Below are 72,089 nucleotides of genomic sequence, written 5' to 3'. Positions count from 1 at the left end.
GATCTAGGGTTAGAAGACATAGGTTTGATTCTACTCCTTTAAGTTGTGTGTGTGTGACTTTGGTCAAATCACTTTTTCTCAGCCTCAGTTTCCTTATCTGTAACTTGTACTGCTCACTCTGCAGGGCTGTTGTGATGAAAAGATTTTGTAAACCTTAAAATGTTAGATAATGGAATTATTAATATGTGTGCACATCTATATGTTCCTGTTGCTACATATTATTTCTTGAGTAAAATTATTTCTTGGGTAGAGTGGGAAGAAATCCATTATCATTAATATGAGAGAGACAGCATGGGGCCATGGACAGAGGACATCTTCATAGATTTTTTCCCTCTGCCTCCCCCTCCATTCAGGACAATTCGAATCTGTTTTGGAAAATGTACCAAAATATCTTTGCTAAGAGTCTCTCATTAAAAAAAATACTTCCAGGTTTACAGCCGCCTTCTCAGTGGACACTTTCAGTTTTTTAGAAGCCTTGAAATAGAAGACAGAGGAGGCTGAATGACAAGAGCATCAGGACGCAGAGAAAGGCAGAGGGGCATTCACCCAATTAGCAGCAGGCTCTAGCTCTCTGCTCTCCCCACCAGGAGGTGAGAGGAAGCCTCTCTTAGGGTCTTCTCCTCCTGACACCCAATTAATCCTCCCTCACCAAACGACCAAGCAGCCCCAGATTCCTGCAGGACATTGCTCAGGAGGGCGCCTAGGGAATGGAGGGTGTTAATTGAATGCTCCAGCCCAGACACTGCTCAGCCTGCAGAGATGGCAATCTTCAGCTTACCTCATGCTAGCTCCTGCCTGGGTGCCTCCTAGCCCTGGCTTGGATCTTGATGGGGAGACCCTTCCTTGAGCTCTCTTGGAAGGGCTCTTACCCTCTTCTCCCCACAGGATGTCAAGTTCAGCTGCTGAAAGAAAACCTTGCCTTGGGAGGATTAACCAAAACTGCAAGCATTTGGGATTTACCTGGGAACCAGGACTGTGTGGGAAATCACAGTCACAGAGGGCAGGAAAAGAAGAGAGAGACCTTAGAGCTCAGTTACAATCCCTTTAAGTTATAGATACCAAAACAGTCTCAGAGAAGAGAAGAGACTTACCCAAATCACAAATATCAGAGTTTGAAGGGATCCTGGAGACCATACCATCCAAATAGCCTATTTTACAGATAGGGAAACTGAGTTTCAAAGAGAAAAAAATGAATCATTTTCTTAGTGCTAGAAGCTTGAATCCAGGTCTTCTGATTCTAAATTCAAAGCTCTTTAGTGACATTCCTAGAAGATTGTCTATAAGAAGCAATTGTCTACAAGAGGGAAGGGAGAAATTAAAACAAAAGATAATTTCAAGTCCTTTAGGCAGCTAGGAGTTTTATTCCCTTCCCCACCTTCCCCTGTCTCTACTAACAACCAATTCTAAAGCTATTGGGAAAGTGGGGTATTAAGAATCGCTTCTAGTACTTTCTTGAAGCCCCAGAATTCCCTGCCTGATCTTAGTAAAGGTGTTCTTTTCCTTTTTGCTTAGACAAAAGTTGACAGTGGCTTTTTCCTCCTTTTCATTCGTTACACTGGAAAAAGAAACAGACCAGAACTCAGAAATATGCTTAATCTCCAGGTTTGTGACTCTATAGTAATAAACAAATCTCTTTTTATTGGCCTCAGTTTCCCTATCTGTGAAATGAGGCATTTAGAATTGGATTGGATGATCTTGAAGAAATCATCCTCCTTTGACATTGTCTATTCAAAGGACCCATTTACCTTCGATATTGTAGTTTCTAAAGTCTTCTCCAACTCTACCATTCTCCTTTCTAAGATTTGACACTATCTGAGCTAAGGTCCCTTCTCATGCCCATATTTTATATTCTGCGATCCTATTTCAGGGAAAAGGGATAGAGATAACATAATTTTGAAAGGCTAGTTAAAGAATTCAGTATGGCATTGGTTTCTACCCTGGTTCTGCCATTATACTCTTCAAACCTCTTGTCTTAGTTCCCTCTTCCATAAGTAGAATGGGTTGTATGAGTGATCTATGTTTCCTTCCAGCTATAGTTATCAATCAGTCAATCAATACATATTTTATCAAATGCCTACTATAGGTCAGGCACTAAGATTTGGAAATAAAAAGGCAGCAACAAAACATTTTCTGCCTTTGAGGAGATTACATTCTACTTGGGGAAGCAACATGCACATGAAAAAGAGATACAACAAATATACAATTTAGATGGAGTGGGGTGAGGAGATGTTGGTGGTATATGGGTAAGTACATGGAGTTAGTAGCTTAGGGTTTATTGGAAAAGTTCCCACATAGAGAAGTGGCATTTTTACTGAACATTGAAGAAAATTGGGTATTCTTATTGGGATTGAAATCAAGCATTAATTAAGTGCTTACTGTATATTAGGTGGTGCAATGGGTAAAGCAATGAGCCTGGGGTTAAGTGAGACTGATTTACAAATCTGACCTCAGATATTTCCTAGCTGTGTGACCCTAGGCAAATCATTTGACCCTATTTTGCCTCAGTTTCCTTATCTATAAAAATGAACTGGACAAGTAAATGGCAAACCACTCCAATATCAGCCAAGAAAATCCTCCTAAAAGGGTTCATGAAGGGCCAGGCATTTTTGAAATAACCCTACAATTGTGAGGATGAGAAAGGGGCATCAGGAAACCTATGACCACCCCTCCCCAGGACTGACACTGTTTCCCTAACATCAATCTCATCTATGAATGGTTGAGCTCTTCTTGTGCCCTGCCTGTCCTTCAAGCAATATCTCTAATTCAACTCAGCAACTCCTTTGAAAACCTTAAAACACTAATCAGAAGTGAGAAATCACAACTAATATGGTGGTTCCAAGTTCCTATTAGCCACTTCCCCTTCTACCACTCTTCAGAGTCATAGGCTCTGCTAGGGCCACCCTCATCCACATTACCAAGTCTTAGTGATTTTTTTTTTTGATATCTCAATAGCTACTTTATACACAACGAAGCTGGAAAAAATTCTTCTCCTACATAGGAAAAAAAGTGATTCATAATCAGTTTAACTAAACTATACATGACTCGTCCGCTAAAAAATGTAATGTGGAAAGAACTGCAGTAATTGCAAATGTATGGAGGAGAGAAATCTGCCGTCTGCCCATAATGATGCTTTGCATAAAGTTATCAGAGGCTGGCGTCTCTGAGCCTGATGGCTGAGAGTCTGACAGCCCCCACATGTCAGGTCTAGCCTGGGCCAAGTGCTTCACTTAGCAATGTGAGAGGCTCACATTCAAACCCCTCCCTGCATTTTAAAAACCAGATAGATCTCCAAAAGTGCCTAGGAGGTGATTGGCTATACATGTGACCTCAGACAAGTCACTTCTTCTACTTAGGCCTTATTTTCCCCTTTTGTAAAAAAAAAAAAAAAGAGTTGAACTCTACAGTCCCTGTATGCTCTGACATTTTATAGTTTATGTTCTAATCTTCCTCTTAGGTTTGGATTTTTGTGCTCTAACATTCTAAGATCCCTTTCCAGTTCTCACATTCCTGTCCTTGCTTTGTCATTCTGTCTTCTAGCAGTCTACCTTATAAGGTCCTTTCTAGTTTTTACATTTGATATTCAAACATTTCACGATAAAGAGTTTTTTCCCAACACTGGCATTCTTAGATTTTCTTATTGAATATTGTTTATAGTCATTCATTTATTCATTCAAAAAGATTTACTGAGTGCTTTGTTATTGTGTTAGGTCCTTGGAGGGACATAGGTCTAAGGAAGCTCACAGTATAGTAGGGGGAGGGATAAGACTGGGCAATAATTATACATTAGTGAATGAAGGAACCATAGGAGATAGGAAAGGAACTCATATTTAGATCACACTTTAAGGTTAGCAAAGTACTTTCCCCACAATATCCATGTCAGGTGGGAAGGAGAGTAGGCTATTCTTCTCATTTTACAGAGAACGAAATTGAGTCTCAGAAAGATTGATTTGCTAGGAAATGTCTGAGATGGGATTTGAAAAGCAACAATAACAGTCATAATAGTTATGAAGAGGGCCCCTGTTTAGAGCAGTGTACTCATCTCTACCAATAAATAGGGAAGTCTGAACCAATGGACTTTGGAACAATGGACTTTAACATTCTCTTTATCCTCGTCCTTGTACTCATTCTCCTTTTCCTCCTCCTTGTCCTTTTCCTCCTCCTTCTTCTTTCTCCTTCTCCTCCCTAGTACTTATTCATTGGGATAGATTGATGGTGCAGTGAATAAAGCACCAAACCTGAGTTCAAATGCAGCCTAAGAAAATTAATAGTTACTAGCTGTATGACCTGATTACCTAGTATCCAGATCCATCTCCAGTCATCCTGATTCATATCTGGCCACTGGACCCAAATAGCTCTGGAGGAGAAAGTGAGGATGATGTCTTAGCTCAGCTCCCCTCTCTCAGATCCATGGCATGGCATCACCTCTCTGATGCTATGATCTTCTTTGAGAAGAAGGACAGCCCACAGTAGCAATAGCATTTTTAAGGTTTGTAAAGCACTTATACACATTATTTCATTTGTTCCTTACAATAGCTGTGGGAAATAGATGCTGACTTTTATCCATATAGCTATATATTTAGCTCCATTTTTTTTTGGCAAGACAGTGAGGTTAAGTGACTTGTCCAAGGTCACGCAGGTAGTTATTAAATGTCTGAGGCCAAATTTGAACTCAGGTCCTCCTGACTCCAAGATTGGTGCTCTATCTGCTATGCCACCTAGCTGCCCCTTAACTCCATTTTACAGATGAAGGAACTGAGGCTGAGAGAGGTTAAACATCATCATTATCATAATCATCATTATTGTTTCCACTTTACAGATAGAAAATTAAGGCTGAAAGATTCAGTAACTTGTCCAGAGTCATGCCTCTTGGTAAAATGATAAGTGTGGTATCTTTTGATTCACTCATAAATTAGATTTGAATGAGGCAGAGTTGTACATTCTCACTTTCTTCCTGAATCATCAGTCCAGTGGCAGAACAAAAGTCAGAATAATGGGAAATGGTCTAGGATGACCATGCCGTCTTCATTGTCTGACCAAGTTCCAAGTGCTCCACAGCACCAGTTTCAGTGACCTTCATGGTCATTGGAACAAATTATTCTCAACTGCCCATTCCACCAGAGGAAATCTTCATATGATTGGGGTAGACACACTTCAATTCACTAATGATTTTGAGACTTGCTCCACCACCTTCAACCTGGTTTAGTCCATCTGCTGAAACATTTTGCTGGATTGTGGCTGCTGCCCATACTACAGCTTCTTGGAGTCACAGGTGAGAATTGGGTGCAACCCTCACATAAGAGGCACTGTCTTCCCTAACACCTGTATCCCACTCAGGTTTGTGAGTCTCCTGGCTCCCAGTCTGGCTCATCCATTATATACAAAAAGTTCAGAGAAGGGAACAAAAATCACTGCTAGATTATGAGATTGAGGATGGAGGGGATGAGGGGAGAGGTAGCATTAAATTGGAAGTATGAGTAGAATTTCTATGTATAGGAAGAGATATAACATTCTAGTATTGAGAACAGAATGAGGTAAATAATTAATAAAGTTTATAGTCCAGAGTGAGAGAGATGGTAATCCATTCTCTCTCTGACCTAGTCACACTGCATTTCCAACTTTTGAAAATTTTTAAATTTACTGTAATAGTTCAACTTGTTCATGCCCCAGCCTCTTTTCGGCAACAAGATAACCTAATCAATCTCTTTGCTCTTCTCTAGCTCATACAACCTTCAGATCTTGACTGCAAAATTGATATTCCAAAAGTTCTGATCAAACTATATCACTTCCCTCAACTTCTCCTTCTCTTTCCAGGATGATTGTATATCATTCGTTGTCACATTTTACTGGACAATGATTTACTGTTCAATTGTACTGGACAATTTTCATTTTCCTGGACACAGTGGTCTGGTTCCTACCTTCATGCCTTTTACAAGCTGTCCTTCATGTTTGGAACACCAACCTTCTTCATCTCCACCTCTTGGAATCTATAGCTCTCTTCAAGGTTCAGCTCAAGTGCCATCTCTATCAAAGGGCCTTTCTGGATCCCCAAATTGTTAGTTTCTGAGTCTACCTCTAAATTTACATTTATTTTGCAGATAGTTAGGCACTATATTAATTCCTGGGACTACAAAGAAGGGCAAAAAATTTCCTTACCCTCAAAGAACTGAAGAGACAATATCAAAACAGCTATTATATGCTAGATATATAAAGGTTAAATCAGAGATAATTTCAGAGAATTATATCACCTCAGTAGAATGTAAGATTATTGAAGGCAGAACTATTACACTTATATTTGTCTCCTCACACAATGCTCCTGGCACACAGCTAATGCTTCACTCATGTTTATTGATGAACTGGGAGGAGAGGTGATTATACCAAAGGAGGACCAGCTGCATGAACTGGAGATGGTTAAAGGCATAATAGATCTATAGTCCATGACTGTGTACATGTGAAGCAGGAGCTATGCTTGTTCTCCTGGCTTCCAGAGACAGAACCAGGAATTATATGTTTCAAGGAGGCAGACTAAGATCTTGATGTAAAGAAAAATATCTTAACAGTTAGAGCTACTCCAGAGAGAAATAGGAAGCCTTCAGAGGTAGCAGATCCTATCTCCTTAAAGGGTTTCTAGCAAAGGCTGTTTGATACCTTGTCCAGGCACATAGTGATGGTTGTTGACCTTTATTCTTTTTTTTTTTTTTTAGGATTTTGCAAAGCAAATGGGGTTAAGTGGCCTGCCCAAGGCCGCATAGCTAGGTAATTATTAAGTGTCTGAGGCCGGATTTGAACTCAGGTACTCCTGACTCTAGGGTATCCACTGCACCACCTAGCTGCCCCTTTGACCTTTATTCTTGAAGAAGACTAAGATGCCATCACTAAAATGTCAATGTTGGGGTCAATTGTCTCTGACTGTGGCTGATCAGATCAATACAAGCTTGGAGGGTTCTACCATAGATACAGCAGAAATAGTCCAGAAGAACAATCATAGAGAGTAAAGAGGTGGAAAATCAATTATGGGGAATGTCAATCAGTCAGTTTGGTTGGAATGGGAAGAAGGAAAAATAAGGAAATAAGAAAGTTGGAAGGAAAGAGATAATTGCCCAAACTTGGAATAAACAATCTGTGTTGAGGAAAGGTCATTGGGGTGGGACTCAGAAGACTTTGGGGTACATCCTTATTACTTACTGCTGCTCATTCATCTTTTCTGAATTTTAGTTTCTTCCTGTGAAAATGAGATATTTGAGAGGTTCTCAGCCAATTGAGCACCCCTAGAGGCTGGGTAAGTATTGCAGGGAGTCTGGGAGTCCATGAACGCTAAGCATTGTCATTTAGTTCTTAATTTAGCTCCAACAAAATATGCAGTGTGACTCAGGGTAAGAAATAAGCAAATGTACCTTCTGTAGGCTGAATAAATAATATGTCTCACACATATATGTATTATAATTTTCCAAATGTATTCAGAATCCAGAGTGGGTTTCTCAATCAATAAAAATACTATCATATGGGGATTGGAGTATTTTTTTTAACATAAGGTCTTAATATTTGAAAATATTGGGAGCCACTGGATTATATAGTTTCTTAGCTTTCTTCTAGTTCTATAAGTTAAAAGTTGTTGAATTTCTTTGGGCCTCTGTTTTCCTGTCTTTAAGAAGGCAATAATTAGACTTGCATCATTTCATAGGGTCAATATAAATGAAGTGTCTTGTAAACTATATTGTGCCCAGTAGCACTGTGCTGCTTTATAAGTTGCAAAATGCTATATCAATTATTTTTCAGTCATATCTGATTCTCTGTGATCCTATTTAGTGTCTACTCAGCAATGTTACTGGAGTGGTTTGACATTTCCTTCTCCAGCTCATTTTACAAATGAGGAAACTGAGGCAAACATGGTTAAGTGACTGGTTGATGGTCACACAGTGTCTAAAGGTGAATTTGAACTCAGGTCTTTCTGACTCCTGGCACCACCTAGTTGCTCCACTTTATAGGCACTATCTCATACCCTATTAGGCATGACTTGTACCTAGGGGAAAATTCCACTTTGGTTGGAAGGATTGGTGGTACAGATACCAATTTGTCTACAGGTGCAGTCAAGGCAGGAGTAGATGTTTCATTCATCGAATGATTCAACTCTTATCCCTGTAGACGCTTAATGGGGGAAGGTAGGCTGTAGGAGAAGAGTTGATGGTGGCAACAGGACTGGTTAAGACTAAAGTGAGGCTTGGGGAGTGTCCCCTGTGGGGAGGAAGATGAGATGCACTGCCCCATCCATCAGATAGCTTATCCCATCCCTAGATGTTGCTGTCTTGTGGCAAAGGGCTTATTAGCCCTAGGCTAGTTAGTTGTGATGGAGGTTTTATATATATATATATATATGTATATATATGTTTATATATATAAATACATAAATATATATATGTATTTCCCATGGTCTTAGAGCTAGTAAGTGTCAGAGGAAGGATTTGAATCCAGTGGAAACAATACTGACTTTGCACCAGAGGATCTGCTCTCAAATATACACTCTATAATTTACTATGTGATCTTGGGCAAATAATTTCACTTCCCTAAGCCTAAGTTTCCACATATATAAAATGAAATCATTGGACTAGATGAACTTTGTCACTTCCAGCTTTAAAGATATGATACAGGAATTCTAAGTATGCACTTTATCATGCTTTCAGGGAAACCTGCTTATCTGGCAAGTACTGGTAAGTGTTTTAACAATCAGCTCTCTAAAAATCCATGACATGGGGGAGGACCTGAGTTCAAATTTGACCTTGAACAATTGATATTTACTAGTTGTATGACCTTGGATAAGTCACTTAACCCTATTGCCTCACACACACATATATACTTTAAAGTTTAATATGTATCATTAGCATTTCCCCATCATTTTCTTAAGTCTAGGAAGCCAACAAAGTAAACAATAAATTAAATTTTAATTTGCCAAATATTTGTTAAGATAGTAGAGATCATATTGTAAAGTAGAGTTCTGGATTTTGAGTCAGAAAGTCCTGAGTCTGAATCCTGCCTCAGACTCTTAGTAGCTGTAATTCATTGATTGGTAGCTACACGATTGCAGTCTTAACCTTTTTCAGCCTTAGCTTCCTCATCAGCAAAAAGGGATTAATAATTGTGCCTATTTCATAAGGTTTTCATGAGGACCAAATGACAGACTATAAGGAAAGTGCTTTGTAAACCTTTAAGTGCTATGTAAATATCAGCTGTTATTATTATCCTTATTGCTCTTGTTTGAATGTGATCATTGATCATGCTGGCTTCCCTTTAATCTTGGATTGAGCATTGCAAAGAGCTCTCAATCTGGAGGAAGAGAATTTGGATTCTAATCCCATTTTGTCACTTACTGTCTTGAGCAAGTCAGCCTCTATGATCCTTGATTTCCACAATAGTAAAATGAGAAGTTTGGATTAAATAACTGTCTTATGTAAGGTAAAACAAACAAACGAGCTAAATAAAAGCCTGTGATACTTTGGGAAAGTTTCCAGTGTTTTTCCATTACAAATATGCTTTCTTCCTTGCTTCCTCCTTTCTCTCTTTCATATTCTTTCTTTCTCCCATCCCACTTCCCGATTTTGATTGGAAAAATTTCTCTCTCTCTCTCATATGTGTGTATTTTATATATATGTATATATATATACATATAAATTTTCAAGAAAGACAGTAGAGGTAGCTAGGAGGCACTGACCCTGGAGTCAGGAGAACCTGAATTAAAATCTGACACAGACACTTAATAATTACTTAGCTGTATGACTTTGGACAAGTCACAACCCCATTGCCTTGCCAAAAAACCCAAAACACCCCTCCAAAAAAAGAAAAACAACCCCCTATATTAGTTATATGAAAATGTATGCCTCATTTAGAGAACCCTGAAATCATCATCTTTCTTTTAGGAGGTAGATAGTATTTTTTATCATTGGTTCTTTGAAATCATAGTTGATTAGCATTGATCTGAGCTCTTCCATCATTCAATGTTGCTTGCCTTTACAATGTTATTAGCATATAAATTGTTCTCTTGGTTCTGCTCACATCACTCTTCATCTGTTAACACACATCTTTCCATCTTTCTTTGAAATTGTTCTTTTAAAATCTTTTATGGTGCAATAATAATCCATTACGTGAATATCCCATAATTTGCTTAGCTATTCTCCAATTGATGAATAGTAGGTTTTTTTCTATAACAAAATATTTTTCTCTATTTTTGCAATCAATTAACATAACATAACAATTATTTGTTCTTTAAAGAGAATTCACTTACAAATTAATATTGGCCAAGAGAGACCCATTAATATCTCCTCCCTCCCCATCCCCCTACTCCTTTTGGAGTTCAGTTCTAGCTGACTTGAATGTTAGTAATAAAATTAACCTTGCATACTTCTATAATGCGACAGTGAGACTGTGATGTCTGAGCTCAGCAAACTTTCATTCTTCTGAACTGTTAAAGTCATATCTTTTTAAGCAATGGTGGGCAGAGGCGTCATTTTTAAATATAAAGCTATGAGTTGGACTAGTAGAAAAAAGTTCTCTGAAGAAATTTTCCTATGATGCACAGATGGATATTTTCCCAGAGAGGTGGTTACTAGATAGAATGTAGGACCTGTAATTTGAATTCCTTTGTTTGGACCTTGACTTTAACACCATTTAGTTATAGATACCTGAGAAAGTCATTTTTACCTCTCTGATCCTCAAGTATTTCGTCTGTAAAATAGGCATAATAAAACCTGCCTTTGTATAAGAGGAGAGCAGGTTTTATAGTTTTTTGGTAATTGTAGAGTTTTTTTTAATAACCCCAAACCTCCCAGAAACAATGGCCCATATTTTTAATACTATTATTTTACCTACATTATTTTGTGACTGTGGCTTATAGTAAAGACTTGAAAATGTCAGGCAGAAGGCAATGTAGAGGCAAATGGAAGGTACAAGAAGAATGCAGATTAATATAAATAAAACATTATAAAGGAGAACCAGAGGAAAAGATGTATTCAAAAATGCATGAATGAAAAAGAAAATGGGCTTGCCACATTGTAGGATTTGGGTGGCATAGGAGATATTGGATTTAGAAGTCAAATCATCAAGTACTGATCAAGCACCAGGCTTATTAATGTGCCAGGCAGTGTGCAAATTGCTGGAAATACAAAGGTATATAATAGTCGCTGCCCTCAAGAAGATTGAAATCTGACTTGGAGTTGGGAAGATCTGAGTTTGAATCCTGCTCAGTTACTTATTAGTTGGGTGAACTGGATAATTATTTCATATCTCCTCATCTGTAGAATGGGAATCTTATAGGGTTTTGTGAAGATAAAATGGGATAATAGCTATTATTAAGGGAAACAATATATGAAATATTACTACTGTTATCATTAGGACTCTTATGACTACCATGATGACAATGATGACTATTACTATGATGACTGCTACTATTACTACTCCTACTACCACCACAGCTACCAGCTACTACTAGTTCAAGGGATCAATGATCGATCAATTGATCTATCTATCTATCTATCTATCTATCTATCTATCATCTATCTATCTATCTATCTATCTATCTATCTATCTATCTATCTTTCTATCTATCTATCACCTATGTACTACATTGTGTAGTAATAGAAAGTGAGAAAGTCCTTTATTCTGTAGGATAGAATCTCTGGTACATTTATGAGATGGCATGATGAGACAGTGGGGAAAGAGTACCAGATGAGGAGTCAGGAAGACCTGAGTTCAAATGTGAACACATACACTAGCTGTATGATACTGAGCAGGTCATTTGACCTTATTTGCCTCAGTTTCCTCATTTGTAAAATGAGCAGGATAAAGGAATGGAAAACTACTCTAGTATTTTTGCCAAGAAAATCCCAAATCAGGTCCTGGAAAGTCAACCATGATTGAAACGACTGAACAACAACAATGGAAAGAACTCATCTACTGCCCTGAGATGGGCAAACATGGATGGGTTATAATCTTGATCACTGGAAAAAATACTCACATTGGTGAGATAATAGATCTTTGAGTTATACCTATACTATCCATCATGGTTCTTGTAAAGAAAGTACTTGGGAAGACTAAAATTCCTATAGAAATGGTTATAGCATTATCATATTAAGAAGAGTGATCAGGGGAACCACTGGTCAATTTGAGGAGTTCCCCATTCAATCTGATGTGATGAAAAAAATGGACTATTTTCCAAAAGGTAACTGAGATACCACTTCATGCAGTATAAGTGTGCCCATTGGTTCCCTACTGATTGGGTTGCTTCCCCAAAATTGGCTGATTAAGTGTAAGACCTTCTCATGATTTAAAAGTGAGATAATTCTCTTTAATCTTTGTAGACCTCCTCTTCTATTTTTACCTTGGAGTTCAGCAAAGGGTAGGTAGAGGGGATATCTTCCCTACCTCCCCACCCAGGATCATTTGATGTCAACTTGCAGTAGAGGAACATGGTAGCAGTATTACATGTACTTGCACTCTGCTTCAGACAGATCCTGAAGGTGGGATTTCCTAATTTAATAGATTATTGACTGATTGACTGATAAGGAGGAAATACTAGTGGTAGCATGGAACTGTCTGCAGAGGAAGCTTATCAAAAATAAGAGAATAACAGCTTCAAGTCAATGAGAGAATTCCTGTAGGAACATAAGCTAAAGCAGACAAGTACATGTCCACTTTGTCTAGGAAGGAAGTTTTAGAATTGGTGTTTTCTTATGAATCACCTTCTATTTAAAAATTTACAAATTTGAAAATTTGGATACCAGACCTTCTAGAACAAGATTTCATGGTTCAGTGTGTTCCTTGGAGAAAGAAGATAGTCTATACAATTCTTACTTAGTGTCTTTCTTGTAAGAAAAGTTAATCGAAACAGTGAAGGTCTAATGGAAAGGGGATTGATTGTTTATCAGTCCCCAAAGTATGTTTACCTTTTGGGGGAGTTTAGACCACAGGGTGGCACTATGATTCTGGAAGGCACTGTGTATTGGGAGAGGGCTTTCACTGGAATGTCAAGGTTTGGTCCTGATAAGCATCTCCAAGTCCATTTCCTTCCTAGGGGGATGCTGATGGAATATTTGAATACTGTTATTTCTATATGTGTAATTTGTGTTCTTTGCATCTCTGTGGGGTTTTTTTGGTGGGGGTGAAATAAAACTATTTTGTGCCTCATACAAATATGTCTATATGTATATATATACACATGTGTGTATACCTACATTAAATACATATATTGAAGCTGAGGATTTTTTTTTTGGTCAACATTTTGGGAAGCCTAATCACAAGGTTTCCCATGATTGTGTAAGTAGATTTTTTTCTGATTCAACTCCAGGCGGGAGCAATGAGCTAAAAAGACAAAGTGACCCTCCTGGAGTCAGGTCCCTAGGATTAAGCCCTAACCCCAATCACCTACATCTTAGTTACATCTATCATTTATCATCTATTATCAACATTATCATCACCTTCATTTTATATAATCACATTCATAGGTAAATCCTTTAAGATCCGGGACTCTTTCTGTCTTTCTTTGAATTTCCAGAAATTTGCACAATGACTGGTACATAAGAAGTGCTTAATAAATCCTTCTGACTGATTCAGAGGAAATACTAGTGGTGGTATGGAGCTGTCCACTGCTGAACTCATTCAGATAAGGAAAGAGGATGGTAGCATTAGTGCCTGCCAGGGTGTGGAATGAATAGATACATTAATTATACTGGGTGAAATAGTGAAGTCTATTGAAAAAAATGTAGATAGAGTCAGAAGACCAGTGATGTCATAACAATCTATGTTATATTACCCAGATCATATCTCTTCTCCCTTTCTGGGTCTCAGTTTACTCCTGTAAAATGAGGCTATTGGTTAGATGGTTTCTAACATTTTCTCCTGCTCTAAGGATTTTTGATTCTTCATTCTACATCTTTGCAGAAGTTCATACCTCTTTGAAATCCAGTTTTTTGAGTTCTTGGTTGTCATTGTATACCAGATCTTACTACTGCCTCATCATGACCAATTTTTCCTGAATCTTTTATGCCTCCTGCTCATTACACCTATTTACTTGGTAGCATGTGTCTGTTGCTCTGATCACTGACCCATTTCTATGAATGAACCTACCTATTGCCTTATAGTCTTTCTCAAACAAAGCCAATACTCTAAGCTCCTGAGCCCATAGCATAGGCTCCAGTGCAGCATTTCCCTTCCCCCCTCCTTTTTGGGAGTTAATTTATGGATTGCTTCATTTCTCTTTCATTCATATACAGTTGACTACAGATATTTGACAGGTCCTGCCTTTGGCTCCATGCCATCAGGAGGAGAAAGAAGAGTTTATACCTATATATCTATATATATATATACAAAAGTGGGTGTGCAAATTATAGTCTAAGTGAGTCACCATTAGATTTCCTGATCATATGTGTGTAGTGAAACTATATGAATAAAGATGAAGACTTTTGTATTAAGCATGCTGGCATGCACACACAGTTCTATTTGCTGATCAAAGATTTAACTGTGAATATATATCTAGACACACATGACTCTATATTCACATATGTAAACATGCATGTAAATATATAAATGCACACCTGATTTATACACACACATATGTATTCCTAAATTCTGCATGAAGAATCACTCTTCAGGCTACCAATCCTCTTAGTTACAGTAATACTCAGATTGCAAGGTTGCATAAGTGGGGCTCCACAAATTTTCGAGACCAGATCTAGGCTGAGGCATCCCTCTTTCCCACCCACCCTCTTGCTTTGCTCCTCAGTCAACCAACTAACCAATCAGACAACACACATTTATAAAGTGCCTACTCTATGCCAATCACTGTGTTAGGTGCATGTTAAGTGAGGAGATGAGAATGCTTCAGGAAGTAGGACCCCTCCTCCTCCCAATCAGTGGTAATGCTAATGGTATTGAGGAATAGCTCTCAAAGTGAGACACAAAAGACAACATTCCCTCAAAGTCAGGGTAGATTATAGAAGCCCAAAGACTGAGCTACTCAGTTCTTCAATCAACATTGCATTGATGTGAGATTCCACAGGTCTGGAGAAGACATGTCCCATTGGGAATGTTGAAAAAAATTGTGTAATGGTGGAGAGGACAAACTCAAAAAAGCTTTCCAATTATATATCCTTACATATACCAACATACTATTGAATTTAACTAAGTTAAGGTCAGATGTGTGTTTGTGTGTGTGTGTGTGTGTGTGTGTGTGTGTGTGTGTGTGTGTGTGTGAGAGAGAGAGAGAGAGAGAGAGAGAGAGAGAGAGAGAGAGAGAGAGATTTATTTTTTTGCTAAAAGGAAGTTTTAACTATATTGTATAGCATTTCCCCTTATTAGAGGGAGGGATCTCTAAATGGAGGAAGGGTTATCATAGTCTGGAGAGACTGCATGAAGGCATCCATTCTTTAAAAAAGGATTAAACTTTGTGTCCTCTGAGATCCCTCAAAGATCTGAGATTCTTGGATTCCATAATTCCTTTATTGAGGTTATCTTCTGATGCCTCATCAGGGAAGTGACCCTGATCTCTTGAAATATCATGGAAGGTGACTCTTGACAGATAGACCCAGGCTGGCAAGGTTTCTAGTGTAGTCTAGTAACTGTGACAGTAGGTCTTTGTGTCAAGAATTAGCTTTGCAAAGCACAAAGAAGTTTGTTGTCAAAGTGTTGGCTCCCAGAGGATGTTTATTAGGATTATTTTTGGACATAATATGACCACATGTATATAAAGGAGTGGCACAGGAGTGGCAGAGTATAGGCTAGGTGGCAGGAGTTGGAGTAGAAAAGCCAAGATCCCAATACAAGATCCCAGTGAAGATCTGTGTGTGTGGAAGAAGTCCATGGATGGGTAAATTCATTGAGCCTGGATCCTAGTTAGAGAGTCCAGTCCTCCTGAAGAGTACTAGCCACACAGGGTTGGCCCGATCTACCCCTGAGCCTGCTTTCTCCCCACCCCAAGGGTTCATTGGAAATCCACCTGAGCCCTGTGAGCTACTGGAGTATTCTCTCTGCATCCTAATGGAAACCTTCCTGAGGAAGAGGCACGTTTGTCTGCCTTTGCTTTACATGGGGATTACTAGAGACTAGGAAAGTGCTTTAAAATGATATAATGTCTCTGCACCTCATCAAACCCTTCCCCTTCCACCAATTTCTGCCTGATTTACAGTTAATATCACACACTCCCATCACCCTGCACTGAGAGGCTGTGATTATTTCTCCGTTGCCATAAAGAATATAAAGGAGATGGAAAAATCAGGTGAATTCAGAGAAAGTTTAGTGTAAAAAAAAGTCTAGGGCAAGAGGGGCTCATGTCAGGAAAGGCAGAGTAATGGTATGAGCCAGACTATTCCTGTAAGCAGTTTCAGAGTCAAGAGATCAGTCGAAGGGATTGGGGATGTTTAGCCTGGAGAAGAGAAGACTTAGTGGGGGATGATAGCTATTTTCAAGTATTTCAAGGGCTGGCAGAAGCAAGAAGGATTTGACTTGCTTTACTGGGCCCCAGAGAACAGAACCAGGAGCAACTGGAAGAAGAGAGATGGAGAGAGAGAGAGAGAGAGAGAGAGAGAGAGAGAGAGAGAGAGAGAGAGAGAGAGAGAGAGAGAGAGAGAGAGAGAGAAGGATTTAAGAAAAATTTTTCTAAGAATCAAAGCTATCAAAGCAGGAATGGTCTGCCTCAGGGAGTACTGAAGCCCTCTTCATTGGAGGATTTTAAAGAGGAGGCTAGAGAGCACTATGGGGGGAGGATGATGCAGATGGCAATTCTGAATAGTTCATGAAGTCATCAGGGGAATTTCACAGGATCATAGATCTTAGAGGTAAAGCCAGAAGAAAATGAAACCCAGGAAATCTTGATCAAGTCAAAATCACAGAGATGGAAGTGGTAGAGCCTAGGTTGGGTGTCTAAAGAGTGAATGTAAGTAGCACACTGGGTCTTAAATCAGAAAGACCCGCATTCAAATCTTTTAGACACTTGCTAACTGTGTGACCCTGAATGAATCTCTCTCATCCTTGTTTTACTTCAGTTTCCTCAGTTGTAAAATAAGGATAATAATAGCCACTGCCCCTCAGTGTTGTTTTGAGGATCAAATGAGATAATATGTATGTAAAAGCTTAGCATAATGACCAGTACATAACAGACAATAAATAAATGTTTATTGTCTTTCCTTTCTCTTCCGTCCTTCTTGCCTTCTTGCCTCCTCTTGTCTCCCCTCCCCTTCCCTTGACTTTCTTTCCCTTCACTTGCTTTCCCTTCCCTTCCCTTGCCTTCTCTTGCCTTTCTTCTGAGATAACCTCCCATTTACACTATTTATAAGGTGTAAATACCTCATCATTCGCATTTTTGGCTCTCCAATTAGATTAACTGAGTTTTGGTCTTTCTGGCTATGCCAACATTTAGCCAAGTTTCTAGCACATAGTAGATGTTTAATAAATAAATAATTGTTACCTAACTTCTCTGATTTCACTAAGGCAGTTGGATTGAGTGGGAAAGCCCTTTTGAGTCAGAGGGCATGCATTCAAATCTCTACTTTATCACAGGTGGGTGACAAATCTCTTCTATAGGCATGAATTTTCTCATCTGAAAAAATGAACTAGATGACATTTGGGGATTTCTTGTCCCCCTAAGACTATGAATCCTATGGTTTTTTTTCTATCTGACAGCCTAATATTGCGATCTCTACCATCTAGGTGACCTAATCTCTGAATATAGGAAGAAAAAGATGCTGTGGAATAAGAAGGTCAGGGACTCTCTATACCTTGAGTTAGCAACCAAAGATCGCGAAGAAAGAAAAATGAGAACAAAAGTAAGACCACAAGGTCAAGGGCAAAATGCCCTTGGATCACTCCAGAGGAATTGAGGTGTCAACTTAGGAAATACTTCTCAAGTTATATTACATGTCTCACATAAGGCTATTGACCAGGGATAGAAAAAATAGAATGAAAAAAGTCCCTGTCCTCAAGGAGCTTACATTTTTCTGGAAGTCTTCAAGAAATCAAGAAACAGATATAAACTCCACCTCCAGAGAAAAAGCCCATGGAGTTTGAATGCAGCTAGAGGCATATATGCATACATATATACATACATACATTTTTTACTTTGTTTTTCTTGCTTTTTTTGGTCAATGTTTTCTTTCTTAATATGGCTAATATGGAAATATGTTTTGCATGACTGCACATGTATAATCTATATTAAACTGTTTGCCTTCTCAGGGAGGGTGGAGGGAAGGGAGAGAATTTGCCATGCACATTTAAAAAAATCAAATGTTAAATATTGTTTTTCCATGTTATTGGAAAAAATAAAATTCTAAAATAAAGAATAGATATAAACACAAAATTTGGAATTTGGGTTTGGGAACTGTATCCTAGAACATAGTCCATTATAACATTTCTCTTTGTCTGTGATCATTTTTGTATTTCTGACCATGAGGAATATTCTCCATATATGATCATTTAATTATGTTGCCCTCTTTTTTTGGCCTTTGTGTAATCTCTCTCTGTCTCTGTCTTTGTCTCTGTCTCTGTCTCTGTATCTGTCTCTCTCTGTCTCTCTGTCTCTCTCTGTATCTCTATCTTTGATCATATTCTCTACATAAATGTGCATACAAGTATAGATTATATTAGGGCTCCATCTTTCTCTGGATGAGAGTCACTCTAAGCATCTCTGTTTCCATGTGTTTTCAGGTACTTTATTTTGAACATCTCTTTGTCTCTGTCAGCATCTCTGTGTGAATATATAACTGTCACTTTTTCTGAGTATTTGTTTATGAGCCTTTCTCTCTACTTTCTTCTGTGTTAGTTCCTCCCTCTCTGTCTTTAAGCATCTCTCTCTCTCTCTCTCTCTCTCTCTCTCTCTCTCTCTCTCTCTCTCCTCTCTCTGTCTCTGCCTCTCTCTCTTTCTGTGTTTCTGTCTGAGAAATTCTCTATGTTCATTTCACTTTCTGTCTATGAATATTTTTCTTTTGTCTTTGAGAATCTCTGTCTGAGAGACACGTTGGATGGGCATCTGTGTGTGAATCTCCTCATCTCCCCATCTTTAGCTTTGGACACTCCTCTGTCTGTGTGTATGAGCATTTCTTACAACCTTGATACACTTTTTCTCTCCTCCTCCTCCTCCTTCTTTCTCAGGACCATTTTATTCAAACATCTATGAGTCAAAGTCTCTGTGAGCATCTCCCCTGTCTTTGAGCACCCCTCTTCAGAGTCTATGAGCATCTCTGTCCTTGATTCTCTTTTCCTTCTCTTTCTCCTCCTTTCACAGGACCATTCTGTATGAATATCATTGAGTCAAAGTCTCTAAATATCCTTCTGCTTCCATTCCTTTCTCTGCATCTCTCTGTCTTTACCTGTATCACCTCTTTTCATGATCATCTCTATCCATTTGTGTCTAGATGTCTTTCTCTCTGCGTTTGCCTTTCTGGGAGTACCCTGCTTTGCCTCTTACCACTCTTCCTGTCTGTTAGTGTTTTCTGTTTGTCCATGATTATTTCTCTGCCTCTGTCTGATAGCATCTCCCTCTATCTCTGTGAACATCTCTCTCCAGATCTCTGTCTTGGTGCACCCCTCTCCTTATGACCATGAAAGACTTGCTGAAGTCGGGCACTGCAGGAACAAGGGGACCTCTTATTTGCCTAAATGACTCCAGTGCCTTTATGCTTGGAAAGTGCTGTGGGCAAAATACTTAGGTAGGGAAAGAGGGATTCATTTGGAAAAAATTGCCCAGGGCACATCTTATTGGTCCTGCCTTGAGCAGAGAAAGTGTTCAGACAGATTTTCTTCATTTAATCTTTATGTTTTTGTGTAATTCATTCTTGCCAAATTGTTCTCCCACAGCCTCCGGGTACACAGTCTCTGTCATGGTCTCGCATGACTGGGCCTGGCCCCAGTGGAAAACTTGCTCATGAAGAAGGTACCAGGTACCCAGTCTTTGCTTTAGCCAGCTCAGCCCATGATGGAAGCCATCACTGATGCTGATGAGAGCTGGAACTTTCTGAATGAAGATGCCCCTACATTATGACATGTAACATTTCAAGGATAAACTATATATGGAGGTAATGGAAAGTGAGATGGATGCTTTGTGAAAGGCAGCTGATGGAGGAGAGAACTGGGGAGGGAGGGCTAAAATATAAACCTGTACTCCTACTAGGATGCCAGCTGGATGACTGCAGGCTTCCAATATGACTGGGATTGCAGCCCACTTGGGATAAGGCCAATGGTGGAGTCCTAGCCAATGATAATAGCGATGAGGATAGAAACTGGACCTGGATTTTTCATTGATATGAGAACTCCTGGATAAAGAAATAAGGACTGGATAAGAACTCTGTCAATGGAGGCTGTCATCTTCTCTGCATCTTATAGTCATAAATTTGCCTAGAAGCACTAGGAAGTTAAGCAACTTGTCCAAGGTCACATAGTTATGTGTCAGCAGTGGAATTTGAACCCATTTTTGGGGGCTCCATGGTCTCTTTATCCATCACATCATGTTGCCTCTCAATGGCATTATTAAGGAACTGTAATTTGACCAGTGTGGCTACAACTTAAGTTCTTCCAGGGTCAACCGACAACCATCACTGGGCTTCTTTTGGAACCCTTTCCAGTAGGGAAAGTAGAACCTGTGAGAAATTGCACTCTGCAGGTCCAACCTTTGAGAACCCAAAGTCTCCCAGTCACAATGTGGTGCAGGGATAGGACTCTAGTCTCTCCACTAATATTATAGGACAAGGATCATTTTTTCTCCTACTTACCTATAACATCCTGTGAGATATAGTACTAGTATGAAATTTCCTCAGCTTACAGATAAGAAAGCTGAGACTCAGTAAGGGCAATTAACTTGCCCAAGGTCACAAGTCTGAGAATATCTGAGCTAGGATTCAAATTCATATCTTTTGATTCCAAGGCTTTTGTTATTACTATTCTGAGTTTTCCCTGGGAAGATGGTTAGAAGATGGGGCAGGATAGATCCCAGTTAGTGGGTGTAAAGTGGCTGAACTTAGGTTTGAGGTACTACCTATTCACCCTCTCAGAAACTTGGTTAGTTTTATAAGTGAGAGTGTTTCTCCCGAGACACCACTCCCTCCCTCCTTCCCCTTTTCCCCCATCCCTAGTTTCAGAGATGCCACATGTCAGAGATTCATCATTTTGTGAATGTGAGTCATTTGGCTATCCAGAGGAATCATTACATGGAAGTTTTAAAAACTCATCCTTTTGAAACAACAAATCTCATAGCATATCCTTTTCCTTATCTCTCCTTAACATGTCCACCACTCTAGATTAGGTCTCATCATCTTTCTCATGGATCATTGCAATTGCTTCCTAATTGGATTTCCAATCTTCCAATCTTCTCCTTAATTAGTCTATCTTTCATACAATTGCTAAGATCATCTTCCTAAGGCACAAATATGTCCATGTGACTGCTCTCCTCAATAACCTTCAATAGCTCCCCTTTGCCTCAATGAAGATGCTACAAGATCTGATTTCAGCCCACCTTTCCAGGATTATTTTACTTAATTTCTGTCCTTAAATTCCATATCCTAGCTAGACCAAAATACCCTAAATGCAACATCCCTTCTCCTTCTTCTGTCTTTGCAGAGATTAACCCTGTGAATGAATGAATATATGCATGAATGATGAAAAAAAGTATTTATTAGGTCTTTAATATGTTCCAGGTTCTGGCTTAAGTCTTGGATATACAAATACAAAAATCACAATTTCTTGCTTTCTAGGTTTTATATTCTAATAAGGAGAGATAACATATATTGCAGAATGATCATCAGAAAAAGGTGATTTGGTTTTGAAATTCAAAGAGATGGTGAGTAGAACAAGGATAGTGACTAACATTTACTTTCCAAAGGGGATGAGGGTAAGAAATTCATCTTTATCCACAGTGTAGAAAAGGGAAGGTGGGGAAAAAGCATGGTCCCTTGGAGTTCAGAGCTGTTCTCATATGTAGTTGCTAGAGATCAGATCTGAAGGGTGAAGCAATAGCTGGGCTACAATATGCCTGGGATGTTCTCTTTCCTTCTTTCCTTAGACTCTTTTGCATCCTTCAGTGTTCAGGTCAGGATCCTCTCCATTAAGTCTTTTCTATTTCCCCTTCATGTATATACTGATCTATCTATGGAGACTATTTCCCTACATCCCCAGGAAAATAAAAATTCCACGAGGATAAGGACTGTTTTTAAACTTTTCTTTGTATTCCCTAGTGTTCAACACATTTTTGTATTCCCTAGTGTTCAACACAAGTATGCTTGTTGGACTGGGTCATATATAGATAGATCCTGTTCAGTGTTATTAATTTGTCTGTGTACACAGATATGCCATAAGCGTTTTAGCAGCTCATGTCATGAGGATAATGTTAAACATAGTAGATGGGCAATTGGGATTCCTATTCATGATGGTATTTGGTTGCAATTGATTAATTATTTTCTTAAACAATGTTGGTTGTAGATAAATGTAAAAAATTAAATGGGTTCAAAAAATTAACTGTACTAGTACAGGATGGGACTTCTAGTTAGATGATATTCACAAAAATTTAATATCCAAAGTGAAGGGATAAGCTTATTGTCCTCTGCCCTGAATTTGGAGTATTCAGGGGTCACATTTTAGGAAGAATGATGATAAATTGGAATGCATTTGGAATGGATGGTGGGGATGTATTAAAGATCTGCTCATATGAGAATTAATAATTGCAGGAACTAGATGTATTTATCCAGGAGAAGAAAACACATTAAGGTGGGTGGGGTGGAGAGGAAGAGGGGAACACAATTGCTATCTTCAGATATGGTAAAGGTTGTTTTATAAATGAAATATTAGATTTGTTCTATCTAGACCCAAAAGCCAGAATTAGGAGCAATAGGATGAGGTTACAGGAAGGCAAGTTATATTGAAAACTTTTTAGAAGCCAATTATCTCAAAATGGGATGAAATTCTTTGGTATGGATTTCCTTGGGACTTCCTCATCCTTGGAAACTGGGTGACCTCTCATCGGATTTTATAGAATGTTATTCCTGTTCTTATCAAAGCCGACTTTGAGGCTTCCTCTTCTTTCTTCTTATGATTTTCACCTTGACCTTGAAGAATAATTTCACTTTTGGGTCTCAGTTTCCCTATCTATAAAATGAGAGGCTTAGGCTAACTGGTCTAACCTTCCAGAGCCAAACCTATGATCACATGATCTTTCTGTATTTCCAAACATTCAACTGAAAAACAGGGAAAAAAATGAGTACTCGATAACTGATGTGACAAAGAGAGCTCTGGCTTCGGACTTTAAAATATTGGGGTTCAAATCTTATCTTTGACACTAGCTGAATAACTTTGGGTAAAGCACTTCACCTCAGGAACCTCAGTTTCCTCATCCGTAAAATGAGAAGGTTGGATTAGAACTCCTAGGTTCTCTTGCAGTTCTAGATCTGTGACCTGCTTTTAATTTGTAGCTTCTCTTTCCTGCCCATCCTGACAAAGGACTCTCTATCCAGGGTGCTCTGTTTGGCTTTCACTTGCTCTCCGGTCTGTTTTCCTAAGTGCAAATGGTACAGCTGCCCAACGGCAGCCACGTCTTCCGCCTTCAGCAGATCAAACAGGACTGAACTATAGCTGCCCTTTAGCATTAGCTGCCCAGCTGCCTGGCTATATGTGTAAATCATCTCCCTGACTTTCCTCAAGTAGCATTTGAAACACACCCAAGGAAGCTGAGAGGATAAATATTTCAGCATTTAAAAAAAAGGAAAAGAAAAACGACACCAAACACGTAATCACTATTTTTAACTTCTCTTATGGCAGCTCCCCAGTGATTTCAGTGGGAAATGATGGGATAGGATGGCACAGAACTCTGATGTTTTAGAAAATAACAGGGACAATATTAATATCAACAACAATAGTTCCCAGTCCTAAAACGCCTTAATATTTCCCAAACACCTTCCAATATAGAAAGCTTAGGGGGCAAGTTGGTTGAGTATTAGACCAGGATCAGGACAGATCTGAGTTCAAATTCAGCTCCAGATACTTACTAACTGCATGATTTTGGGCAAGTCACTTAAGTCCTGTCTATCTTGGTTTCCTCCTATGTAAAATATAAATGGGGATAATAATTTTTAAGTCCCAGGGTTTTTGTGAGGATCAAAAGAAATATTTATAAAGCATTTAGTGTAGTGTCTACATAGTAGGTGCTTATTTCCTTCCCTCTTTCCTCCTTCCTTCTGCCAGCCCTCCTTCTTTCCTGCCTTTCTCCCCTTCCCTCCCTCCCTCCCTCCCTCCCCCCTCCCTTCCTTCCTTCCTCCCTTCCTTCCTTCCTTCCTTCCTTCCTTCCTTCCTTCCTTCCTTCCTTCCTTCCTTCCTTCCTTCCTTCCTTCCTTTCTTCCATCTACTGTCCCACCTGGCTGCCCTTTTTTAAAAGAGGTCTTCAGTCTCAGGCAGGAGCTCACTTGTTAGGGGTGGAATAGAAGAGATTCTTCATCAGGTGTGGGTTGGATTAGATGGCCACTGAGCTACTTTGCGACTTGAAGACTCAAAAGTCCATGATTTCCAACTTGCCTGTGTGCTGGTCAGTTTAAATTGCTTAAATTCACAGGACAAGCCAGTCTCTTTAAGCTCTGACATTCTGAGAGTCTGCAATAGTATACGTTTGCTTGAAATTTTTTTTATTTTTATTTTTTACTTTTTAGCTTTTTGCAAGGCAATGGGGTTAAGTGGCTTGCCCAAGGCCACACAGCTAGGTAATTATTAAGTGTCTGAGGTCACATTTGAACTCAGGTACTCTTGACTCCAGGGCCAGTGCTCTATCCACTGCACCACCTAGCTGCCCCAAGAGTCTTGAGACACACACACACACACACACACACACACACACACACACACACACACGATATAAATATATGTGGAACACCCCATGTTTCATTCCTGAGTTTAATCCCATGCTATGATGCTGTGAGGACAAAATACTGTGATTGTGAATTATGTGGGAGTTCACAGTCAGCATAGCCATCACTAGGTGTTTTGAGTGGTGTTAACACAATGGAGAAAGAAATGAGTGGAAAGCAAGGTGGCTGAATCTGGCATGAAGGTTTCTTTTTGCTGTATAGCAGTGTGGGATCTCAGATTCATAACTGGAAGGGACTTCAATTCCTGCACCTTCCTTCCTCATTTTATGGGATAGAAAACTGGGACCCAAGAGGTTAAAGTGATTTGCTTAACAAGGACAGTGGGTAGTGAGTGGCAGAAGCAAGATTTGAACAAATCTCCCTTCATTCCACATCCTCTTTCCATGGTAACACACCATTCACTCTACTACTCAATGACATGTGACAAGAGTGGGGTATAAAGGATAGAGTGTGGAACTGAGAGAGTCAGGAAGACCTGAGTTTGAATTCTGCCTCTGATATTTGCCATCTGTATGACTTTGGACTAGTCAGTAAACTTCACTGAGTCCCAGTTGTCCCATGTCTAAATGTATGATTCTATGGTCTTGGCTACATTACTTCTCCTTAAGCCTCAGTTTCTGTTAAACTAGGCTATTCCCCAAACTCAGTTTCCAAGTTACCATTTCCATGTCTTTGAACACAGGCTGTCCCAATGTCAAAGAATATATTTCCAGCTCATTTCTTTCTCTTAGACTCTCGAACTTCCTTTAAGCTCTAGGACTAGAGTCATTTCTTACAGGAAGCCTTCCCAGACCTCCCCTCATTCATTGGTGCCTTAGCGTATTTATCTTTTTACATGCTGTATTCTGTCAATAAGGAGTCAAGTTTTTGAGGGCAAGAACAATTTAAAACTTTTGCTTCCATATTCTCACCTAGCACAGTGGTTGGCACATTTTGTAAATGCTTTCTGGATTGCATTATATGAAATTGGACCTTTTGGTCTCCTAGCTCCAATTTGCCACTAGTCAATGGATTGTTAAAGGTTACACAGCCAGGAAAGAACTAATGGGGCTGAGTTCAGATCCAACTCTTTTGATTTCACATGTAGTGCTTTCTACAACTCATTTTTTAAAAAAATTGAATGCTTTTTAATATTGCTTCAGTTATCAGTAGGAAAAGAAATGCAGGCAGGCTTGGTAGGCTCCTGTCTGTTCATTTATTCAACTTATATTTCTTGGGCACTACTAGGTGTGAGTTGCCTGGTTTAGAGATGTGTGAACTTGTAGTGATATTTTGGGGGAGAGATTTTTTTGGAGAGGAGTCCAGTTTTTTTGTGAGGATAGTTAGAATTTTCTCAAGAAGGTTGATAATCTAGCCTGCAGGTACAGTATATTATATTTCAGATTTATAAAGCACTATACACATCCTACTTGATTTGATCCTCACAATGCTCCTGTGAGGTAGGGCCTATGATCATCCCCATTCCTGTACACACAAAGCTTGGAGGTATAGCTAATACACTGGACTACAGAGTAAACATCCAAAAGGATTTCATCAAGCTGGAGAGTGAGGCTGAGAGATGGAATTCAGTTGGGATAAATGTATAGTCTTATTTGTGAGCACCAAAAGTCAATACTACAAGTATGAGATGGGGGAAGTAGCTAGACAGGAGCTGTTCAGTGAAAGAGCTGGGAACATTAGTGGATTGTAGTCTCTGCTTGACTCAGTGATGGGCTATAGCAGCTATAATAAATTAATGTCATCTTTGACTGCACTGAGGAGGTTGTAATTTCTAAGAATGTAGAAATCTTCAAGTAGAGGTTTCTGGGGAGAGTTATAGAGAGAATTCAATCTCAGGTCTGGATTAAAACCAGGTTTGTTCTGATGACCTTATTGGTTCTGAGGTTCTGGTGATAATCATCCTAGAGCTGCCTCCCTTCCAGGAATGTTGTCTGGATCAGAGGAGAAGGACTGGAGAAGCACTTAAATCAGAACTGTTGTTGTTAAAAGTGATGGAACATTTTATTTTGGGAGCGATAAAAATGGAAGGCTTGTCAATTGTTTGCAATTATATCTAGTGCTGGGAGGTTGGTAGCATAAATCTTATTATGCCCCTTGGACAGATGAGGAAATTGAGGCTTGGAGACATAGCATGAAATGCCTTCATGCCAGTAACTAGTGTCTAGAACAGTGTTTGGTATACAGCAGTTGTTTAATAAAGGCTTGTCCAATCGAATTGAGATAAATGAGCACCCTTGCTTTTCTACATATTTTACATCAACTTATTTATGTTTTTTGTGTAATTTAGCTCCAGTAGAGTAGAAGGACCTTGATGGTGGGGAATTGCTTTTTTTCCCCTCCCTCCTTCCCTTTTTGTGTCCTTAGAGCTCAACCCACTGACAGGTGCATTGTGGTTGCTACATAAATGTTTGTTGTATGCATGCATGCATGAACACATGCATCCATGCTGACGTTGTGGGATGAGAGGTGGGAGAGCTGAGCGGTGGGTTGCAGGCACCCAGGGGTTAAGCAGCGGCCAGGAGCTTGCCGTTTCATTACAGACACATGGTGATGTGTCCTTGCAGAGCTCGCCCGGAGCCGGGGCGCTGCCAGGCAGCCTTCGAGCACAGTGTCACAACCGTGATTTATGGCGCTGCTTAAGTGAAGGCCGGGCTGGCTCAGGCTCCCAGCACGGTGATTTGTTTCAACTTTTCCTCATCGTTCCTCATCTTTTCTTTTCTTTCCTCATCTTTTTTTCTTTCCTCATCTTTTCTTTTCTCTCCTTTCTTTTTCTCTTCTTTTTTTTAACCACTTCAGAAGAAGATGCTTTCAGGAAACTGAGATCCATGTCCTTTTCTGAAAAATGTGCTCTGAAGTAGTTCAGTGAACTATCTTGATTCTATTGTTTACCTTTGTGACTCTGGAAATAAATCACTTGACACCTGTGGGTCTCAGTTTCCTCATCTGTAAAATGTAGGGTTGAACTAAATGGCCTCCCTGGTCTCTTTCTAGTTCTGAATTGATGATCTTATAATCTGGCCACAGGGAAGCTATTGAAATTAGAGGAGACTTAACTGAATTAAGCCAGAAGAATGTATTAATCAGAATTAATATTTATATGGCACTTGAAGGCTTGAAAAGAACCTTACATATATTATTTCATTTGATCAAATCAGACAACATAGTATAGCAAAGTAGAAAGAGCATGGGCCTGGAGTTAGAAAGATCTTATTTCAAATCTGGCCTTTGACATTTATGAGCTGTTTGACCCTGGGCGAGCCACTTAACCTCTGTTTGCCTCAGTTTCTCCTCTATAAAGAAGAGATAATAATTGTCTACCTCCCTGGGTTGTTGTGAGGATCAAACAAGACAGTAATTGTATAAAGCACTTAGCACATAGTAAGTGCTATGGAAGTGTCAGCTCTACTACTACCACTACTACCACTACTACCACTGCCACTACTAGTACTGCTTCTGCTACTGCTGCTGCTGCTACTACTACCACTACTACTACTACTATAGTTGCCTCTACACTCACTCCTACTTACTACTACAACAGCTATACAGACACAACTAGTGCTACTGTTACTACTGCTGCCTACTACTGCTACCACTATCTCTATCACCTACTTAGTAGTAGTAGTTGTAGTTAGGTGGTAGTAGTTGTATTCACTACTACTACTACTGCTACTACTATTACTACCACTTCCTATTAATTGCTGCTCTTACTACCACTACCACCACTACTACTACAACCACCACCTACTAGGGACTCCTCTTCCTCCAATTACGACTACCTACTACCTACGACTACTATCATTACTACTACTACTACTACTATTACTGCTACCATTACCACCACCATCACCATCTCCGTTACCACTTCTGCTACTATTACTGCTGTTGCTACTACTACTACTACCGCTACTGCTACTACTACTACTACTATCTGGGATCAGGAAGATCTAGGTTTGTATACAACTTGCGACATTGGTTATGAGGACCTGAGCAAGTCACTGAACCTTGATTTGTTTCAGTTTCCTCATCTATGAAATGAGGGGACTAGGCTCAATAACATCTAGGATCCGTCCAGATTTAAATCTCCTTTATAATCTCCATTTTACAGATGAGCGAATTGTTTCTTACAGTTCCAATAAAGGTTTTGCAAAGGAAGTAATGCAAACCTTATTACATTAATTTATAGATGAGAAAATAGGGACACAAAGAGGTTGTGTGGGAACACTCACTGACTCTGAAGTTGAAAACTGCCTGAATGATTTGCACAAGTCATTTCCATTTCCAGGACTCCATTTCTTCTTCTTTGGAATGGGGTAGTAAGAAAAAGTTTGTCCTTCATTATTCTTTTTTTTTTTTAGGGTTTTTTTTGCAAGGCAAATGGGGTTAAGTGGATTACCCAAGGTCACACAGCTAGGTTACTATTAAGTGTCTGAGACTGGATTTGAACCCAGGTACTCCTGACTCCAGGGCCAGTGTTTTTTCCACTGCGCCACCTAGCTACCCCATTATCCTTCATTTTCAAAGAAGACCATGATATCAAGGGGGTGATTCCATGACAAGCACATGAACTGGATTTCAATGAGGGGATGCTGTGCTAAGTGACCAGCCTCACTTTCTCCCCCAGAGCCATCTGGGTTCAGTGGTCATATAAGAATCAGGATGACTGGAGATGGCCCTGGATGTGAGGCAATCATGGTTAAGTGGTGGTAAGAGTCAAATGTCTGAGGTCGAATTAGAACTCCCATCCTCCTGACTCTAAGATCAGTGCTCTCTCCAGTGCACCATCTCGCTACCCTTTGGGGAGGTCAGACTTGATGATCAACTGATGTCTCTTCTAGCTTCATATATACGACTCCATGATGCTATGACTTATTTAAGGTCACATAGCTAGTGAAAGGCAGCTCAAGAAGTTGAACACAGGTTTTTTGATGCCTTATGGACCCTTATACAACTCTCAGTGGTCCTAGTTCTCCCATCTCTTGGCCTTTAAACTGACTTTAACTGGGACACTTTCCCCCAGCTACCAACTTCCCTGGTTCCCCTCAAGATTCAGATCACAGAAGTTCTCCCCTCACCAACTCCCCATACTCTTCCAGGAGGTCTCTCTCCCTGCTACTGCCTTCCCTACTGGGCTCAGGTTCTAATTTGTTTCTACCTGGTTATATGTGAGTTGTCTTCCATAAAGATCATGGGCATTTTGTGGCCAGGGGCTTACTCTGTCTGTCTGTTTGTCTCTATCTGTTTCTGTTTGATTCTACCCATTTGGTTTTAGCAAATTCAGCTCCACTGTCTTTTTTGCAAGCTGCACAGGAAGATGACATTGTAGCTGGGAAGACTCCACCTCTGCTTTACACATACAGACTGCGTGACCCTGGGTAACTCAATTTCTCAGTGCCTCAGACAAGTCTCTTAAACTCTAAGGTTGTCAATCTGCATTAACAGAAGGCATTTCTGTTTCCTTTTCTGTAGATCTCGATACCTGGGAAATCATCTGATTAGATTATTAACAAAAACAGTACTTTAAAATTTGCAAAATGTTTTCCAAATATTCTTTCATTTGGTCCTTACAGCTATCCTGGGAGGTAGGTGCAATTTTTATCTCTATTTGACAATATGAGGAAACTGAGGCAGACAGAGGACAAGTGACTTTTCCAGGGTCACATAGCTAACAACTATCTTAAGCAGCATTTGAACTCATGCCTTTCTGCCTCCAAGTTCATTGCTTTATTCATTGTGACATCTCATGTTATTTTGAAATGTTGCATTTGAAAACTCCTAAGAATAGTAGATAGAATATATGATCATGGTATTGGGAAGACCTGAGTTCAAATTTGACTTTAGATACTTCTTAGCTGTGTAATCCTGGGCAAGTCACTTAGCTCCTGTTTTCCCAAGTAGCCCATCTGTAAAATGGGAATAATAATATCCTACCATACAGAGTTGTGGTGTGGATCAGATGAGATAACAATTGCAAAAATCTTAGCACCATACTTAAGACTACAATAAATACGAGATAACTGTTAAGATATTATTTTTGGTGGATTTGGTGCCCTTTGGGCATCTTTCCAATTCTGGTCTTCTGACTTACACAAGGTTATGGGTATACAGTGGAGCCTGACCTTCATCCTAGGCCTCCTAACTCCCCCAGCTGGGCTTATCCTGGACCCCATTCCTCTCTGTCCATCACCTATACTTTATTTTTTTATTTTTATTTTTTAGGTTTTTGCAAGGCAAATGGGGTTAAGTGGCTTGCCCAAGGCCACACAGCTAGGTAATTATTAAGTGTCTGAGACTGGATTTGAACCCAGGGACTCCTGACTACAGGGCCGGTGCTTTATCCACTGCGCCACCTAGCCACCCTATCACCTATACTTTATCCATACACTTCATGCGTGTATGAATATATAGCCTCAGGTCGACTTACTGATTTACTTTACTATGAGGAGCAAGACTTTCCCAAGGAGAGAGTCAGTGTGACTTGGGGGGCTGGTAGAAGAAGGCCTGGATTTGGATTCTAACTCACTCCTTACTACCTCTGTGACCTTGTGACCTAAGGCTTTCCTTCTGTGGATCTCAGATGCCTAATGCGTAAAATGGGCATGATAATATTTACACTCCCTACTGCATGGAACTGTTGGTACAGAACATGATTTCCATTTCTCTAAGATGCCACAGAAATGGCCATACTCATCATGATTATCTATTATGTTCATAGATAATCAGAAGGGCAAACAAACTTGAAAACTTATTGAGAGTCACAAAATAATGTGAGATGAGGATAGAACCTTAGTGTCTTCAAAGCACTTTGCATGTACTATCTCAAGAATCCTCACACCAGCCCTGTGAAGAAAATACATATTCCCATTTTACAAATGAGGAAACTGAGATTGAGAGAGATGAATTTAGCAATATAAAATGGCAAGATTTGAACTTGAATCTTCCTGATTGGGCAAGCACTTATTTTGAGGAGTTGGGTGGGGGAGTTGTCTCTCAGTTTGGGGTAAATGTCCATTTTCATTGGTTTGATTCTGTAAGCTTGTATTACTCATTGTTGATAAAATATGGGACTCAAACCCGGGTGCTTTAATCCCAAATCTAGATCCCAAGAAGGATCAATTTGAGACTGAATGGTGAAAGAGCTGGGGAAGGGGGGTCGACAAGAAATCAGCCTTGGTTCTCTCTTGCCTTCATTCCGCCTTTTTTTCCTTCCCAGATTCTTTGCTATCCCCAGAAAGCAGCCCTGGCTTCCCTCTCTGACTGTGACAGGACATGTGAGCCAGACTTTTTCTGCCAGGAGCAAGGAGGCCTTCGACTTGGTCAGTAACTCAAAGTATAAACAGATACATAAAACTATCCATCCTGAGAAAGAAAGAGTAATGGTGATAATATGAGGCAGGGCAAGCGTACTTTCTGGGCTGGTTCGCACCTTTTAGCTATAAAGTGAGCTTCTATGAGGACCCTGTCACATCTAATGTGGGCTACAAAGCGAGTTAAATTTATTATGCCCCGTGTACCTCCCTTCTCATCTCCACCTAGAGTGACCTTTCTGTTCTCTAGGTCAGACGTCTGAGTTCTTTCAAGACTTCTTGTCTGGTGTGTGGCTCAGATGTGTTTCGAAGGTTTGGACCCCTCTTCACTAGGGAAGGCCAGGCTGGCCTTGCCCTCAGCCTTCTGTGGCAGGTCACTGGAGCAGCCAAGCCCTCTATTGTGTTAATAAGGCCAGTGAGGAGGTGAGCCTATTCATCAGACTGGCTGACGCAGGGGGAGCCATCCATGAATAAGTGATTGGTGATCAGCTCTTGGAGCTGGAGGGAATAACTCAAGGGATCCCTCTGTGTGGCCATGGGGCCCGCCTGCTGGCCTGGGGTCTACTCTCAGAATTAAATGTGAAGGGGGAAGGGTATGAGAGGCCAGCAGGGGAGAGAAGAATACATCAGACAAGCATTGGAAATTAGAGTTATTGAAGCCATCCTATGAAGGACCTAAGAACAGAGAATGTCAGAGCTGGGAGCAACCTTAGAACATAAAATGTCAGAACTGGGAAGGATTTAAAGATCAACTAATTTAATCCCTTTATTTTTATATAGGAGAAAATGGAGACCCAGACACAGTTATTCCTGGTTGGACTATATCTGGTGCATTATGTTCAGTTTTGGGCAGAACATTTTAAATCAGTGATAAAACAGAGATCATCCAGAGAAGAGAGACCAGATAGTTAAGGACCTTATGTTCATACTATGTGAGAATTCATTGAATGAGGTTATTGGGGAGGGGACCATTCTATCTTCAAGGGTGGCACCTGTCTTCCCAACCCATGAGAACTCTCCATGGGTTCCTATACAAGGATGTCTAAGGTTCAAGGCTCACTGTAGATCTGTAGCTGCTTATGACCTCCCAGCATTATATTTAGTTTTGCTAGTTAACCAGTGGACATAATTAGTTCAACACACAAGCATTTAATGAAATGGTGTAATAAGAAAAGAAACAATAAAACATTTCCCCTAAACCTTTGTCCCACTGTTTTTAATTTACACACATCATCAGCAAAAAGAATGGGTGCATCAATCTTCAATCAGCAAGCATTTATTTGCATTTTTGTTGGTGTCTTTTGTTTTCACATTGCCTAAATTTCTATGTTTCCCTTCCCCCTCTCAAAAAGGCATCCCATATATCAAATAATTTCTTTTAAAGAAAACATGAAAAAAAAAGAGAAAAACAATGAGCAAAACCAATCAACATACATGCCTAAATCTGAAAAGATTCAATCTAAACCACTGATCTCTTACCTTTGCAAAGAATGTCTTGGGGGAGTGTTATATTTCTTTTTTGGAGCTAAGCTTATACTTTGTAACTGTACAATATTCTTTTTTAATTGTTTCTTGGTCATTCTTTCCTACATTGATATGGTTGTGAATATTGTTTTCTTTGCATTGTTTACTTTACATTGCATCAGTTCATGTAAGTCTTCTCATGCCTCTCTATCTTCATCCTATTTATCACTTTTTATATCACAGCAGTGTTCCATTACAATCACATACTACTGAGTTATTAAGTCATTTCCAAATTGATGGGAATCTACTTTGTTTCAACAGACAATTTTTTAAAACATCTATATGTTGAAATACTTTGTAAAATATAGGAAATATACATAGAAAAGCATAAATTTAGAGAACATATATAACTAAAGTATATGCATTAAAGGGTTAATATAGAAAATGTATTGGGCTAGAATACAAATGGATCAACCTATATTTCACCACTCATGTCTCTTGGTCATGTCTTTTCATTGCCTTCCCTAGGATTGCACCTCACTGGGCTAGGTGATCTACATTCTCCACTAAGCATGATATCTCTGCCTTGAAGTATTCCCTCTTGATTCTGTGTTACTGCATCATTCTTTGCTGCTTTTGTGGTCACTACCAGATGTGGTTCTCCACACATGAGATTGTGAAGGTTTTGGACTAAATGATCTCTAAGTCCGTTCCAGCTCTAAATGCTGTGAGCCTCCTTTCAAAATCCCAGGCTCATCAAAACAGAAGTCCAACTCAGCTCATAGTTTAGACAGCTCATACTTTCTACCTTCTTGGGTGATGAAGCTTAAACAGTGTGATAAAGCACAATTGGACACAGTAAGTGTACAGGAAAGATACAAAATAAAAAGTAATACAGCACAAGTCTCAATGACCAGTTTAATATCCAATAAGGATTCTTAGAGATTGCAGCATTTGAGTTAGGAGTCAAAGGATGGGTAGTAGTTCTACAGGTAGAGAGGTGGAAGAGGAAGTATCAGGCAGAAGAAACAGTGTGTGAGCAAAGGTCACAAGAGAGAGAAGTCCTGTATATCTGACATATCTGGAGGTGGGGAGAGAACAGACTATTTTGACCACATGTGTAGAGAGTAATGATAGGACTGGAGATATTTTTGACTGGAGATATAGGGTGGACTAGATTATAGAAGGTTTTGAATGTCAAGCAAATAGGTTGAACCTTATTCAGTAGGTAATAGAGAACCACTGAAGAATGTTTAGTAGAGATGGGATATACTCCATTAATGCTTGACAGTCATGGAGCAGGATTAGAGAAATAAGATAGTAGGGTTGCCAGTGATGGACAGTAGAAAGATAGAGAAAGAGAGGGAACAAGGGTTTCTGGGGAAGTAGTCAGTGAAACATGAAAGTGGGGTGACCTTGATGCAGTCAAATTATTGTACTGAAAATGACACTATTGACCTAAGGGTACAAAGGATGTTCACATCTCTACCATCTTGTTGGATTTTGACCTTGTTCCACCCTTGGAGAAAGATAGTGAAAGTATTATTAACCATAAGAAAACAGAGGCTCAGAGAAGAAAATCACGAGAATCAAGAATCAAGAAACCATAAAGAAAGAGATGGCAGATCTGGAACTAGAATCAATCAACCAACAAACATTTTTAAGGACCTACCAGATACCATATCAGACACTGAGGATACACAATCCTCGCTCCCTGCCATATACAATAATATTTCCTTAATAAAGTCATGTTATCAATGCAAATAATATATACATGCCAACTATCATCCAGGAGGAACTTCTCTCAGGAATAGGATCCATAAATTAGGATTCTTATGAATCCTAAGAAGAGTCAGTGTTTTCTCTCTTACTTTCTGGCTTATTATGTCTCCACAGTGGAATTATGAGGAAAATTTCTTAAATAAATCTTAGGTATTATATAGAACCCTTGGACTAGCAGAATGAAGGAAGGTTTCCTATGGCACATGAACTGAGTTTGGAGGAAGCTAAGAATCCTAAAACATAGAGATGAGCACCATAGATATAGAAATAATGGCATAAAGGAAAAAGAAAGATTGCTAAGTTTGAGGAATAACTGACATTCAGATCAACTGAAGCATAAGAGTGCAGGAAGGGACATCATGGAATGTAAGTCTGGAGATCTTGGTCAGAGCCAAATAGTGAACTCCTGATCCTCTTGTCTTTGCAGCTGAAGCTAAGACTCAGAGAAGTATCTAGCCCAAAATGATATAATACTGAATTCTTTTAAAAAACTCTGAAACCAGAGCACAACTAATTCTCCTTGTGGAAAAGGGAATATTTCTGTACAATCACTTGAAAAACATTTCTTAAACACTTTCTACTGTGTCAAACATTGACAATCAATAATTATTAAGCACCTACTATGGACCAGGCACTATACTAACCACTGGGGAGCCAATACAATAAAAAGAAAGACAATCTCTGTCCTCAAGGAACTTATAATCCAATTTGGCAAGACATTATACAAAAGAAAGTTGAACAATGGTGGCTATGGCGGGGCAGGGGGGGATGGAAAAGGATTGGGGAAAGAAGATTCTTGGTACATGGTGTGGAGAACTTCAAAGAAGTAAAAAAAGGAGTGCTGGTGGTGGAAAAACAGGAAGAAGACTGTACCGGTCCCTTTCTTAAAATGGAGATTTTAGGAGGGGGCAGAAGGTATTGATGAGAAGTGAGAACCATGACTTATTCAATCCTAAAGGATAATAAGAAGACTTGAAAGGGAGGGGAAGAGGAATATGGAGAAGATAGAGTTAGAGGAAATTATCCCATATAATCAAGATGTGCAAATCTTCAGCTATATAAACAAGGAAGATGTGGGGAAGAAGTAGGTGAAACTTGCTCCTCACTCTTATCTAAACTGGACAAAGGAGAAAGGAACACACACACACACACACACACACACACACACACACACACACACACACGCTTTTTTTTTTTTAGGTTTTTGCAAGGCAAATGGGGTTAAGTAGCTTGCCCAAGGCCACACAGCTAGGTAATTATTAAGTGTCTGAGGCTGGATTTGAACCCAGGTACTCCTGACTCCAGGGCCGGTGCTTTATCCACTGAGCCACCTATCTGCCCCACACATATACTTTTCATTCAACAGGGAAAAATAAAGGAGGGAGAGGGAATTACAGGGGGAGTAGATTAAGGGAAGGACTAGTCTTAAGCAAAACAAATTCTAAGAAGATACAAAAATATTTATAATTTTTTTTGAGGCAAAGAATAGGATTCCAAGGGGAATGTTCAGAAATTAGGAAATAGCTAAAAAAGTTATAAATGTCATGAAATAAATAGATTGTAGTTGTTCTTTACACTTTGTTCTTGAAGAGGATCATTGATACAAGTCAAATAAATACTCTAGTCTTTTGAGAAATGATGAGTATAGTTTCAGGGAAAACTGAAAGGACTTGTATGAACTGATGCAGAATGAAGTGAATGGAATGGGGAGAACAATTTATATAATGCAACAAAATGGTAGAGACAAACAATTTTGAGAGAATTAGAACCTCTGATCAGGATAATGAACAGCCAAAATTCCAGAGGACTAATGATGAAATATGCTACTTGTCTCCTGATAGAGAAGATTCAGAATGCTTTTTGGATATGATGAATACAGAAATTTGTTTTGCTTGACTATACATGTTGCAATAGAGTTTTTATTTTCTTTTGTACTCGAGTGGGAAGGAGAGAAGAGAAAATGTACTGATAAAAATACAATTGAAATAATAAAATGGGGATAAAAATAAGCACCTTTTCCCCAGAGTTATGATAACATGAGATATTTATAAAATGTTTTGCAAATTTTAAAGTACTATGTCAGTTATAATTGTCATTATCATTATTATTTTGGTATAGACCATTAGATTGAAGTGAAATAATAAAGGGTGATCAAAACCTGGAACTGAAGCTTGGGCAGAGATGTTTCCAGGGGGTATCTAGCACATGGGGGTGGGTAGGAGGTGGAGAGATCAGCCTTTACAAACAGGATGAGATTCCAAGGAGCTGCACTGTCAAAGCAACTCTGGCTCAGTCATCTACTGCTGCTACAAGAGGGCTTAGTCACTCATTCTTCTTCCCCTTCTTTTAGTTTCATTAACTATGACTGATGTTCTGCAGTCTATCATGTGGTTTGGTAGCTTCTATGACTAAGGTAATTCTTCTATTTATCTATCTTCAATCTGCCACTGTGATTGTCCTAGAACTCAGGATGCCTATAGAAGACAGGTATCTCCAGCCCCTGCATCTGATGCCACCTATTGGGGTTTGAGAATTATTAAAGCCTTGCCACAGGAGATTGGGGACAACCATGAGACTATATCTGAATTAGCATCACCAGGAGCCATAGAAAAAAGGGTCCTATCTCCTATGAGATGTGAAATCTGTTGGAAATCAGGGGTGATCATATCCCTACAATGATACAGAAATCCAAGTCATTGCCAAAGAGGGAATTCAATGGATAGGCATGACAGTATCTCTAGCAGGTACCCAGGATCTGTTTCTTCCAATCTCTTCCTGGCAACAATAACATTTGAATATAGACCCATTTAGTGAGAGTATCAGAATGTTTCCTGATGCTGATGTGCTGAGGCTGGTCATTTTTTTCTGGCTGTTATAATGTCCACCTATAGATAGATGTCATAGTGCCCCAGTTTAACTGACAGACATCACAATGCCTGCTCCTAGGCAAGATCAGGAGTGCCATCCCATAGGTAGACATCTAGTGCCCATTCACAAGTCAGATACTACAGAACCCATCCATGGTGCAGATGTTGCAATGCCCATCCACATGGCAGATTTCTCGGTACCCATCCATTCATTCTCTAGCTATTCCAGTGGCCTTCCATAGGCAGAAGTCATAGTACCTCTCTCACAACTCTCACAATGCCTGTTTACACAACCAATGTTAGAGTGCCTGCCCATACTGCAGATATCACAGTGCCCTTTCTTAAAACAGATGTCACAGTACCCATCACCACAGTAGATTTTGTGGTACCTGTCCACAGGAAGACCACACTGACATTATACAACCGGGAGACACCCCTGGTGCCAACCATACAGCGGGTCTCACAGCATCTGTCCATATGTCAGGATATATTCATAGACAAAGTGAAGAGGTCAGGTCAACTTTGTGGAAGACAGAGAACCCACCAAGAAGAAGACTCCACTGTACCTCTCCACACAGTTAACGTCACAGTGCCATTCAAAAGAATATTGTCCATTTCTCCCTGGAATCCACCACCCAGGTGTAGTGATCTTGGGATCCATCCACAGACAGACGTGATCATGCCCATCCACACTGTGAATGTCACTGTGCCTGTCCACATAGCAGATATCAAGCCTCCTAACCACAAAACAGATAATGCGAAATCCATCAGTTTATCGGATCTTACAGTGACCATCCACAGAGAGTCATCTTCAAACCTACAAGTGTCAAGGTCTTAACTTAGAAAGAGCATGAAAAGAATAAATTGCCTTTTGACTGTTCAATTAGATTTTCCAAGCCTCCAGATTCAATCTGTTAATAGAAGGTACTGTAGATGCTACTAGAGAAGGGGGGTGGGGTGGTCACACCTCTGTGAAAATACAGCAAATAATTCAAGGAATTGTGGAAACATGAAACCAGGGCACAGGTATGGTAGTAATTCAACCAGCTGCTCAGATTTTGCCTTTTCCAAAAGGAGGGATAGAAAATAGACGTATAAGGCAACATCAGAAACTGATACTGGCGATCTTTGAAGATCAGCTGTTTTATGAGGATGAGCATTGGGATATCTACTATGTGGGTGAGTACTGTGACACTATCTGGAATGAACTTATGGAACTCTTGAGGTATCTTATATATGCAGCAGATATGGTCACAGAATCACACCTTGTTCCTCCTCACTCATAGGGGTCTTAAGTTTCCATTTTATTATGTGTATGAGTTGATATTGCTAAGTGATTTCATTCTGTGGCTTTTGGACACCACAGGGTTGGTATGTCTATATATAATCTAGGACAGCAAAAATCCTTTGTATAGGGTTCTCATTTGTCTTGCCTGTATCAGGACTGAGACCATCCCAATCCACTCACATTAGTAATCTATCTGTGATGGGATCTAGCCTTGGGCTCCATTGATTCTAGTCTAGAAGACTAGAGTTTTCTTTCACTATCCATGGAAAACCACAAAGAAAAGGAGTCACTGTCTGTGAGTGGACATCTCAATGCCTATCCAGAATCAGCTGTCCTCAAGCCTGTCCCCAGGCCATATGCTATATCTGTCTACTTGACTGATGCCACAGAGTCTGTCCACATGGCTGATGTCACAGGATCTGTCCACTTTTCTGATGTCATATGTCTGTCCACATGGCTGATATTACATGATCTGTCCACTTGGTTGATGTCACAGTGTCTGTCCAAATGTTAACCTTCACAATGCCTACTCACATAGTAAAGCAGCTTTTAGGCACTATTCCTAGGCAGACTCCAAAGTATCCAGTTACAAAGCCAATGTCACAGTGTCTACTCCCATGACAAGTAGCATTGTGGCCAAACCCAGAACACTAAGCATCAAGGCAAACACAGGGTTCATTCCTATTGCAACCAAACTCAGGAGCTCTACCTACATAGAAGCCCAGAACTCAGTAACCATCTGCTCTACAGATTTCACGATGCCGAACCATACTCTAGGCCCTATCAATACAACACATCTAAGAGTTCCTGTCCATATTGCCGACATCATGGCACCCATCCTTGGGACAGATGTCACTGTGCCCATTTACATGGAGGACATCACGGTGCCTGACCACATGGTAGACATCACTGCACTTGTGCACATGGTCAATTATGTGGGCCCTGAGTACTTTGCTGACATTACAGAGTCCATACAAACATTGAATCTCCCAGTATCGATGCACACATCCAATTTCTCATGCTCTGTCCACACAGCAGATCTCACTGTCCCTGTCCACATGGCAGATATGACAGTCCCCATTGTCTTGGCAGATGTTACAGTGCCTGTTCACACAGCAGATATCACATTGCTGGTTCACCGGGCAAACATTTCTTTGCCCAACAATACAGCAATTCCCCGCAATTTTCAGGAGCTGATGAACACCCTTCTGAGCAAATCCACCAGCATGCTGAAACCTTTGTAAGTTCTTGATTCATTTATAAGTTTATAGCATCATAGGGTCATAAGACTTTGAAAGGGACCCTAAAGATAATCTGGTGTCAGATAATTATGACTGCAACTTGTGGAAGTGGGGCAGTAGAGACACAAGGGCTGGAAGGCAACAGGTTGTAGCCCATAGCCTCAAGGCAAGCACTGCATGGATATCTTTCCTAATAGTGCATCTAGATGGTGCAGTGGATAGAGCACTGACCTTGGAGTCAGGAGGATGGGAGTTCAAATCCGGCTTCAGACATTTACTAGCTGTGTGACTTGGGGCAAGTCACTTAACCCTGCTTGCTTTGCATCCAAAGGTCATCCTGATTCATATCTGGTCACTGGAGCCAGGAGAAAGTGAGACTGGTGACTTAGCACAGCACCACCCCTCATTCAAATTCAATTTTGTCATGGCATCATCTCCCTGATGTTGTGGTCTTCCTCAAGAATGAAGGATGAAAAAACATTATCTTTTCCAACCCGGGGCTGCTTACATCCTTTGCATATAAAGCCAGAAGAAGCAAGAGTCTTCATTGCTGATGTTTTGCTCTCATCTAGATGAAGACTGGTACTTCCTAATGCTTAGAGAAAGAAGATAGGAAGGAGACAAGTGGTACTTTGTCATAATTGGTTAGAATGATTCCCTGGGTTTCTTTTTTGTTTCTGTGGGCATATTTTGTATGTTACAAGTATTTTCCTGGGGTTCTATATGGTCTGGGTAGCTTTGTTGATTTGTCGAAGGTTTGGGTTTGGAGAAACCTGGAGGAGATGTGGCTCTAAGATCAGTGCCAATTGCCTCCTCCATATCCTTGGAATGTTCTGGGCACTTCTATGTCAGAGATTACAGGTCAGTTATATAATGATTTGAAATCCTCTTACACTGATATAACTACAGAAAAGAGTAAAAGATCATTCTTGAGAGATTCTGAATGGAATTCCCTTGTCCACAACCAGCTATGTCTACATATACTAGAAGAGTAGTTTTATTTGCCTCTAAAGAAGAGGTAGTGCTAGAATGTCTTCAAGGGAAACTAAGGATGACTGTCGGACTTGACTCCTGCTTCCTTCTCTATTAGAGGGTTATTTGCAGAGCTGCCCTGGTCACCAGGGAGCCTTTGTGGGATCTGTTCTTTCAAAGAACCCAGTCTTTCCAACCTCAGGCCACCGCACCCCTCCCCCCCCACCCCGCCACTGCACAATGGGTTAAGCAACTTTCCAAGGTCACACAGCTAGTAAGCATCAAGTGTCTTGAGACTGGATTTGAACTCAGGAAGTGTCCTCCGACACTGGGGCCAGTGCTCTATCCACCTGTACCACCTGCCTCACTGTCCCACTAGTTCCAGGCCAATGAGTTCTCAAACCATTCTTTTGTCAGTTTAGAGGAGATGTCTAGAAGTAGAGGGAGCAACTAGGAAACAGAGTATCATAAGAGAATCATGGAAGTTCAGGATCCAAAGGGACATTGGAGATTTTGGGTTCAAATCCCTTCAGTTGTCTGAGCCCTAATTGTATCTTCATCTGTTAAATGATATTGAAAATAATAATGATGATGCTGTTGTTGTTGATGATGATGATGATGTTAGAAGCAATGCAGTTTGAAGACCTGGATGTTTTAGAAATATGTTTTTGTCATCATCATCATTATCTTTTTAGATACTTTTTAGACGGGTTTCCAGGGGGAACATCCCAGGTGTCTGAGCTCAGTCCGGTTTCAGTCAGGTCCAATGTTTTGTGACCATTTGGGGTGGTTTGCCATTTCCTTTCCCAGTTCCTTTTACAGATGAGGAACTGAGGCAAACTGGGTTAAGTGACTTGCCTGGGTCACAAAGCTAGTAAGTGCCTGAGGCCAGATTTGAACTCAGGGAGATGTAACATTGAATTGTCCCAATTATTTTAGATGAGAAAATAATCGTTTGTTATCGTCACCATCATTATGACCGCCATCATCATGATGTTACTGTTGTTCTTCATTTCTGTGGGTCTCAGCTGTAGTTGTAGTTGCCCTCCTTCCTGGATGGAGGAAGGTAGGGATGGTGTTGGGCTCAAATAAGACAATAGCCTTGAAAAGTGGATTTTGTTATCTAGAAAGCAAGGTACAAATGGGAGGAGGAATCATTAGAAGCTCATAGAGCTGGTTGGGACCTTAAAGAAATCTTCGAGTCTACTTCTCTCCTTTTGTAGATGAAATAATTGAGCCCCAGAGGGAGGAAGAGATTTACCCAATGAACCTTTGAAGTGGGGCAGAGAGAAAAAGGGAATAGCAAGGAGTCAGTGGCAGAGCTAGAGTCTCAAGTGAGATCTTTTAACTCAAAATCCAATGCTCTTTTCACTATACCCATTACCATGAGTTCCCTCCCCATCTTGCTCCCCTGCCTAGTCTCCAGTTCAGCTCCTGCTATCCTTGTCCACTAATCCCTGGAGCATCTACCTGCCTCTGGATAGCTTGTGGCAAGACTGCATCCATTTGAAACCAATACCCACAATTGAGTTACTTTTTTTGTTTTTGTTTTTTGCAAGGCAGTGGGGTAAAGTGGCTTGCCCAAGGCCACACAGCTAGGTAATTGTTAAGTGTCTGAGACCGGATTTGAACTCAGGTACTCCTGACTCCAGGGCCGGTGCTTTATCCACTGCACCAACTAGCTTCCCCAATTGAGTTACTTTTTAACTGATGTTCTTCCCCCCCCCCCCATCTTTTGACTCCAAAAGTTTTGTTAAAAGTAGAAAGTCAAAAGTATCACAGTTTCATCCACAAAGCAAGAGAGAGAGAAGCACTTTTTATTCCTCCAGCAAAGGTCCAAGCCAGGTCCCAAGAGAGATTATAATTGAGGTTGACAGTTTAGAGGAGATGGGCTGGTTGTGTATGTATGTGAATGTGTATGTGTGTCGGGGGGGAGGGATGGTTCAGAGGGCACTTCCTTTAGTTAGAATTCTAAAGGATTCAGTCCTGATCAGAGGAGTTAACAACAGAAGGTTTGGCCTCCAAAACTTGTCTAATTTCATTTTTTAAAAGTTGACCAGTGTGGGCAAAGCTGTCTTGTATCTGTGGGTGATGTGACCCCAGGAGGGCTGTGGGATAGACTTCAAAATAAATGATTTCTGACATATATTTCCGAAAGTCTGCCAAAGAGGCTCACATTTGGGATCTTGTGACCACTGGAGCAGCAGGAAGAGACCTTGTGAAAGGGTCAGGCTTGGGTGGCAGGGATGCATGCAAGGGTCTGATGAGCCTGGAGGCTGCTCCCAATAACAACAGCCAGCTCTGATTTTGATTATACTTCAGCATCAACAAAGCACTTCCCTCAAAAAAGAGGAAAACATGCTGCAGTAGAAAAAATTGAAGGACCTGAGTTCCAATCCATTTTGTGATACTAGAGAACTTGGGTAAAGTTGAGGTCCATAAAAGGAAAGTGACTTAATGAATGAAGAGACCTTTGGTAAATCTTTTAAAAGGCTGTGGATTTCAGTTTTCTCATTTATAAAAGGAAATGAGTGGGATTATATAGCTTCTAAGTCCCTCCCAACTCTTAAATCCGACAACCTTGTGAGGGAGGTGGTACAAGGGTAATTATCTCCTTTTCACAGACCTGGAAACTGAGGCACAGAGCAGTAAAGTAAGAGCATGGAAAAGAGGTGAGACTTAGAGTGGAATTTCTTGGATTCAACCAAATTCATTGTTATTTTGACTCTACCATGGCGATTTTCTCTGTTACACCAAATGGACAGAGGAAATAGAAAAAAATCAAAGACTGTAAGTCAGTGGAGGGACTCTCTTCTGAAGGGCATAGGTATATTTGTTCATGAGGATAGAATGTACTGTCATATGACAGACATTCAGCGTGGATGTCACATTACTGACAATATTTTTAAAGAAATGAATTTGATAATCTCATGTACTATTCTTGTGGACAAGGTAGAGTGCTGTGGGCTAGATAACTATACTGTTGGGCAGAGTTGGAACTGTTTGAATGTCCAAGTTCAACAAATACTCATTAAGGCTTCAATGTCACCTTGGAATGAGGTTTCCAGGGGGGGATATCCTAGTGGTCTGAGCTCAACTGCCGGTCTTCCATTTAACCTTCTTCTCAGGCACTTGGATCAAAACGTATAATACAGTAGATAGCATACCTGTGTGAAATGTTCTGATGATATGAATCTGGAGAAAAATGGCTAATGCATTAAATGGTAGAGCCAACATTCCAAAAGACCCAGAATTCAAGAGGATGATCCTTAATAAGGATAAATGAAAAGACTGGGCTTCAAACAAATGAAATTCACAGATACAAGATACATGACGCATTTAAGGGTAAGTAACAGTCTCTCTGAAAATGATCTGGGAGTTTTTCTGGATTGCATGCTCAATTGAGTCAATAAGGTGATTTGGGAACACTTCCCTTCAACAAACAAATAAAAAATGTTGAACAAAGGAGGAGAGAGTCTCTCAGAATCAGTGGTAGAGCTGGAAACTTATAGCCCATGCTCCTTCTTGACAAACCACATTCCCTCTCTGCACTTCAGTTTGGTTAGTTCATCTGTGAAATAAGGGAGTTGGAGCAGCATCTTTTGGAGATTCCCTCATTCCTTTGCTCATTTGACAAATGAAGAGATTGTAATTTGAGAGAGAGGACTGAGGTGGGAGTTAGGAGGAAACTCATATTGTGGTTCCCAGCTATGGTTTTCGGCTGTGATATTATTTCATTCATTAAGTCACTTTCCTTTTATGGACCTCAATTTTCTTAAATATAATAAATCATAGGGGTTGGACATAGGAACTCTCCAAGGTTTCTTTTCAACCTGACATTTGCTTTTAGCAAGTTCCATTGCAGGTTTGCCACCTGAAAGATATTGTAGCAGAAATGAAGATGATGAGGACAATGACAACAACTTCCCTCTGCCAGTCCCTGTGTTCTGATCACAGCTCTGGATCTAAATAGTTGTGTGACCATAGGCAAGTCACTCCCCTTTATGAGCCTAAGTTTCTTTACCTTTCAGATGGGTACACTAAGACCTATACTCTCTACCTAAAATGTTTGCTTTATAAACTGTGAAACAGTTTATTAATGACTTGCTTAGATTCCTGTAGAACTACAAATAGCAATTCCTTTCAATTGTGTATTTTAAAAAAAAATTATTTAAGGTTATGGGGTTAAGAGCCTGCCTGACAGCCAGGCAATTATTGTCTGAGGTCAGATTTGAACTCAGGTCCTTCTGACTGCACCACTTAGCTACCCCGCCCCCAATAATAATTCCTTAATGTTAGCAACAGCAGCTTGTTATTGTTCAGTAGTTTCAGTCATCTTTGAATCTTTGTGCCCCATTTTGCGGTTTCCTTGGCAGAGACACTGGAGGGATTTGTCATTTTCTTCTTCAGATTATTTCACTGATGAAGAAAAAATAGGCAAAAAGGGTTAAGTGACTGGTCCTGGGTCACACAGTATGTATCTGAGGTCACATCTGAACTCAGGTCTTCCTGACTTTAGGCTCCACTGCACCACCTCATTATCCTGTTAATAATTTAGAATTTATATATCTCTTTAATATTTATAACAGCCTTTAGAAATTTGATTCCATTGTATCCCAGTAACAACCCTAGGAAAATAGGTGTTGTTAATCTTCCATTTATAGATAGACTGAAGCAGACAGAAGTTAAATGACTTACCAGTATCAATGCAACTAGTAAGCATCTGAGACAAGATTTGAACTTGCATCTTCTTGCCTCTAATTTTAGAACTCTCTCTGCTGTTGCTACCTTAGACTGTGCCTTATAAGTGCTTATCATGTGCTCATTTGATCTCCACAACTGTGGCAGAGACAATCAGGTGGAATTGTGAAGAGAGTGATGGAGTCAGAGCCAGGAAGATCTGAGTTCTCTCCTGCTCCAAACACTTACTAGTTGTGTAACCTGAAGCACGTCACTTGACCTCTTTCAACCTCAGTTTCTCTATCAATAAAAGGAGGATAATAACCCCTTCTTCACAAGATTATTTTAAGGACCTTAGGTGATATTTTAAAAAACTCTTTGAAAATCTTAGTGCTATGTAAATATTAATTCGATCAACTCCATATTACAGAAGAGGCAATTGAGATTCAAAGAAGGGAAGTAACTTGTCATCCAACCCAAGACTTCACAGATTTAGATCTGCAAGGTGCTTTAGAGGTCATTTTGTCCAAGTTTCTTAATCTGGAGTCTGTGAACTTGCTTTGAAAATATTTTGATAACTATTTCAATATAATTTGTTTCCTTTGTAATCTTAGATATTTTATGCATTTGCAAATATTATCTTGAGAAGGAATCCATAGGTTTCATCACATTGTCCCAGGGATCTATGATAAAAAACAAAAAAACCCTAAATTAATCTGATGAAACTGAGACCCAGATTGATGATTTGCCTCAAATAATACAGTAGTAGGGGTAGAGCTACAATTAGAAATCACTGACTCCAAATGCTGGGTTCTTCCCCATCCACCATCATACCATTTATTGTAGGTGTCCTGGGTCCCAAGTCCAGGGTTCTAATTATTCAACCTCAAGGATGTTGTTGGTTTAGGCTGCTGTGTCCTATGAAGAGAAGCTGCTTGTGTGGTATTGTGGTCTTTGGGGCCTACTCTGAGGAGAATGTGATAACATGGGTTGAGCTCTCTAAGTTGTCCTTTCCCTTCCCTTCTTGCTGGCTAAAATCTTCCTTGCTGGGATCATCTCTTTGGGTCTGATTTCTCTTCTCTATTTAGAGCCTTGGCAGCTCAGTAATGGCAGCATTCTCTTGTGCAGAGCTACCACTCACCCGTTTCATGTGATGGCACCATTTAATATGCAGTGGAGAAACAGGCTACCAAGACGCAGCTAAGGTGGGAATGTTGAATATTCATTTTCCATGGTTAGAGGGTGTTTTTCCCAGGGTTCTGTTATTCAAATGAGCTTGGGATTTTTAAATTCCACTTTGCCAACAAAAGCTTAAAGAGAAATTAACCGGCAAGTACCAGTCTTCTTGAGGTCTCTAGCATGTGATGGGCTCCCCAGGAAGCAAAGTCTGAAAAACCATATATCAACCCTTAAACATCCCACAGTAATATAATGGAAAAGATAACTGAATCTAGAATCAGGAGGTGTGGGTTTCAAAAACCTGCATCTGGCAATTTGAGGTGTGGAGGTTGGGGGTCAAGGTTGTACTAGAGGATCTTTAAGGACCCTCTGACTCTATATTTAGATTCCCATGAATTCATTAGATGTGTAAATTTCATCAAATAAATACCCTCTCTCAGCCTCAGCTTCCTTACTTGCAAAAGAAGGGAAAGGGTTGGTCTATATAGTATTAAAATGCTCCCAGCTTTAAAATTCTCTGTTTGACTTATTGGTGGATATGGAGTCAGGGAAATATTACTAATCCCTTGGAATAAAAGAGGACCAGACCAATCAATCAAATGGTTGGAGGCTATTATTATTATTATAGTGAAGGCTATGGTGTGCAAGGTACTCTTCTCACATGCCTTAATCAGAATTGTTCCTCACTATGGCCTGAAGGATAGGAAACAGACCTATTGGAGATGGTCTGACTGTTGAAGGAATCTCTTGACCTTAGGGAAAGAAATAAGGAAAGAAATTTATGAAACACTTAGTATTTGATGGGTACTGGGCTAAGTGCAAACAAAAAGATAGACCTTACCTTTGAGGAGCTTGCATTCTATAGGGAAAGACAATATATAAAAGAGAGATGGAAAAGGAGAGATCAATATAGAATTTTAAAGTCTAGAAAATTAGTTAGAGACTGGTTCAGGTTCTTCTACAAAATGAAAGCTCAGGAAAGAATGCACCAGTGGAAGAAGAGGAGTAGATCTTGCCCAAGGATATTACAGTATGATATTATAGGCTGCAAGTAAGGTAAAAGGGTGGTGGGCTGTTCTAGAGTGAGGAGGCCCTGGGCACTGCAAAATTTTAGGTTGAGCCTAGGAGGGAGAAGAAGCATGATTTTTTTGGGGGGTTCAAAAAAACAGGAACAAGACTGGTAAGAGAAAGTCCAGGGAATCTGGGTGAGATGTCCAATGCTTTCATTTGCTGTGCTGCTTATCTGGGAATCTGAAAATGAAAAGGTTGGAATTACTAGTCCCCTGATAGAATATAAGCACCTTTGGGAAAAAAAGACAATGCCACTTTCACCTTTTCAATTCCACAGCCTAGCAAAATTTCTGGTCACAGGTATTTAAGCAGGTGCTTAATAAATACTTGCTGATTGATTAAGAAGATCTTTGATGAAGATGGCTGCAGGAAAAGAGCCTCTCTTAGGTGCTCTCTCCAAAATATTTCAAAAACCTTAAAATTATGACTAACTAAATTTTCAAGAGACAGAACCCACAGAAAGGTCCAGTGAGGCAATTCTCCAGCACAAGGTAACTGGGAAAATAGTGGAAACACTCTTTTCCACGGGATTGGAGGGGTGGCTGAGCCAGACCGAAAGAAGTTCAGCTTCTTAGGAGCAGTCCCAGGGCACCTGGGAGCAGCAGCTCCTGACAGCAGAAGCAGTTTCCTACCTTCATCCCAGGGAGCACCAAAAACAACTTGGAAGATCAGCAGGGAGACCTCTGCTAGAGTGAGCAAAGCCCAGGCCCTCAGTGGGGTCATGGTATTCAGCACACGGCAGCCCAGATCCAGGAAATGGAAGTAGGTCCATGGAGTCACCCAGCAGGAGCTTCCAGGCAGCTGCACCCTGAATGCTCAGTTCATGGAAGTAAGGGAGTGGAGGGAGATTGCTGAAGTCTATCCTTTGTCCCTAGAATAGAACTCTGTGGCTCTGATCACATTCAAACCCTGGTTCCAGTCTAAGCCTTCCATAGAGCAGGGACCCCTCCTCCCACAATCCCTTGGCAGAGGGGTGAGCTTGTGGTCATTCATAGACCAGGAGAGCAGTCAGAGTCTCACACACTGAGGTCCTTGTGGGAGTGTCCCAATAATACTCAAAAGCTCAGGAAGCACCCCCAAACCAGGCACAGGCTGGGGAAATGAATAAACAGAAAAAAAAGGGAACCTGACCATAGACAATTACTTTGGTCCCATGGAGGACCAAAATACTCAATGTGAAGATGAGAAAGCCCAAGCTTCTGCATCTGAAGACTCCAAGAAATATAGAAGTAGGGCTCAGGTGATGACAGAGCTCATAAAAGATTCTGAAAATCAAGTAAGGGATATAGAAGAAAGACTGGGAAAAGAAATGAGAAAGATGCAGGAAAAACATGAAAACAAAGTTAGCAACTTAGTCAAGGAGATCCAAAAAATGCTGAAGAAAATAACATGTTAAAAACCAGCATAGGTCAAATGGATAAAACAGTTCAAAAAGTTATTGAGGAGAAGAATGATTTAAAAAGCAGAATTGGTCAGATGGAAAAGGAGATAAGAAAGCTCTCTGAGGAAAACAATTCCTTCAGATGTAGAATGCAGCTAAAGGAAGCTGATGACTTTGTGAGAAATCAAGACACAATAGTTCAACACCGAAAGAATGAAAAATTAGAAGAAAATGTGAAACATCTCATTGAAAAGAAAACAACTGATCTGGAAAACAGATTCAGGAAAGATAATTTAGAAATTATTGGGATACCTTAAAGTCATGATCAGGAAAAAAGTCTTGACTTCATTTTTAAAGAATTCCTACAGGAAAATTGCCCTGATATCCTAGTAGCAGAGGGTAAAATAGAAATTGGGAGAATCCACCAATATCCCCCCAGAAAGAGATTAAAAAAAATCCCCAGGAATATTATAGCTAAGTTCCAGAGCTCCTAAGTCAAAGAGAAAATATTACAAGCAGCCAGAAGGACACAATTCAAATATGGAGCTGCACTCAGGATCACACAGGACTTAGTAGCAACTACATTAAGGGTTTGTAGGGCTTGGAATATATTATTCTGGAAGGCAAAAGAGCTTGGAATGCCACCATGAATCAACTACCCAGCAAAACTGAATATCCTCTTCCAGGGGAAAAGATAGACTTTCAATGAAACAGTTGAATTTCAAATGTTCCTGTTGAAATGACCAGAGCTGAACAGAAAGTTTGATCTTAAAATACAGGACTGAGGTGAATCATAGAGAATGAAGAAAGGTAAATTATGAGGGACTTAATGATGATAAACTTTGTGTATTCCTGCATGTAAAGATGATACTGATAATACTCATATGAACCTTCTCATTTAATAGAACAGGTAGAAGGAGCTTTTATAGATGAAGCACAGGAGAGAGAGAGAGTTGAATTTGAAGATATATTGTAAAAATGAATTCAATGAGTGAAAGGGAAACATACTGGGAGTAAGAGAAAGGAGAGGTAGAATAGGCTAAGATATTTCATATAAAAGATATTTCATGTAGTTTTTTCAATGATATGGAAGGGGAAGAAGGCAAGGGGGAATGAGGGAACCTTCATCCTCATCAGAAATGGCTCAGAGAGGGAACAGCATACACACTCAATAGGGTATAGACATCTAGAGGAAAAAGGAGAGAAGGGGGATGGGGAATGGGGGATGTAGGTGATAAAGATGGTAGTCAGATATGACACATTTTCTTTTTAACTTTTTGCATGGTGCTGGGATTGGGACCATGGGGCTGGGTGGTTGCTGGATCTCTGGGGTGGGATGTGGACTTGGGGTCTCCTGGCCCCAGGGCTGGTGCTCTGACTGCTTTGCCACTCGGCTGCCCCACAGTACATTTTTGAAGAGGGAAAGAGTGAAAGGAGAGAGAATATAATAGAAGGTTGTGGGTAGGAATGGATAGAGGGAGTTACAATCAGCAACAGCCACTGTGGAAAAATATGGAAGTAACTTCTATGATGGAATTATGATAAAGACTTTGATCCACCTGAGACAGAGTTGATGGTATCAGAACACAGACTGAAACACACCTTTTTCTCTTTCTTTTACTTTATTTCTCATGAGGTTTAATATTTTATGGGGGAGGGAGTATTATGTTTACTCTTAAAACAAGAATATTTTATTAGTTTGTAAATAAAAAAATAAATTAACAAAAGGTAAAAAAAGAAAATCTTCTACAAGGTTCTTTTCAGCTCAAAACTCATGATCCTTTATTTTAAAGTCATTCTTAGCTCATATGTTTTGTTTTGCAAAGTCTTTTTAGGTCCAAATTCTATGGTCTATTTATATTTTACCTATGGGGAAGCTGGAGATCAGCAAAATGAACATATATAGCCAATTATTTAGATTGCTTATACTCTCCCTTTTGTTTGGGGGTGTGTGTGTGTGGTATACTGTTGACTCCCCATTTCAAAGAAAAAATCCATCTGTGATGGTGACCAGTTGAAATTGACCGAAGTTATTACCCACAGAAGCTATGAGATATGTAGCCTTCTGTATAGACTGATGCGTTTATTTAAAATGGATTTGATACAGGACCCTGAAAGAGAAAATGAGGGGAATCATCTTATCCAATCTCTTCTTTTTTATTGATGGAGAAACCTGGGGTCCAGAACAGGGAAAGAATTAGTCTAAGATTACTTAACAAGTAGGAGATCCAGGTTTCAAATTCAGGTACTCTCTAAATTCATTTTAGTTCTAACCATGAACTTTAACTTTTTTTTCTTTTTGTTTAGTGGGTTATTGGCGTTAGGTGACTTGCCCAGGGTTATACAAGTATTCAATCTTTGAAGGCAGATTGGAACTCAGGTTCCCCTGGCTCCAAGGTCAGTGCTTAATTCACTGTGCCACCTGACTTCCCCAAGTAGAGAACCTAAAGCCTTTTGATAATTCTTATTCCTATAAGGGAGATCTGAGTCTGTAGACATGAATTTTCAAATCTCAGCTCTGACACATGTAGTTTTTACTTTTTCATTCTCAGGCAGTGCTTAGAAAGTGTTATTGTTTTCATTTACAAATGTGGTCATTTTAAAATATTGTTTCCCTGTGTCTACTTGCCTTACTTTGCATCAGAGTATGTAAGTTTTTTCATGATTCTCTGAGTTCTTAATATTTGTTATTTCTTTTTGCACAATTATATTCTATTATATTACCAAAATTAGTTTAGTTACTCCCCAGTTGAAGGGTATTTACATTGCTCCTAAGTTCTCTGTTACTTAATCATTTCTTTTGAACATTTATTTCTCTCTTTGACCCCTTTGGTATTTAAGCCAAGTAGAATCCCTGGATCAAAACATATGGGCATTTTCGTCACTCTAAAAAGTATAATTCTAAATTGTTTTCCAGAATGGGTGGACCCATTTTCAATTCCAACAATTGCATATTGATATGCTTGTATTTCCATAGTCCTTCCAACTTTGACTATTTCCATCTTTTATCATCTTTGCCAATTTGTTGGATGTGAGATAAAAGTAGAGTTGTTTTGATTTCCATTTCTTAAATTTTTAGTAACTTGGAACAATATTTCAAGTGATTATAATGGTTCACGATTCTTTTTGAAAATTCTTTGTTCATATCCTTTAATTGCTTACATACTGAGAATTGGCCCTTAGTTTTTTATCTTTGTGTTAACTCCCTATATATCTTGATTTTAGACTCTTATCAGCATTTTTTTTATGCAGAGATCTTTCCAGGTTAGCAGCTTCTTTTCTATTCTTGCATGCATTAATTTTGTTTGCACAAAATTTCTATGACATCTAAATAAAATTAATTTCTATTTTATGTTTGACCACTTCTGTCCCTTGTTTGGTTAAGAACTCTACAAACCACTTTCTTCATAATAATCCTGTGTGGAGTAAGTAAGGGCTACCAGAGTTATTATTCCCACTCAGAGAAGATCCAAATACCTAGGATCACAGTTAGAACTGAGATTTGAAAACAGAAACTTCTAGGCTCTTAGTCCAGAACTGTTTCTACTGTTTTATTATGCTGGCTCCCAAATTTCTGATGAGTAGTTCCCCAATCAACCCCTTTTAAAATGGGCCTCAGGGATTTACTATCTGGGTTCCAACTGTAATGTGGAATCTCTTTTCTTTGCTTGATGCTGTCCTAGTTCTGGGAATAGTTTCTTAGAATGCACAGGAAGCTGGCTGCTGGTGTTTCCAAGGTTTCCAAAGTAACAGTTCATTTAAATTTAATTCAATAGGCAATTATTGCTATGGTCTGTGTTCTGGGTACTAAGGACCCAGACACTAAAGTAAGACAAACTCTCCCCTCAGGGAGCTCACATTTTTAACTGGAAAGATTATAATACACACAAAGAAGTAAAGCAATACACAATAATAGCATGTCCCAAAAGTCTTAGTGCAGTTGTAAACTGAAAAGTTTGCATAGCTTTAAAGCTGCATTAAACCTTTTGGAACATCCTGTTAAAAATAATTTCTTTCCCCTCCAAATTAAGCTTAATATTTAACAACTCCTCATTGTCTCCTTTTCTGTATCTATATTTCTGTTTCTCTCTCTCCACTTTTCTGTACTTCTATGGCTATCTATATCCTAGTGTTTTGTCTTTTAGAGTGACTTTTTTTGGCTTGTTCTTCCCATCAGTCTGTTTCTGTTGTCCTCTGGTCTGTGTCTAACTCTCTGTCAGTCTGCCTGTGTCTGCTCTTGCATCTATTCATTTGTGTGGGTGCCTGTCTCCCCTCCATATGCCCTCCCTTCCCTAGCCTCCCTTTTGTGCTGATCTGTCATTTGATCCATCAGGGAAGGTCAAGGCCAAGGGGCATGGGCAGCCGTCTATTTCGTCTTGTCAGCCTGCTCCTGGTGGGAAAGGTGTCTGGCAAAGTGAATTAGAGGCAGGCTGTGTGGGGAACTTTGAGTCAGGCAGGGGCTCCAAGGTGCCCTGCCCTGACTCTTCCAGCCTGGGTGTAGACTGCAGAAAGGCTCTCAGCTTTGCACAGATCACACTCCTAGAACATCTTTGCATTTGTACTTGAATCTGAAGATCAGCATTTCTATAAAGACTGCTCCCAACAGAGAGCTATTCCCCAAAGGACTCTTGCCATGTATTTCAATGAAAAAAAGTCTCCATCTCCTTTCCCTTTTCTATTATTCCTTGAAAGAAATGAAATCTTTCTGAGCTCCCCTCTCCCATGTACAGAGTAGCATCACTTGGTCCAGACTACTAGTGACCTGGTCCAGTGGAGAAAAAGAACATGAAACATGAATTGGAAACCAGGAGACCTGAGTTCTAGCTTTGACCAGAGTGACCTTGGCCAAGTATTTTCCTGATCAGAGTCTTAGTTTCTTCTTTTTTAAAACAAGGGGGAAAGATGGAGTAACAGTACTTGCTTTCTCTTTCAGGTCCCTTTTTGTTCTAGTAGTCTATTTTCTTTGAAGTTCTCTCTGGTTCTAGCATTCTGAGACTGAAGAAAGCCTATACTCTATAGACTTTGGTCTCTTGGTCCTTTCTCTGACCAGCATGTTCTTTGCTTTCATTTTCTCTTCCATTAGCCCCCTCCCACACAATCAAACAAGAAGTGTTATTCTAATATGAAATCATCATTTTAATTATATGAGCTTATTGTCAAGAGGATAAATCATGTAGCCTTCATTCAAAGGGTTGCTTGAGCATGACCCTAAGTTGAGTCTTCCTACATTGGGAAAGAAATGTTGTTGCTCAGGAGTCAAGCACTTCATCCCTATGATAATTAAGACGAATCATGTTTAGAGATACAATCTGCTATACTGACACTCTTAAATATAGTCTCTCCCTTTTCATCTAATAGGAAAAAACCTTGGCCTTGCTTAGTAGTCAAGTAACCCAGCCCTAACGAAAACCAAACCTCCTTCAGGGAATATATACAATTGTTTGAAGTTTATAGCACCATCTTGGGGTTGAGACCTGCCGTAATTCCTAAAGAGAAAGAACTTGGGGTCCCAGGAAAGTTTATTAGTCTTCCATGGGACCTCTTGCCATGACTCACAGTTTCAGGGATTCTTTCTGTAATTCAGTACTTTCCTGTCCCTTGATGCTTGGTAGGTCCTATTCTTTTATCTTATCCCCTTTAGATATGGGGTCTGGAAGGAGAGGCAGGAGGAGAGGCTGATACACAAAGAGGTTAAGTAACTAACTTGTCCAAGGTCACATAGGTGGTAAGAGGCAAAGTTGGGATCCAAAATCTAGTACTCTTTTTTTCTTTTTCAAATCAGTTTTTATTCATATGGTTTGTTTTCACATCACTTTACATTTCCCGTTGTGTCTTTGCTCCCTATCTAGAGTCATCCCTTGCAATAAAGGGGGAAAAAATGGAAACAATTCATCAAGTCTAAGCAACACATTGAAAAAAATCTTTCATGAATAAATGAAAAAAATGTCATATAATCCACCTATGAGAAAATTGGGGGAAGCACCTTTTTCTATCTTTTTTTTTGAATCAAACTTGGTCATTACAATTCCAAGATATTCAGTATTTATTGTTTTGTTTTTGTTATTTTCATTTACATCATTCTAATCATTGTATGAAACATATAGACTTTGTATACAATATATACATTGTTTCTACCATTTTCTTAGTTCTGCTTATTTCACTTTGCATCTGTTTCTATAAAGCTTCAAAGGATACTTGGAACTCATTGTATTCATAAGACTAATATAGCTAGCAGCACATGCTTTAAAGTTTTCAAAAGGATATGTGTTTGTGTGTGTGTGTGTGTGTGTGTTTGTGTGTGTTTTATTTAATACTCAACAACTCTGGAATATAGGTGTTATTATTATTATCATCACTATTTTACCATTAAGGAAAATGAGTCTGAGATTGGTTAAGAGACTTGCCTAGGGTCATGAGCTAACAGAATTCTTGATTTCAAATCCATCATTATATCTCCAGTTTCCTTAATCCCCAGAAAAGCTGTTCCCCAGAAGTGGCAGGCACCTGGGACAATACCTCAGCATGTTAGACAAGGAGAGAAGCTAGATCCTCCTGCTCAAGAGACTTGAGGACTTTCACAATCCGTAGTATTGTGATGTACAGGTCTATCTAGTTGCTCCAAACTTGAATGAAAATTGTTTACAATATTCTTATCAAGTCACCATCCAGTATCTGTTCACAGGTTTCTAAAAAAAGGAGAATGCAAGTTTTTGGTACAGTGGGGTTTCAGCTCTGGGCCTGGAGTCTGAAATTCAAATCCAGCTTTGAATGCTTACTTAATCGTTATTTGATGCTGGATAAGTCTCTTAACCTTGGTTTGTTTTTCTTAATCTGAAAATATAAATAATAATGGTATCTACCTCTCAGGTATTGTAAGGAACAAATCAGAATAATCATTGTAAAGCTCTTTAGCCACAGTCACTCACATATAGTAAGCACTATATAAATGTTAGCTATTTTTTATTGTTATTACTTTGTGCCTCTCTTTCACTTTTTTAATCACAAATTTTTCCAGACATCAACTCTAGATATATCTCTGCTGCTTCTAGTCTTTGCTCCTAGTTCTGCCCTCTGAGACTAAGCAGAGTTTGAAACCTTCTTTTCCTTGCCACTGCTTTTAATTATTAAAGATAACAATTAAGCCCCCTTCCCCAACTCATGTTCTGTTCTCAAGACTAAGCAAATCTATTTATTCTTCATGGGGTGTGTTGTCCTGTTCTCTCACCATTCTGACTACCTTATTTTGCATACTCTCTAGTATTCCACAAATGTTCTACACATTACTGATTATGGTATTCCTCCTGTAGTTGGACTAGAGCAGATGAAATGATGCTAATTAACAATAATTTGAAGGTTGAACTACTCAATTCCTATGTGTCTCCCTTTTTTTGGGTAGTATAATTCTTTTAATGGAACTGAGAAATAGGTTTTGTTTTGTTTGCATACTGTTGACTCATATTGAACTTAGGGTTCCCTCATACCCCCTGGATCTCTGTCAAATTATTGTCCAGCCATGCCTACATCACCCTGAATTTGTGAAGTTAATCTTTTGAACTGACGTGTCGTGTCTAGAACTTTAATTTTAATGACAATGAGTTTCATCTTTTTTGATTTGACTGAACATTTTAGCTTGTTTGAGGTCCTTTGAGATATGAATTCTGTCATCCAACATTAGATACCACTTCAGGCTTCATATCATTGGAAACTTTGATAACTGTGCCATAGCACTTGCATTCAAATCACTGATAAACATGTGGAACAGCTCAGGTACAAACACATACCTGGGGTATGCTACCAGAAACTTTTCTCCAGGTTAATGTTAATCCATTCTTTTTTTTTTTAGGTTTTTGCAAGGCAAACGGGGTTAAGTGGCTTGCCCAGGGCCACACAGCTAGGTAATTATTAAGTGCCTGAGACCGGATTTGAACCCAGGTACTCCTGACTCCCGGGCCGGTGCTTTATCTATTATGCCACCTAGCTGCCCCTGATCCATTCTTTAATGACTAATGCTTGGGTTACTTATTGAACCAGTTTCAGACTTATGTAAATAATAATCTCATGGATCTCATTTCTCTCTATATTATCTATAAGCAAAACAATTAGAGACTCAGTAAATACTTTGCTGTTGAAATCTAAGAACACAATGCAGCTAAGTGATGCAGTGGATAGAGCACCAGCCCGGGAGTCAGGAGTACCTGGGTTCAAATCCGGCCTCAGACACTTAATAATTACCCAGCTGTGTGGCCTTGGGCAAGCCACTTAACCCCGTTTGCCTTACAAAAAACCTAAAAAAAGGAAAAAGAAATCTAAGAATACCATGTTTATGTCTCATTAATACTAGCTATCTATAACGTTCTCCAGAATTATCTGGCTATTTATCTGATGTTCACCCCCTCCCCTCCAAAAGAAAGTAACAGAAAGGAAAAAAAGGAGCAAAAAAAAGAAATGAATTTTAGCATGACTAATCCTTTTTAATGTTTGATTTTTTTTTAAAATTGACAAAAATTCTATTTCTTTACCCTGTTTATCTTCTTCTCATGTCCAAAAAAATGACATAGCATGTTCTTGATGAAGCATTGCTGATTCTTTATGATAATGACTTCCCTTTAATAATATGTTTCAGAATCTTGTCAGTAATTAAAATCAATCTCATTGTTCTGCAGTTTGTAGATGTTACCTCTTTTACTCTTCATCATTTTTTTTGGGAAAATTGGTATAATATTTACTCTTCAGTCCTGAAGGTCCTTTCTTATTCACTATAATTTTCTGAAGATCACTGACAGTGGCTCAAGTAATCAAATCAGACAGTAGTTCTCTCAGTGCTCTAGGATGCAATTAATCTATACCTAGTGATTTACACTCATGGAGGATGGCAAGATGTTGACTGTGTTTTCTTGAATTTCTATTTTTCTTGAATCTCTTTTCCAATGCTCAACATTTTTATTCTATTTTTCCCAGTCCAGTGATCATTCTTTGGAATGAAAAAAAATTGCATAGGAGTTGAGTAGTTCAGCCTTCACACTGTTGTTCATTAGCAACATTCCACCCCAAGTTGGGGTTCAATTCCTTCTCCTCTCTTTCCTCTTGTTTTACATAGGTATAAACAATTTCTATGCATTTTGTTGTCCTTAGCATATCACTAATCTCAACTCAATCTAGACTTTTGTGCTCTGGACATATTGTTTCTCTTATAGAATATGACTCATTTGTATTTGTGACCTGTATCTATTCATCCATGAATGTGTTGTCAACAATCCCCTTTCCTCTTTATCCCCTGGTAGAATGTAAGCTAGTTCTTGAGATCAGAAATGTTTCAAATTTTTATTTATCTATCTCCAGCACCTTGTTCAATGACTGGTGCTTAATGCACACACTTAAAATGCTTTTTGATAACTTTTCCTTTATAATTTAATCGTTTTTTTTTAGGTTTTTGCAAGGCAAACGGGGTTAAGTGGCTTGCCCAAGGCCACACAGCTAGGTAATTATTAAGTGTCTGAGGCCAGATTTGAACCCAGGTACTCCTGACTCCAGGGCCAGTGCTTTATCTACTATGCCACCTAGCCGTCCCTATAATTTAATCTTGCTTCCAACATCTAAATACTAAAAAAAAAAAACAAACAATCTGTGTCTGAGACTGAATTTTCTGTGCTCACAAGTAGTTTTATTTATCTTCTTCACTGTCATGATTTCATAGGATAATAGTTCTATTGCTGAAAAGGACTTAAGGAATAATTGAGTTTAACTCTTCTCATTTTACAGATGAGGAAACTTGATAAATTTATTTGATTTTTTCCACCTTTCTATAATATTTAAGGGCCATAAGGTATTTTTCATATAGGCACTTTTTAAATAAGTATTATCATCTAAACTTTATAGATAAGGAAATTGAAGTTCAGAGAAGGGAAATGACTTATCAAAAGTCATATAGTTAGTGAATTTAAGAGTGAGAGTGTGACCTCTGGAATCCTCACTCTCCAAAAAAGGAAATGTCTTTATCATTGCACCATGCTGTCTCATGCTGAACTTGGCCATTGACACTGCCTTGTGAAAATGCCAAAACTTTAAAAATTACAGATGCTTCCATATAGCAAACTGATCTTTTGACTCTTCTTTACAAACAATATTCTATTTTCTGTTTTAATCCCTTTGAAATGACTTTTACTCATGTCTGGAAAGCACAGAGTCCTCTCCTCCTTGGCCTCATAGATATCTTTTTTTATGATTTATTTATTTATTTTTCTATCATTACAATAATCTTGTTGTGAAAATAAACAAAAACCTCTCCTCCCCCAAAAGACAGAGAAATGAAGTGAGAGGGGAAAAACAGGATGATCTTCCCTCTCTCTTTTATCACCTCCCGGCCCCCTTATCCCATCCCTTTCCTTTCATTTTCTCTAGGGTAAGATAGATTTCTAAATTCCATTGAGTGTGTATGTTTATTTCATCATTGAGCCATTTATTATTCTCCCTCACCTTCCTCCCTTTCCACTCCATTGCAGAAGTCTTTTCTTGACTCTTATATGTGAAATATCTTACTTAGCACATTCTACCTTTCCTTTCCTCTTCTCTCAGTACTTTTCCTTTATCACCCATTGTCTCCATCTTTTTACTATATTACACCATTATATTCAACTCCTTCCTGTGCCTTCTATGCTCCTTCTAACTGCTCTTATAAATGAAATAAGTTCATTTGTGTTATCAGTATCTTCTTCCCATGCAGGAATATATGGAGTTCAACATCATTAAATACCTCATACTTAGTCCTCCTTGTCCACCCTCTCTTTGCTTCACCTGTATCCTATACTCAGAGATTAAACTTTTTGTTCAGCTTTGGATATTTCCACTGGAAAGTTTGAAAGTACCCTGGAGTTAAGAGTAGGGTACCTGTTCTCTATGGTGATATGGGGGCCCAGACTGAAACATGTATCTGAGTGTGGGCAAAGCATCAGAGTCCTGCCCCAGGGATAGCAGTGAGACCTCTGCAGTCTCTCACCTCCCCTTTACCATCTGTGGGATGAGTGCTCCAGAGTGTTGGGTGGCTCCACAGGTTCCTGCTGGCTTGGTATCCATGCTCACTCTGGTGTGGCAGAGTTCTCTCACACCTCTTCAAGCTGTCCATGGTGATCCCTGGACCAAGAGGTCTGGAAACTGCCCCCGTTATCAATAAAGGCACTCCTAGGGAGCCAGGTGGGCTGTTCCTGGAAGACTGGAGCTGGTTTGCTCTGGTTTGGTGTAGTGAGGTTGTGGTCTGGCAGTTCTGTGGCTCTTTCCAACCTCCACTCCCAGTGGAACAGACTTTTCCCATGGATCTTCCACATTGTCTTGGGCTGGTAAATTGTATCACTCAGTCTTTCTGTGGATTCTGCCCCTCTAAATTATGGCTGGAATAATAATTTTACAGCTTTTGGAGCTTTTTTGGGGACAAGTTTCTGGGAACTCCTGCCCTTATGTTACTATCTTGGCTCTGCCCCTCTCAGCCTCATAGAATTCTTATTATAATTCAGTTGTTTTTCAGTCTTGTCCAATTATTTTTGATCCCATGTGGAGTTTTCTTGCCAAAAATTCTAGACTTCTCTAGTTTGTCTTACAGATGAGGAAACTAAGACTTTCAGGGTTAAGTGACTTGTCTAGGGTCACACAACTAGTCATATTTGAATTCTGGAAGATGAGTCTTCCTGACTGTAGGTCTAGTGCTCTATCTACTATGGTGCCACCAGAATTCTTAGTTTTCTTGAAAATTCAGTTCAAAGATCACCTTTCTTGTGTTCTCACTCCCCACCGTTATTTGTATTATCCTATATTAATGTTGTTTCCTCTAATAGAATGTAAACTTATTGAGGGCAAAGAATATTTCTTTTTTATCTTTATATCCTTAGTACTAAAGATAGCTGGAATGCCATAGTGGATAGAGCACTGATCTGAATTCATATTTAACCTGGATTCAAATTTTACTAGCTGTGTGATCCTGGGTAAAAGTCATTTAGCCCTTCATCTGTAAAATGGGGATATATTTGAGAAGGAAATGTCAAACCACTGCAGTGTCTTTGTCAAGAAAAATCCAAGGACAATTATAAAGAACAAGACATTACTGAGAGACTGAATAACAGCAGCAAAATCTTTAGTGCCCAGTACAGGAGTAGGAACAAAATTGGCATCCAAGAAAAAGCTTGTTTATTGGCTATTCCATTCCTGCTGAGGGACAGAACCTAGAATATGAGTCACCACATCTTCATCTGAGTATGGATAAGAATGTCACTGATAATTTCTGCAATGATTTCTAATTAAAAAACACCTAGGGGTGGCTAGGTGGCACAGTGGATAGAGTACCAGACTTGGAGTCAGGAGTACCTGGGTTCAAATCCGGCCTCAGACATTTAATAATTACCTAGCTGTGTGGCCTTGGGCAAGCCACTTGACCCCATTGCCTTGAAAAATCTAAAACAAACAAACAAACCAACAAACAAAAAGCCACCTAGGTTCTAAAGGGGTTTTAAACTCCATTTTTTTTGTTTTTTGCAAGGCAATGATGGGGTTAAGTGACTTGCCCAAGGTCACACAGCTACTTAATTATAAGTATCTGAGGCCACATTTGAACTCAGTTCCTCCTGACTCCAGGTCTGGTGCTCTATCCATTGTGCCACCTAGCTGCCCCATAACTCCATTTAAAAAAAATAGCTTGGGAAAATAAAGCTCATAGAAGGGAGCTAACTTTTCCAAGGTCTCAAACATAGTAGTGGTAACATGACTTAGAATCATTTAACTTAGAGAAGAGAAAGTGTGAAGAGGTAACATCATTGTTGTTTTCAGTCACATGAAAGGGTTTTAAGGAGAGTGACAACTATTTTCTAGACTCAGGGGAAATGGATCCAATTGTAATTTAAAATTATTAATATTTATTTTGTTTCTATATTTTTTTTACTATATTCCTTCAACTTACCTCCCCAGACATTATGTCCTTCCAGTTAAGGAAGAATAATAAAGAAAGTTCAAAAAAGCTAACACAATCTATTTTGTCATACAATAAATGCAACATTCTGTACCTCAAAATCCCTTATCTCAAAGTGTGTGTGTATGTGTGTGTGTGTGTTCATGTGCATGCATGTGTATGTGAGAAAGACTGAGATTTAGACAGAGACAGAGATACACACACATACACACACACACACACACACACACAAGAAAAGAGAGAGAAGAGACAGAAACAGTGAGTCAGAGACACCAGAAAGCTACCACAGAGAGAGAGAGAGAGAGAGAGAGAGAGAGACAGAGAGAGACAGAGAGAGACAGAGAGAGACAGAAACACAGAAAGAGACAAGAGAAATAGAGACAGAGAGTCAGGTAGAGGCAAAGAGGTTTATTTTCTTAACTCTTCTCAGACCAAGTGTAATCATAATTATACAATTTCCCCTTTTTATTGTTTTTTTCTATTGACATTGTTAGGCATTAGGTATGTTATTTTATTGGCTTCACTTCTTCATCAGTTCATATCCATCTTCCCAGACTTCTCCATATTTGTCCTACTCATCATTTCTCAAAGCTCAGTAATATACCCTTCCATTCATATACTGCGATTTGTTTATTCATTTCCTTATTCTATTGTGGGAGAACAACATATATACAGATATGTAAATACAGAGTGATTCCAAAAGGAGTGTTAAAATGATTCCAAGGTTTAATCTGATGAAGGGATGAGGATCTGCATATATGTATATATATGTATATATGTACACATATTTATGTCTTAGGTGTATGTGTGTAAATGAGTGTATTATATGTATATGAGATTGTGTGTGTCTTATGAATATGTGGGTGTATGCCTATCTGAAGGATTATCCTGTGGAAGAGGAATTAGCTATGTTTTGCTTGGCTCCAGAATCCAGCACTGGGTGTAAGGGCTGGAAACTCAGAGAGGTAGATTTAGGTTTCCTTTAAGAAATGTGGAGAGTAAGGGGCGGCTAGGTGGCGTAGTGGATAAAGCACCGACCCTGGAATCAGGAGTACCTGGGTTCAAATCCGGTCTCAGACACTTAAAGATTACCTAGCTGTGTGGCCTTGGGCAAGCCACTTAACCCCATTGCCTAGCAAAAACCTAAAAACAAAACAAAACAAAACAAAAAAAAACATTAATCAAAAAAAAAAAAAAGAAATGTGGAGAGTGGATGATCCCTAGGCAGGGATGCTGCATAAGGGGATGGTCCTTTGTGCTCTGAAGTCCTATTCCTGGTACTTGGTGATGTCCATGGTGGCTCCCTTCTCCTGGGTGCTCCCTGTTAGCCTGGCTTCCCCTTCCAACTGAGCTGCCTCCCCTCCCTGACCAAGTAGTCCCTTCCTCCTGTCCATTGGGAGATGGATGACTCCCTCAATTCCAGAGACTGCTTGTGTCTATGGGCATAAATCTTGTCTAGTGTTCCCTCCCTTGCTTGCTTTGCTTCAGGCAATGTGAGACAGTAGGAAGAGAAGGAGGGCAGGGCCCAGCTTGTCTCGGGTGCAGCCGGGTGTCATTGCAAATGGATTTATGAAAGCCTTGGACATGCTTCTCAGAGCAGAGTTTATATTTGGGAGCTGGCCCATCTGGGAAGGAAACAGGGCTTAGGCAACAGAAGTCCCCAGGGGGAAATGTCACCCAGTAGTTCTTTCCAATTCTTTGTGAAGGAGGGATGTGCTCCTGCTGTACCCAGGACAGCGTCTTAGTAGTAGGCAGAACACATACAGAACAAAATAGTATAGCTTTGAACTTTGACTCAAGAAGATCTGAGTTCAAATCTAACCTTTAGATACTTACTAGCTTGTGACCCTGGGAAAGTCATTTAACCTCGACTGTCTCGTTTTTCTCATCTGTAAAATGGAGTTAATAATAGATTGGGTGAGGATCAACTGAGCTAATACCTGAAAAGTGCTTTGTAAATCTTAAAGCATTATATAAATGCAAGATATTATTGTTAATTATTATTGATTGAGAGAGGTATGACACAGTTTGGAGACTTTCCCTGTATTTATCTTCCCATCTGAAAGAAAAACCTGACCAAGTTCAAAGATCAAGAGCGAGATGGGATTTCACAGGTCGTCTAATCAACCCATCCCACTTTAAAGGATTTCATTTTCTCTTTAAATTAAAAAAAAATTGCTATTGACTCTTGTAGTTTTATATTATCATTTCCCATAAGCCTTCCCCAACTCCCCAGTCATTCTTTGTAACAAAAAATTTTTTAAAATGGAGTTAAACCAAGGAATTCAACAAAATTAACCAATGCATTGACTGAAGTTTGTATATGTAATATTTCACTCCCATGACTTCCCACTTCTATAAAGAAGTTGGGAGAGTGGGGTTATCCTTGCACCATACTGTCTCTTATTAGAGATTTTCTAGGAGCCATTCCTGCTTGAGGGAGGAGTTTTCTGGTGCAGAGATCCTTTGGATTAATTTCCACATGAAGGAGGTCTTGTCTACAATATTACAAATTCCATGGATATTAATGAAGGCAGAGACCTTGGAGCATTCCTCCAAAGATTGGAGTAATCCTGTGCCCCAGAGATTCCATAAAGGTTAGTGGAGACAATGGAGAATATATGGGATTGGTTGCTCCTTTACATGGAAGTGGACCTTAGAAAGTCTGAAAGTGAGATTAACTGGCACCGTGCTAGTCTTCAGTATCCTATGTGCTTAGGGATAGCTCTTTGTGTGTATCCTTCTCTAGTCACACTACTTGTCTCCTTCCACTCCTCCTTTGTTACCCATTCCTTAAGCCTGAAACCAGAACTCTGCTTCTTTCCTGTCCCTCTCTCAGACCTAGATGTAAATCTTGGACTTTAATCCTCTACCTTTGCTAACATGACCTTCCCTCTTAGGTTCTTTTGGTTCTTTTGTCTCATTTATCTTGGACATTCCCATTCCGGTAATGTCTTGTACTCTAGCAACTTGACCTCTATCTGCTTATCTCACCATAAAATTTTACTACCTATCAGATATAGGACTGATCTTGGAGCCAGGAAGGCTTGCATTCAAGTCCTACTTGTGATATGAACTGTCAGTGTGAACCCAAACAAGTCCCTTAATTGTGCCCCCATACAATTCTGAGACTATCAATTGTAGAGCAAATGAGGGGACATTATGCAAAGATTCTATTGTCACTATCCCATGTGATTCCAGTGACCTGACATAATAAGATCAGGACAGTTAATGATCAGTGGGATACCTTAAAGATGGGGTGAAAATCTTGATGGAATTTAGTTTTATTGACTCTTTCAGATCTGCCTCATAGAGTCTTCCCTTTCCTGCCATATCTTCCTTCTTCCCTTTTCAGTTTCCCTCTTCTCATCCTTCATGGTGTAACTAACCCCTTTAATTAGTCATGCTGCTTTGGCTGGGATATCCCCAATCCCCAAGATTATTGTAAGCAAGTGGCCATAACATTACAGAAACTGAAATCTCATGGGGTAAAAATGGAAGGAGAAACCTGGAGGATGGGAAATCTTGGTCCTAGACTCTGCTTCTGCTACTAAATCCCTGAGGAAACTTGGTCAAATCATGTCACCTTCTAAATCGAAGTTTCTTCATCTTGAAGATCAAAGGGCTTAGATAGATAAATTTTAAACAAAAGCTCCTTTCCAACTTTGACATTCAGTAATCTTAGTTTCTTTCCAGTTCTATCATTCCATGTTCCATGTTCTAAGGGGCAGTATGGACTAATGGAAAGAACACTGGCCTTAGAGTTAGGAAACTTTGTTTTAGTCCTTGTTCTGTGACCTTGGTCCTTGCTGTTATTGGTTTTTTGTTGTCTGTCTCTTCATGACCCTACTTGGGGTGTTCCTGACAAAGATACAGTGGTGATTTGTTGTTTCCTTCTTTAGCTCACTTTACAGATGCAGAAAAGGTTAAGTTACTTGCCCGAGGTCCCCCAGCTAGAGTTAGCATCTGAAGCTAGATTTGAACTGAGGAAGATGAGTCTATGCCACCTAGCTGCCAACCTTGGTTCTTCCTGGATCTGCTTTTGTTCACCTGTAAAATGATGAGACTGAACTGGAGTAGGAATTCTTAGTCTGTTTTTAAAATATTTTGGTAATCATTTTTTAATGTAATTGGACTCTTTTCTTGTTAAGCAATATGTATTTTGATTTACACATTTAAAAACATGATTCTGATGAGGTATCCATAAGCTTTACCAGACTGATAAGGAGGCCCATTGCACAAAAGGGTTAAGGGCTCCTGAGCAAGATTTCGAGGGTTTCTTCCAGTCTATGCTAAACCTAATATACAAGAAAGTGCACAACATAGTTTTTGGCCTCCAGGAGCTTCCATTTGAATGGGGAATAAATAATACATCCAAACAACCAACCCACAAAGATGTAAATAGTGTAAATGGGAGCTAACATCAGAGGGAAATGATAGATTAGATTAGTGGTGTCAAGACCTAAATAAGAATCTCTCTCTAGTATGCAAATTGACTTAGAAAACCACATATTAATAGTATCTATGTTTTATTGTATTTTTATTTTGCTTAATATTTCCCAATTATGCTTGTTTGAGATGCACAGAATGAGTGGTTGATGCCTCTATCTCTATATCAGACTGTAAATGAAAGGTAATTTCAGAGGGAAGGTGGGGAAGGAGATGGGAGAAAGACAGAGAAAGGGTTAGAATGCCTACTGAAAAAGTGGAATTTGATCTGTCTTGAAGCAATTTTAAAAACTCAGAAATCATAAGGAGGGATAAGGTTTTGGGCATGAGGGATAGCAAGTGAAAAGGCAGAGAATTGGAAGGTGAGCTCCATGTGGAAAAATCATAAAGGAAGTCAAGATTATTGGAACATAGAGGAGAGTAAGGTGCAGGAACACTGGAAAAGTAGTCAAGGGAAAGGGTATAAATGTCTTTGAAAGTCAAAAGGTGCTAAATTTGATACTGGAAGTAAGAGGGAGTTGCTAGAGTTTATTGAGTGAGGGGTGGGACATGGTCAGATCTACACTTTAGGAAAATGGGACTTTGGCAACTGAGGAAAGAATGGAGGGGAATGGAGGAAGCAAAATCATCTAGAGGAGAGATGATGAAGGCCTATACCACAATCTACATGTCTATAATTCAATTTTATAATTCTTGTTGCAGAGACTGGGTCAATGTGAACCATCTATATATCCTATGAGTCACCTTGAGGCAAATTAAGGAAGAATATGGAGACCTGTCCCATTCAATCAGTCACCTGGAGATCTCAGGACATAGTCCTTGGGCTGGTCAAGTAAAAAGGCTGTCAACCTGGAGAGAGGGCAGCACTCATCCCCTATTCTTGAAAGAAACTATTGAACAAATGCCATGATCAAAAGAGAAGAGACAATAATAAAGACTAAAGAACCTTTGACTTGGTGTTAACAATCCAATTTAATTCAATGACCATTTTTGAAATGTTTCCCATGTGTAAAGAACAGTGCCAGGCTGTTGAGTAGGGCAGCTGATCCTTTGTCTTTCTCTCTCTCTCTCTCTCTCTCTCTCTCTCTCTCTCTCTCTCTCTCTGTGTGTGTGTGTGTGTGTGTGTGTGTGTGTGGTGAAACTCATAAAACCCTGCTTAGAGTGATGTTCTTAGATACATAAAATAAAATATATAGGAAATAAATTATATGAAAATAAAGATGTAATTACCCCCCCCCCCCAAGTTCATAGATTCTTTGAAATCTATTCATGGACCTTAGGTTATAAACTCCTTTACTAGTAGTAGTAGTGTGGTCAATCTTTCCTCTTTAAGAGCTTGCATTCTCCTGGAGATCTAGATTTGAATTCTGACTCTGAGACTCCCTAGCTGTGCATTTGCTGATAAAACTAACCTCCCTGCCTCTCAGTGTTCTTATCAGAAAAATGGGTATACAAGAAAGGTTGCCCTTCTACCTCATAAGGTCAGATTTTAAAACATAATAGTGCACTGAAACTTTTGGGGCAACCTTTATGTAAATCCATATGATAATCTGATAAGCACAATTCATTTCAATGCACATTTGTTATGAACTTGTCATGATTAAAACCATCAAGAATGTAAACTGGACCTGAGATTTAATACTAATACTAATATATATATATATATATATAACTTATATAATGCTTAAAATATTACAGGCACTGGGCTGTTTATTAGCCCTCTATTATTATTATTATCCTATTTGCTCGGAGATTAGGGTTATTATCCTCATTTTATATTTGAAGAAACTGAGATAAACAAAAGTTAAGTGACTTGCCCAGTTACACACAACTAATGTCTGAAGTCAGATCTGAATTCCAATATTCCTGACTCCAGGCTGGGCTGGCTGCCCCTTAGGAACTCTTAGTTGAGGAAGATCACTACAACAATGGCGATCAGTACTTTCTTTACAATTAATACCCTTAGAAAAATGCATTCAACTTTGAGGAATTACCTGCCTCACTTAGGAATGTCAAAATTGGGACTTGACCCCAGGTCTTCCTGGCTTTGAGGACCATTGTCTAAGTACTACACCATGTTTCCTCTCTCATCCCCAGGCATAGGGAATACAAAGATTGCAGTTCCTATCTCATGGTGTTTAGAGTCTACTAAGACATATTATATAGAGTCTTATGAAAGATGAAAGGAAAGAGAGATCACTTATAACTGGGGCCTTGAAAGATCTTCCTTGGAAAAAGCAGAGCCTGAGCCCAGTTCTGAAGTAAAGCAAGAAAGTTCAGAGAGATGATGGCACAATCTAACATGATGGACAATGAGAGGGAGTGATTGAATTCAGAAGAAAGTCTGGAGAACCATCCAGTTGGACAAGAACAGTAGAACAAAGCCCTGATGGGTGATTTAGGGTTTAGAGTTCTTTAGAGTAAATTTCCCAAGGGGGGCCCATTTCCAGATTGGATTAGAATTTTAGGACACAGTCAGTCCTACAACTTAAAAAGACTCTAGCCCCAGTTCTGCCCCATATATGTAATTGGGTGGGATCCTGTTCAGGCTTGGGTTCCTCATCTTGTACAATGGGAACAATCAGTCCTGCCCTACTGCTGCCATGATAGGGCTGTCAAGGGATTCATATGAGATCAAGGATGGGAAAGTACTTTGTAATTGCAAAGTTTAAGCAAATGAGCTATTATCATACTGACACTTTAATGACTTAAGCAAGTATCAACCTGTCTGTGATTTATAATCTTAGAGACTTTCCTGGGGCTTAGAGAGGTTAATTGCTTTTTTTAAGTTTTCATAAACCTAGTGTCAGAAGCAGGATTTGAACCCAAATCATGCTGACTACAAGTCCCACATTCTCAGTTATGTTATGGGATGTTTTCTTTTTTTTTTATTATTACTAATCTACCATCAGACAGGATTAACTGCTGTATAGTAGAAGTTAGAAAGTGCTGATTTCAAAACCTACCTCTAACATATGCTGCCCTTGTAACCCCCAGGAAGTTATTTAGTTTCTCAGGACCTCAAACAAACTATTAAGATTATAAATTGTGGAACAAGGTCTTGTCTGAATTAGCAGAGGGAGTCCCTTCACAAGAAGTAACCTATGCCAATAAAATCATAAGTCCAAAAAACCCCATACATATTATTTTCATGTAGTAATCACATTAAGCCCTGATCAAATGAATTTAAATGAACAAATAATAGCCATTATCATCAATAAACTTTCATTAAATGTCTACATGTACAAAGTTTTGGAGGTAGGTTCTTGTTCAGACAATTCAGCAATGTTGAATGCTTCATGATTCTGATTGGAATTTTCTTGGGAAAGACACTGGAGTGTTTTGCCATTGCTTTTCCAGTTCATTTTGCAGATGAAGAAACTGAGGCAAACAAGTTTAAGTGATTGGTCCTAGTTTACTCAGTGAGTGTCTGAAATTAGATTTGAACTCAGGGAGATAAATCTTTCTGACTCTAGCCTGAGCCATCCATCTGCTCTCTGGGGATATAAAAAAAGGCAAAAGACATTCTGTGCTCTCCTGGAACTCACAGTCTAATGGAGGTGAAAATACAAATAACTATTTGCATTCACTATATATATACACACACATACATACATAGATGGGAGCTAGTCTCAGAGGGAAACCAAATATTAATTAGTAGGAAATATTTGGATAGCGCCTTTGTAGGCAACAATTAGTCCTGTCCTCCTGCTGCCATGATAGGGCTGTCAAGAAATTCATATGAGATCAAGGATGGAAAAGTACTTTGTAATTGCAAACTTTAAGTAAATGAGCTATTATCATACTGACCATACTGAACCAATCATTATCTTCAATTAATAGATGGAAAAACTGAGGCTCGAGAGGTCAAGTAAATTTCATGACATCATGGATCTAGAGTTAGAAGGGCAATCAGTGACCATTTAATTCAACCTCCTCATTTTACAGATGAGTAGCTGGAGGCCTGGACAGGTAAAGTGATGAGCCCAGCATCAGCTTCCCCATTACAGGACAAGTAAATGTCAGAGTCGGGATTTGACATTTCTACTGATTCCAAGGATATCCATTTTCTTTTTTTACATTTTAAGTGTGATTATGTGTAAAGTTGAGTTTCTTTTGGTGGGGATGGGGAAGTTATGAAGATAAATAAGACTTGTTCTTGCCCCATAACATAAAGTAGATGAATTGTACAAATAACCAGAAATATATATTTATAAAAGAAAAACAAATGGAGAGCAAGTGAGAATTCTCCAGAGGGAGAATGTCCCTATCTGTGGGCATGAGGAAAAGATTCATGGAAGAAAATGACATTAGGTGGGTCTTGAAGGATGGGTTGGAATTTTCAATAGGCAGAAATTAGTTGAGGAATGGACTTTGGGGAGAGTGGAGAGACTGTTCCAGAGAGAGGGATCAAACTATACAAACAAAGGCACCAAAGTGCCAACAAAGTGGTGACTCATTGATTGAGGGATTACTGAACTACCTGTAGTTTATGAATTTATTGTTCATCATTATGATGCAGGAATAAATGACAAATATGGAGAATTCAGAGAAACATATCAAGGTTATAAATTAATGTAGAATGTAGAATATACAGAT

At 39.4% G+C, this 72,089-nt stretch overlaps 1 protein-coding gene across 4 annotated transcripts; it reads left to right on the top strand.

The window, feature by feature from the left end:
* The first annotated feature begins 40,148 nt into the window (after positions 1-40,148).
* LOC141490805 (uncharacterized) lies at positions 40,149-68,427 on the top strand. Of its 4 annotated transcripts, XM_074191102.1 has the most exons (4): positions 40,149-40,811; positions 47,593-47,669; positions 52,403-52,492; positions 68,193-68,427. In XM_074191102.1, the coding sequence occupies exons 1-2, from the start codon at positions 40,189-40,191 to the stop codon at positions 47,666-47,668; spliced, it is 699 nt and encodes a 232-aa protein (XP_074047203.1). In that variant the 5' UTR covers positions 40,149-40,188; the 3' UTR covers position 47,669; positions 52,403-52,492; positions 68,193-68,427. The 4 variants fall into 4 exon arrangements, with proteins under 4 accessions (XP_074047203.1, XP_074047193.1, XP_074047218.1 ...); XM_074191092.1 differs by lacking the exon at positions 52,403-52,492; XM_074191117.1 differs by lacking the exon at positions 52,403-52,492 and having other exon boundaries at positions 47,553-47,669.
* The last annotated feature ends 3,662 nt before the right edge of the window (positions 68,428-72,089 follow it).

Source organism: Macrotis lagotis, chromosome 1 (assembly GCF_037893015.1).
Source record: "Macrotis lagotis isolate mMagLag1 chromosome 1, bilby.v1.9.chrom.fasta, whole genome shotgun sequence".
Classification (NCBI taxonomy): Eukaryota; Metazoa; Chordata; class Mammalia; order Peramelemorphia; family Peramelidae; genus Macrotis; species Macrotis lagotis.
Note: the sequence above shows the minus strand (reverse complement) of the source record. Positions and strands in the feature narration are given on the sequence as shown.

What these genes read in the sequence shown, in the direction of transcription:
- LOC141490805 (XM_074191092.1), top strand. Translation starts at nt 40,189, where the DNA reads ATGACAAGTAGCATTGTGGCCAAACCCAGAACACTAAGCATCAAGGCA. An exon ending in ACCAGCATGCTGAAACCTTT is followed by an intron (nt 40,812 to 47,592) that starts GTAAGTTCTTGA and finishes TCTCTTGTGCAG; the next exon opens with AGCTACCACTCACCCGTTTC.